The 72089-nt window shown below is 32.6% G+C and overlaps 1 protein-coding gene across 1 annotated transcript; it reads left to right on the top strand.

The window, feature by feature from the left end:
- The first annotated feature begins 19337 nt into the window (after positions 1-19337).
- LOC126878462 (E3 ubiquitin-protein ligase UHRF1-like) lies at positions 19338-66993 on the top strand. The gene is made up of 10 exons (XM_050641199.1): positions 19338-19646; positions 21577-21881; positions 26698-26850; positions 31079-31269; positions 36066-36249; positions 40626-40857; positions 43072-43283; positions 48593-48872; positions 52942-53334; positions 66656-66993. The coding sequence occupies exons 1-10, from the start codon at positions 19494-19496 to the stop codon at positions 66797-66799; spliced, it is 2247 nt and encodes a 748-aa protein (XP_050497156.1). The 5' UTR covers positions 19338-19493; the 3' UTR covers positions 66800-66993.
- The last annotated feature ends 5096 nt before the right edge of the window (positions 66994-72089 follow it).

Genomic DNA, 72089 nt, shown 5'->3' with positions numbered 1-72089 from the left:
TCTGAGATCATCTGAAACCAAGTATAAACTGAAGCTTCCTGCACTGCAATCCAGAATAACTGGAACATTAACTGTTCTATCTTGGTTGGTGTTTCAGGTTCAGGCGTTTCAGCATCAGCACTCACACTATCGCTATTATTCTCATCAAATTTCCCGTCTCTATCCGCAGTAAAATTCAATTGTTTGGTACTTTTTTAGATAGTCTGGACTTTGTTTGAATTTTAAGGGCCTAAATTTATATGCGACTGTTTTTTATTTTCGTATATGTTTTTCATCAAATATGATTCCAGTGCACCGCTAAGTTTTTTTCTCCTCAGTTTTTCCTCTTTTATTTGTCTATATTGAAAGCCTGAAAATGTTGTTCTTTTTCTTTTGGACATTTTGAAATTATCACTTAAGAACAAGGCCGGGCGAATTTAACAAAATAAAACCAAAGACACTTCACATAATTTGTCCAAATAATCCGTAACCGTAACGCGTATATGAATAATTTTGCTCTGATCTCGACGCTACTTTGAAATACAGTAGTGAGCAAAAGAAACGGACACACTACAATATATTACAAACAAAATCGTTTATCAAAAGCGTGTCTAAAATCATCAAATTCTCAACTTAGACTCAACTATAACCCATCTATAACCATACATAAGCATAAAGGAACAATATTACAACAGAGCAACCATCGAGTAATCAAAAATATTTTTTTCAACCATCCAGTAATAAAAAAAACTTTTTTATTACTCAATGAGAGCAACTTAACAAGGACTTAGGTATCTAAATTCTGGGAAACTACCCTATTGCCGTATAGTAGGTACTCTCTTAACAAATGATAAATGTTCAGAATTTAAAAAAATCGCATATGGGCCACATAGATAAAAATATCTTGAAAGCCGCCAGCCACTTCGAATTAAAAAGCATTCCCGGAACACTTTATGACTACAGCTGCAAAAGGACAGTTCATATAATAAATAACATTTTGTAGCATTTTTGTTTAGATTGTTCGGAATATTAGAGTTTATAGAATTATCTGAATCATTACTATTTATTTTTTTGAATTTATTTTGGTTTTAAAAAAGTATTGCCTGCTTTTGGCCGCCCCTATAATCGGCCGCCCGTGTGCGATGCACACTTTGCACACATGGTAGCGGCGGCCCTGCGTGTGTAGATAATCGAGCGAGAAACTAATAAAACGAGTGTTCGAAACGAGAGCGCAGGGAAAAAACAAAAGAGGAAGACTTAGAGTTATGTGGTTATATGAAATAAGAAAAGAAGTCGAGAAGAAAGGATTGACATTAGAAAGTGCAAAAAAACTAACACACGATCGGAAAGCATGGAGACTACAATGCCGAACTCAACTCCACCAGCCTTACACCTAAAGGTAGAAAGACCTAGATATAAACACCAACAAAATCAAGGTAATGATCATCAGTAAGCAAAACATAACTGGAGCAAAGGGCCTAGCCGGGTAAGATGATGAAAACTGCTCCCAACTCGATTCGAATTCCATATAGGTCACCGTTTAGCATATATAGTGAAACTCACTTTCTGAAATTTTTAGCCCCCTAGGTGGTAATGTGACCCACCTAGAACCTAATTAGGGTTTTTATGTTTTTATTCTTCATCTCAGCCGCATCGAGAACTAGCGAAAAGCTTTAAATAAAAAAATTGTGAGCTTTAAAAAGTTATGTCCGAAATTTTTTTTTTAATTTTTGGCTGGAAATTTAAATTTTAGAACGATTTTAAAATTTTAAATGAGTATAAAAAAATAACTAAGACATTCGTTTTCACGAAAAAAATATATATAACGTGTATTTTTGCATAATGTTTCACCCTGAATTTTTTCAAATTTTTAAAAATGGTGAAAGTCCCCTTTCAAAATAAAAAACCTCATTTTTTCGTTTTTTTTTTTCGTTTTTTGATACAATTTTTTACATATTTTTCAAAAAAGGTAACACCGTCACTAGAAGAGGTAAAAAACTGAAAAATAATTTTGGTTTGCTTAATAAAAATTTTTTGTAACGCCATCCATTTTCAAGATACAGGGCGTTGAAGAAAACAAAATTTTACACATTTTTTACGATTTTGCCTAAACTACTGGCAACATTGTAATAAAACTTGGCGGGTTTTAATAGGTAGTTATTGTGCATGTTTTGACATACAATTAAGGATTTGATATTCATCATTGGCGCATAAGGATAATGGTCTGAACTTTTCAAAGAAAAAAAGATAGTACGCCACTGACATATTTCAAATTAACAATCATTTTTGAATTCCTCGTTCAATTTGCGATAAAAAACTATCTTCTCATTTTTTCATACGACGCGCCGTTTTGCTGCAAAAAATAAAATATCTTAACGCTTCCAAAGTATTCGAATTAGTTTTTATAATGGATGTACGAGTTTATGTACATAGATGTAGAAACTACCTACTTAGAAGTTCGAATACTTTGTAAGGGTTAAGATGTTTTATTTTTTGAATAAAAATAGATTTTTTGTCACAAATTGAACCAGGAATTTAAAAACGATTGTTAATTTGAAATATGTCGGTGGCGTACTATCTTTTTTCTTTAAAAAGTTCAGACCATTACCCCTATGCGCGCCAATGATAAATATAAAATTCTTAATTGTATGTCAAAAAATTCACAACAACTACCTCTTAAAAGTCTCCAAATTTTATTACAATATTGCCAGCAGTTTTGGCAAAATCGTAAAAAATGTGTAAAATTTTGTTTTCTTCAACGCCCTGTATCTTGAAAACGGATGGCACTACAAAAAATTTTTATTAAGCAAACCCCAATTATTTTTCAATTTTTTACCTATTATAGTGACGGTGTTACCTTTTTTGAAAAACATGTATAAAATTGTATCAAAAAACGAAAAAAAAAACGAAAAAATGCGGTTTTTTATTTTTAAAGGTGCGTTTCACGAATTTTAAAAATTTTGAAAAAACTCAGGGTAAAATATTATGCAAAAATACACGTTATATATTTTTTTCGTGAAAACGAATGTCTTAGTTATTTTTTTATACTCATTTAAAATTTTAAAATCGTTCTAAAATTTAAATTTTCCGTCAAAAATTAAAAAAGCATTTTCGGACAGACCTATTTAAAGCTTACAACTTTTTTATTTAAAGTTTTTCGCTAGTTCTCGATGCGGCTGAGATAAAAAATAAAAACATAAAAAACCTAATTAGGCTCTAGGTGGGTCACATGACCACCTAGGGGGCTAAAAATTTCAGAAAGTTAGTTTCACTATACAGGGTGAGGCAAATAAAGGGCCTATTAGAAATATCTCGAGAACTAAAGGCAACAGAATCATGAACATTTGAATTAAGGGGTTTTGAAGAGTCATCTATTTAATGAAAATATTTTCATCTATTTGCTACTTCCGGTTATACTGGAAGTTGCTTATAACTTCGTTTTTTTAAATGGGACACCCTATATATTTTTACATTTTTGGATTCTCTTCGATGTCTTCTTTATTAAAATATGAGGTTTTGTAATGTTATACAGGGTATTTTAAAAGATAATTACGTTTTTTTATTAATTTCGTAGCAACATTCACACCCTGTAGAATTGTAGTAGTTTGACATCTAAAACTCTACTTACGTTCAAATGACTTTTAATATAGTCTAATATTGTTAAGAATCATTAGTATAGCTAAATTTTTAATTTTAGTATACAGGGTTGGTCGAAACTCGGAATGAGTATTTTATGAGTTTTCTTAAATGGAACACCCTGTATTTAAGTATTGTAATAAAATGATATTTTATGGTACTTTTTTATTTATTAAGCATTCCCTATACCTAACTGCTTTAATTTGTGCTTAATTGTTAATCGCATCAACAATCTTAACTACGTAGGTATTTTGATAGCTAAACCATTATTGGTAATTTTAAGGATCAGTCTGGATTAATATTTATTTATTTCTGAAAAATTATTTGTAATTTAATTTTTTCACGGCCAAGCTAATAAAATTTTACGTATTTTTTTGCAATTAATGTTTAGCTTGAATCACCAATAACTCACAAATTAAAGCAATTAGGTATAGGGAATACTTATAAAATAAAAAAAGTACCATGAAATATCATTTCAATACAATACTAAAATACAGGGTGTTCCATTTAAGAAAACTCAGAAAATATTTCAGTCCAATGTTTATGATTCTGTTGGCTTTAGTTCTCGAGATATTTCTAATAGGCCAGTTATCTGCCTCACCCTATATATGCTAAACGGATATAATATGGAATTCGAATCGAGTTGGGGGCAGTTTTCATCATCTTACCCGGCTAGGCCCTTTGTATGTGAACCAAATGAGAATTAAACGTGTCTCACAATATATACAACTATTTGGGAACTATAATCAATAATGAGTCGTGGAACAATACTCAAGAGATTAAATGTCGCATCGGAAAGGCAAAAAGTGCATTTTTGACTATGAGTCTAAGGGCCGGTTGTTCGAACGCTAATCAAGAAGTTGATTATAATTAAGTCCCCTTAACAACCATCAAATAACAACACCCCTCATTCGTACGTCAATCAGTTGATTGTAATCAACAATGTTAATTATCATTATGATAATTAACATAATTGATTGATTAATTAATTATTAATTATTAATTAACATAACAATTATTAACATAGGTAATTGATTAATAAAGCTCATAATTGTAATCAATTATGTTTTCAGCAACCCAAACAAAGTTGACATTGACAGTTGGTGACAGTAATTAAATATTTGATAATGATCAGTTGATTCCATTTTTGATTAGCGTTCGAACAACCGGCCCTAAGGCTCCTCAAATGTTACGTGTAATCAGTGCTTCCATACGGAGTAGAAATGTGGACATTGAAGACAGAAATTCTATTGAAACTTCAGGCTTTTGAACTATGGTTGTACAGAAGGATACTGAAGATACCATGGACATACAAAGTCACCAATGAAGAAGTATTACGGAGGATGAACACAACCGAAGATTTAGTCAACATCGTGAAGGGCCGTAAGCTGCAGTACTTGGGACATATAATGAGAAATCAAGGCAGATACGAGCTACTCCAATGCATTTTACAAAGTATAATTGAAGGAAAAAGGGCCCCAGAACGAAGAAGAATCCAACAAAGTCATCATAGCCAGAATGATCGCCAACGTTCGGAACGGACAGGCACCCTAAGAAGAAAAGCAGAAGTAAGAAAGGACGTCCTACAAAAATAGGCTTGATGAAGCGGAAGCAGAAAGGATAATTGTCAAGCTATGGAGACTTGCAGAAAGTACAAAAAGCAAATAAACCGACAGGGCGCCTTATTATCACTATACTTATGGCAAAACGGGCATATTAGATAATACTAAGATGAATCACTAGTTTGTAAAGTCTAAAAAGGTCATAATGAAGTATGCATAAAAAACACGAGCCGATACAATCACAACAAAAAAACTGGGTATTAAAAACAGCAAAATGAGAATACTGAGAGGAATTACATGAAATACGAGCGAGAGATCGAAAGAGGACCGAAGATTCTACATCAGAACAAAAACGAGCAAAATTGCTTATGGCGACAAGAAGCATAGAAGCACGAAACCTAATAAGTGTATGTCATAATATTATGTAGATTAAAAAATGTATCGAATTATGTAAAAATGTATCTCATATAGTCATTTATAGGAATAATACCTTGTAATATAATTTACAAATACAACTTAAAATGGTAGTAAAACAATATTATAAGTTCATAATCCAACAATTCAGCCAGGTTTTTCTATAAAAGAAATAATGTAATACACATGCATGTCACTGTATTTGAATACTTTAAATAAAAACGATGTATAACCCTATTATTTTACTTATTATTTGATTAATAACTTACCAATTCCATCAATTCTTTACATTTTGAATAATGCAACTTGAAAGGACACCGAAATCGGCATAGAACTATTCACGTTTGATACATGAAATTTTAAAATTATTTTGACAAGCAATGGTAATGTGATGCGCAAAGAAAATTGCGTATACGTTAAAACCAGTGTTATCACGGAATGCAGCAAAAAACTGTTTTCCACCTACCTCTACCGAAAGTATACTTTTCCGGACCTGATTGTAGGGAGCAAAGTTGTACTTTTCCTCCCTAGGGAGGAAAATATTTTTCCTCCCTAGGGAGGAAAAGTAAAAATGACGTCACGGTATTTCATTCATGAAATATAACTTATTGACGCCCTGTATAATATCTATTTTCTATTACGAAGTATCTATACATTTTAACGTTTATTTATAAAAAATCCTGTATTTTGCAGAATGGTAAAAAACAGTAAATTGTTATTTTGATTTAACAATGTTTACATTAATAATTTGACTTATATTTGACAGTTGACAGTTATATTGTACCTACTTGTTGTTTTAGTTCTAATAAATTTTGTTGGTTAGTTACATAAATAAATTAAGTAAAAATGAAAAAATTACTTGTTATTTGAGGAAGGTGGAAAACCCATATGTATAACATGGGAGTAAAGTGCCTTTTCCTCCCTTGAATAATTACTGCCCTCCGCTACGCGTCGGGCAGTAAACTTCATTCTCGGGAGGAAAAGTTACACTTTCCTCCCTTGTTATACAAATAGCTATTCTTTTTCTACCAAGTACTGAAATAATTCCACCAATAAATTAAAATTATTTTAAATGAGTTACATATTAACAGTAAATGGTAGTAGGTACGTACAGGTAGTAGGTTATTAACAGTAAATGGTAATATCAAAAATATCTAAGGAACACAAAGTGTTTTTCTCATTTATAAATAAATTTTGATTGGGTTTTAAAAGTGACATATAATGCCTGATTAGTCAGCAATGAATTCATCTAAATTTCAGTGAAATATGATTTCTCTAGGATAAACTAATCAAACCAAGTTAATCTCTTATTCTTCAGCCTGTTTGCACCCACCCCTGGACAAAGGCCTTCCCATGAGTTCTCAATTCTTCTCTGTTTTATACTATTTGGTGCCAGTTTCTCTCCATATCTGCTTTGATGTCGTCTAGCCATCGTTTTAGTGGTCTTCCTCTACTACGACTGTGCTCGCGTGATCTCCAATGTACAATGTTTCTCGTCCACCTTTCGATGTTTTGTCGTGCCACGTGTCCTACACAGTTCCATTTCATTTGCGCAATTCTTCCAATTACGTCTTCCACCTTCATCCTGCTTCGCACGTCCTCATTTCGTATATGTTCCCTCAGGAATATTTCTAACATAGTTCGTTCGATCGCGCTCTGAGTCGTTCTCAATTTATTGGCTGATACCTCTGTAAGTGTCATGGTCTCCATTCCATAGGTCATAACTGGTAGAATACAACTGTTGGTTGAATACCATTTTCTTTAGATGTATCGGTACCTTTTTGTTTTTCAACACATCACTGAGTCTTTCTACTGCTTCCCAAGCAACGGCGTAACCAGAACGATTCTAAGGGGGTGGGGGTTACAACTTTAAAATGGCTTGATTTGTCAACAACACATTATGGTGTTACGCGTATAGAGCTCAAAGTAGATCCCAATGGGGGGAGTATAACCCCCAAACCCCCCTGGTTACGCCTATGGTTCCGTCACAAATCGTCTGTCATTCAAGTCATTCTGTCAACAATAAACTTTCAAAATTCCAAAATCGTAATGATTTGTTTGTTTTTGTTTTCAAGATTGTCATAGATCTTCTTCTTAGGGTGCCTGTCCGTTCCGAACGTTGGCGATCATTCTGGTTATGATGACTTTGTTAGTTGCTATACGGAATAGTTGTGTTGAGGTCTTTCTATACCATGCTCTCAGGTTAGCAAGCTAGGATATTCTTCTTCGTCCTGGGGCCCTTTTTCCTTCAATTTTACCTTGTAAAATGCACTGGAGTAGCTCGTATCTGCCTTGATTTCTCATTATATGCCCTAAGTACTGCAGCTTACGGCCCTTCACGATGTTGACTAAATCTGCGGTTGTGTTCATCCTCCGTAGTACTTCTTCATTGGTGACTTTGTCTGTCCATGGTATCTTCAGGATCCTTCTGTACAACCAGAGCTCAAAAGCTTGAAGTTTAGATAGAGTTTCCGCCTTCAATGTCCACGTTTCTACTCCGCGTATAGAAGCACTGAGTACACGTAACATTTAAGGAGCCTTATTTTTGTTTTTAGAGTGATGTCATGGCTCTTGAACATAGAGCTCATAGTCAAGAATGCACTCTTTGCCTTTCCGATGCGACATTTAATCTCTTGAGTATTGTCCCACGACTCATTGATTATAGTTCCCAAATAGTTGTATTGTGAGACACGTTCAATTCTCATTTGGTTCACATATAGATTTACTCCAGTTATGTTTTGCTTGCTGATGATCATTAGCTTGGTTTTGCTGATGTTTATATCTAGTCCATATGTTTTACTGATTTCAGTTATTTTATTCATTAAGTTTTTCAGCCCTTCTATGGTATTGGAAAACACTATTGTATCATCTGCATATCGCAGGCTACTGAGCTTGACTCCATTTATTGAGATGACTTCATCAATATCTTTTAGAGCCTCTTCAAAAATGTGCTCTGAGTACAGGTTGAATATCAGCGGTGAAATTATGCATCCCTGTCTCACTCCCCTTAAGATTTTGACCTGATCTGTATATTCTCCATCTATTGGGAGCACTGCTGATTGATTCCAATACAGGTTAGCTATTATTTTCAGGTCTCTTCCGTCAATCCCTGTCCTCTTCAGCACTTCCATCATTTGTTCATGTCGGACTCTATCGAAAGCCTTTTTGTAGTCAATCAGGCATGCAAAAACATCACAGCTGACATCTCCACATTTCTGAATCAACACCTGCACGCTAAATAAAGCCTCTCTCGTACGAACGGCGTTCACAAATCCAAACTGATTGAGCGCAATTTGTTCTTCGCATTTTCGGTAAATTATATTATGGATGACTTTTAAAAACAGCTTGATAAGATGGCTCATTAGGCTTACGGTCCTATAGTCTTCACAAACTTTTGCTCCTGGTTTTTTGGGCAACGGTACAAACTCAGATTTGAGCCACTCTGCTAGTCATAGATAACTGGGTGAAAATTGTTAAGGTTCTACTTATTAGTCAGGAGGTTAAGTAGTATCGTGAAATATTTGAAGTTCTTGGTTGGTACTGAAAATTTAAGAAGTGTTGTAGAAGGAAAACAAGTTTTAAACTCTGGTCATCTTATTTTGGCTGGAAAAATAGAGGAAAGTTCTGAGCATACCATCAAAATATATGGTTTGTTCCTTCAGTAAAGTCCAATCCCCACGAAATTAAAGGAACCCTATCTTTAACAAATAGCATGAGCATTAGCCAAATGTTATGTTCATGTAAAGCAGAAAATAGTGGAAAATGTAAATCGATGGCTAAAGTGTAAAACCTATTAAGTCGAATTTTATAAATTTTACAGGAGAGACAAAAAACTGATTACTTTTTTTAATAAGGCGTTCCCGTTTTGGTGTTAGCGATATAAAAAATTATAATTACACCTCTTTTTAATGGTATGCAAGTACATTAAATTGGATTTGATTTTTCAAAAAAAAATCGACTTACGAGGTTTTGTTGTATTTTTTTTAAATCATTTTTCAACTTGCGATGTTTTGACATGAAAAGTATTATCTGGTTAAGGATTTTAATACAATATTTTGTTTAATTAGATGATTAAAAAATATTAATGAAACAATACGAACACAACTAAAAACTTTATTCGACAGAAATATAGTTTTCTGGAATATAGTTTTTTAATTCTTGAAGATGTTTAAATTTATCAGGCTTAATTTTTAGAGGAGCGTTATGCAATTGGGGTATATCCAAATTATCTTGAATTGCTCTTGTACGCCTTGGTAATGGTGTCCAATGGTCCTGGTATAATAATTTATACTCAATCGCACCATCACAACGGTATGCCAGTGCTCTAAGATCAGTTACTTTAGGATCTCCCTTAGTATTGCCAGGACGAATTGAAGAAAATGTTTTGATTACCGAGTAATCTTTAAAAAAGGAATAATTTAAGTAGTCAACTTCATAAGGATCTTTTGCCTTAGCAGACCTACAAATGTCAACATAGCATCCCGGTACATACACGACACGATTTCTAAGTTTACGCTCAATACACGCGTGAATCGAGTCACACTCCATTTGAGTATGACCCTTTTCTAGATAATATTGAAATATTTCTACACCTGATGTTCTTGATAAGTAAGAAAGAGCATTCGAAAGCGTAACATTTCGAGTTTGGTAGCAGCATCCGTCGCTGAAGCAAACAACGGATTTAGTAGCAGGAGATAAATTTCTTTTGATATAATCTATGATAATGGAAGTGAACTCGTTTGCTTCAACCCCACCTGAACCCTCATGCCATACATAGCAATGGCCTTTGCCAGTGGATAAATTATAGAAGCTATAGTTGTGAACATTTAGCTTCATTTTATAATATGCAGCTGATACTTGTAATCTTGGTGCTGTTAATATTGTCTGTGCATCCATAGTCAAAACAAGTTTACTGTTGTCCTTACTAGCCTCTTCTTTTAGTTTTTCCTTTTCAGCACGAGCTAAATTTTTTTTCTCCAAATGCTGCTGAAACTGTTCATCATTTATTTTGCCGACAGAATACCCAGTGCAAGTGTCGCACTGATCTTTCCTAAAAAATAAAAATTCTTGTAACAAAAAAAAACGTTTTCTATTGTTCTGTATGCTTAACTTACTTTGGCTTAAATAAGGCTATACGTTGCTTATCGAGCTCCTGACGAAAAGTTGTATTATTCAGTTTGGCTATCTTTGCAGCCACACACTCATTGGTATAAAATTTGTATAGTTCATTAACGCTGGTCCACTGTGTATCTAAATACAATTTATTAGTGTCTTTCCTACAGTAGTGGCTCTCCATTTTTGGAATTTTCTCTAAAAACTGGATTAGGAAGGCTTTATCTTCGGATATCTTGCCTTTTCTTGAACTCTTTGTAGTTTGAACTGCAATGTTTTGTTCTCCTTGACTAATCCAATTTTGCACACTCCATTCGCCTATACCTAATGTTTGCAGAAACATTTTCTTGCATACCCGTTTTCGAGAATTAGATTTCTTAAGGAAAAAAATATACGAAGTACTTCGTTGCTTTTCTGGAGTAACTGAAATGCAATGAAGGTTTGTAAAATGTGATTTACGGAAACAAATTTTTATAAATACCTGTTCGATGATACTTCACCGGTTCTTTATCTACAAGGCTGGTAACATAAATTTTCTTCTGATTCCAGTCCAAATTTTTCCAAAACATATTGAAAATATTTTTTCTGTCGTCGTCTTCAAAAATATTGCAAAAAAATTTTAGAGATCTTTGCGAATTCTTACATTGACATGGAGGTCCCATCTTTCGCTCGTCTCGTTCAATTTTTTTATACTTGTTGTCATCTTTATCTAGTTGACAGGATTGGTATGATTCTCCCTTCATTCTTTTCAGTTTATTTTTATTTCGTTCCCAGTTTAAATAATTGACGTCAGATTTCCTTGATCTTTTTCTCATTATGGGCGATGTTACTGTTTCTGTCTCATTTAGTAATTCATTTAGCGACTGGTTATGTGTTTCTTCATCTGATTCATTGGACTCGGTTGATGCCATATATTCCGATCCACTATCTTGGAAAGGTTCGCTATCGGAATTTTCATCTTGAAAATTTGGCATACCAGTGGTTATGTTTACGTTATTTGATACCGCTGATGGTGGTTCCTCGACCACGCTATTAACTTCTTGAGGTTCATCTGAGCTGCTACTCTGTATTGTACTGTAAAAAACATCAAATTCATAACCAATAAATTATTAAAATATGAAATTAAACTAAATTAAGAATACCTATCTTAAAAATTTAACAATTATTTTAAGAACTCAATCATCAGAAGATTGATAGTACATAGTTGAATTCATTAATAATTAATTTAACTATTGATAAGAACCTGAGTTCTTGAAACATTTGTCAAGATTTTAAAATAAGTATACCTAATTTAGTGGAATTTTACATTTCAATAGTCATAACAATCACTATAAAATTCATAACCAATATTTTCATAATCTATTTTATAATTCAATGGCATAACGTTAACTCTTATAATTCACGTTTGCATAAAAGTATTTTATAAACAATCATTATTTGCTTTATTGTAATTTACACCATGCCCTACTTTTTCAGTGAGAAAGAAAGCAGACTTAACCTCAAACGATAAATAATAATAAAAATATAAGAAAAAGGCAAAAAATCACTTACCCATCTGTATCAGCTTGCAACACTAAATTCAAAATTGTTTTTCCACGACTACAAGACATATTTTTCAAAACAAAACAACAAAACTGCGTTTATTCACAAGAGTGAAACACAAAACCTAAAAAAACACTTGCCGCATTCCGGTAAAACCTCACAACATTGTATTACTACATAAAATATCCGAGCAAATGTAAATATAAAAAACTCGTAAGTCCTACTTAATAGGTTTCTGCTTTACACTTTTTGCTAAAGAGTTTTTACTAGTTTTTGATAGATGTCACTAGAGGTCTTAAGTTGAAATAGACTTTTATGAGGATTTGTAGTTTAATAGATAGCAATATATAAAAATTATTGGTAAATTAATCCCAAAACTGGAAAATTTTGACTTACGAGGTTTTGCACTTTAGCCATCGAAATATGTCTCTACTCTTGTTAAATTTAAGTACAGTGGAACCTCGATAACTCGGATTAATCGGGACCGCGGCCGATCCGGGTTAGCCGGAGAATATGGTAAAAATTAATAAAATACAGTATACTTACAGATAAACTCCGTTATAACTGAAATAACATGAAATATATACAGGGTGTTTGGTAAAGAATGGCCCATAGCTTAACCTTAGATTCCTGAGGTTAAAATAGGTCTATTTAAGCTAACTTACCTTAGTACAAAAGTTGATAATAACCGAAATACAGGGTGTCAAACTTAAACTTTTATTTTATTTATTTTTGAATATTTCCTGACAGGGATGGGATAACAACACGAAATTTGGTAAGTGGTGCTGGTATTGTAAACTCTACTAAATTATGTTAAAAAAACGTTTCTGGCTACTACCAGAGGCGTAGAATTTGGGAAGGGTCAACCATTCACTTTCCCCTGTCGTACGCCTCTGGTATTAACCAGAAACGATTATTTAACATATTTTGTAGGGTGTATAGTACCTACAGTTTCTGCTAAGTATCATAAGGATATGTCAAATAGTTTTATAGTACCGGGCACACATAGTTCTTAAAGTTTTAAATAAAGAATAAATTATTAAAAAAAAAGAATACTTTAAAATAATTTGACATATCCGTGTCATACTTGAAAGAAAGTGTAGGAACTGTACACCCTACTAAATTATGTTAAATAATCGTTTCTGGCTACTACCAGAGGCGTACGACAGGGGAAAGTGAATGGTTGACCCTTCCCAAATTCTACGCCAATGATGAAACTGCTATTTTAGCATAATTTTTAGATTCTCGAATACTTTCTATGCAAATAATATACTCTTCATTCGTAAAGATAAAGTCATTAGTTTTCAAGATATTTGAAGTTAAAAATGAAAAGGCACACTTATTTTGATTAATGTATTATGCTCCTTCGCTTTTAGCTTCAAATATCTCGAAAACTAAGAGCTAATGAAGAGTATGTTATTTACATAGAAAGTATTGGAGAATCAAAAAATTGCACTAAAATAGAAATTCAGCCAGTGGCGTAGAATTTGGGAAGGGTCAATCATTCACGTTCCCCCGTCGTACGCCTCTGGTAGTAGCCAGAAACGTTTTTTTAACATAATTTCGTAAGGTATACAATAGGGTTTTTTATTCACAGTCATTTGTTTCGAGCTTCTGTCATGTGTCACATAATATTAATATATCTACGCCATACGTTATTGGTATATACAATAATTGAAACCAAAGACGTATGACGTAGATGTAGATATATTAATATTATGTGACACATGACAGAAGCTCGAAACAAATGACAATCGATGAAAAGCCCTATACCAACACCACTTACCAAATTTCGTGTTGTCCCATGCATGTCAGGAAATATTCAAAAATAAAAGTTTAACTTTGACACCCTGTATTTCGCTTATTATAAACTTTTGTACTAAGGTAAGTTAGATTAAATCGACCTATTTTAATCCCAAGAATCTAAAGTTAAGCTATGGCCCATTTTTTACCAAACACCCTGTGTGTATATGCACAGTACCTATACATCTAAAATTATTAAAAACACGCAAACACAAACTTAAGCAAACGGAAGCAAACATCAAACAATACAAGACTGTACTACACACAATACAGTCACAATCGGAACGATGTTATGAACAGTGAAAACAAAGACCATTGTTTAAAAAAGAATTTTTTAAATAGTATTTTAGTCTTTTTTAAACAATGCTAAGACAGTTTGAAATAAATAAAGGAATAACAGGTGCCTGTTGTTTCCGATAAATCTGAGACAATAACTGTCGCTCTGCCGCCGCCTCCGTGTGCCATGAGTCATTTTTACTATCGTATACATAGTTCAAATTACACAAATACACATTATCTCCCAAATATTATATTACATACTATCCCTTGCAACATAATTCGGATGGAATTCCCCAGATTAAGAGACTGGGCCGATATCAAGCACAAAATAATCTGAGGAATTCCACTCGAATTATCTTGCAACGGATAGTACCTACATTTTTATTGTTGAAATGTTTGTCTGATGAAAATCGGTCCGGGTTCGGGTTATCGGGGGCCGACTTATCGGGGTTCCACTGTATAAGGTATGTAAAATTCCAAAAATAAATGCAATCATGCAAGAAATAATTTTTGATTTTACATTGATATTGTTTTAGGGAACTTATAAACTGTCTGACAGCTTTGAAATCAACAGTGGACTCAAACAGGGTGATGCGTTATCTCCACTACTTTTTAACCTTGTATTAGAGAAAGCCATGAGGTCATCCGAAATAAAAACAGAACTGCTATCGGTTCAAGGTCCCAAGTTATTACTAGCTTACGCAGATGACATTGATCTCGTTGGAGACTCCATCCTATCCACAAAAGCCATTTTCAACAAGGTGGAAGGAGCAACAAGCGAAGTAGGGCTGATGATTAATGAAGAGAAGACGAAATATATGTGTATAAATAGAACGACACGAAGAGACAGGATAGGACACAATGTGACGGTCAACACCTTCAATTTCGAAAGAGTACAACGTTTTAAGCTGGGGGCCGTAATCACAGGTGACAACGATGTTACTGAAGAAATAAAAGACAGAATCCAATCAGCAAATCGCTGTCTATTCGCACTGGATAAGCTTATAAAATCAAAAAATCTTACAAGAAGTTCCAAGATCAAAATTTATAAATCCATCGTCAGACCAGTACTAACATATGGATGCGAAACGTGGACCATGACCAAATCAAACGAAGAAAAGCTCAGACGTTTTGAACGAAAAATACTTTGAAAAATTTTCGGACCTCACCACGACATTAACAAAAACCGGTATAAGATCAGAACCAGCATCGAATTAAAAGCACTTTACAATGACACCGATATTGTCCAAGAAAATAAATCACAGCGACTAAGATGGGCAGGCCACCTGCACAGACTTCATAACGAAAGACTTGTAAAACTGGTATGGGAGGAGATTCCTACAGGCAAAAGACCACTTGGACGTCCCAGAATGCGATGGAGAGATAACATCCAAGCAGATCTCCGGAAAATGAACATTCCATTTGACCCCAGGTTGATGGAAGACCGAAGAAATTGGAAGAAAGTTGTACAGTCAGCCAGGACCCACCCAGGGTTGTAGCGTTACGTGATGATGATGATGATTGTTTTAGGGAAGATGTGAAATTAATGGAACATTCGGTACATGAGTTGAAAAAAATGAATGGAGACCATTTTTAATTGATCTAAACATTTATAGAGGCAAAGTGTACGGTTAAAATAATACCTGCCTGAAGTAGCTTAGTGTACAAATCAACAAATCAATAGTAATCATAATTTTTATTCCCGTGGCCAGTGAGAAAGTAGTAACAATGTGCATTACATTTTTAAGTGTTAGGAAAGATCTCGTAAGAATAAATAGATCTGTAAAATGAGGATTAACCTAATCTGTTTAACCATCGAAATTCATGTGTTATTGTAAAAATCATATCTTAATTTCTAGTTCATATTATTTACACTTTACACATACATTAGCCTGGAATTTCATTGCGTCTACATTAGTGACCATAGTCACAAACCTACCCTAGTGAACGGAGGTACATACTGTCTCTCGCAGATGTAATATCTGGTTTGATAAATTATTGCTAAATAAATTTTGTGAAAAGTAACTTTTCACAAAATAAACAGAGTTTCATAACTATTTTGTTTGATGAACAGTTATTGCTTGCAGATATACATTGAACCTTTTTCGCAATAGTAAATAGCTAATTGGTGATATTCTTCCTAAACTATGCATTAATATGAACTTTTCCCAGTGTTTTTGGGAATGTTAGTAATTTCATTTTGAATATTCGTATATCTTTTTTACATTCAGTGGTAATAACATATTATTATTTATATTTGGTTTTGGTATTTAAATTTACCTGAATATTTATGGCAATATACTAAGATGTGCCCATCATAGGACTCACTTATAGATGCAATAAAATTATTTGTTTATTTTTATTTTAAATGTTATACTCCAGTGGTTCCCAACCTTTTATATCTGGCGACCCACCTTCTGATGTTTTTTCATATTCGCGACCCATCCCTCACCCATGATGATACGCAATTTTATGTACCCTGTACGCCACTCAGCTACTGTAACAGCCACGCCGTGACCCACCTGAAATATGCCCGCGACGCCGCGACCCACTAGTGGAAACGCTGTTATACTCCCAGTCGTTTACGCTGTTGATGGGCAAAAGTTTTCCCAAACTTCTATTCTCTTCCCTTGTCTTCCCAAACTTATATCTGGGAGGAAGAAATAAAATGTGTGATGTGAACAAAGAAATGTGAACATTTTGTTTTATAAATTACGTCATAACGTTATTTTCAATAACGATAATTAAAATTGTATCGTTTCTCGGCACAATTCCCAAGGTATTTGAGAGTATTGTTACTGATTACCTTAATTATGACTGCTCTTGGATACTAAATTCTCAACAGTTCGGATTTTCTTGTGGTAAATCAGCAGAACTTAGTTTGTTGCTTTATGTTGATACCTTGTCTGAAGCTTTGGAGAGGGGGTTGCAGATTGATTCAGTGTATACTGACTTCTCCAAGGCTTTTGATAGGGTGAACCATGATCTTTTGTTACATAAGCTCAAATTATATGGCATAGAAGGTTCTGTGTTGAAGTGGTTGGGCAGTTACCTAACAAATAGAACACAGCAGGTCAGGGTTAATCATTATTACTCCAACACTTTTCTAGTAACCTCTGGTGTACCTCAGGGCTCTCATTTGGGTCCACTTTTGTTTAACCTGTATATTAACGACATCGTCACCTGCTTCTCTAACACTTCTGCTCTCTTATTCGCTGATGATCTTAAATGTTATCAAATCATTAATAATCAAGATGATGCAATATCATTGCAATCAGATTTAGATAATTTAGCCAACTGGTGTCTTGATAATGGGATGGATTTGAATGTCAACAAGTGTCACATTATCTGGTTTTGTCGGAATCATCATTTATCAGTATTTAATTATACCATAAATGATCAATTATTGGATACGGTAGACTCAATTAAAGATTTAGGTGTTGTTCTTGATTCCTCTCTGAGCTTTAACCATCACATCAACAATATTACTCAAAGATCCATGAAAATGCTTGGCTTTGTTAAAAGGACAACTCGTGATTTCACGAACGTGTTCGCTATTAAAATGCTCTATTGTTCTTTAGTCAGGACGCACTTGACTACTGTTCTCCAGTTTGGTCCCCACATTATTTACACCTCAAGAACAAACTTGATAGTGTTCAACATAATTTTCTTAGATATATTGGGTTCAAAAAACACATCAATTATAATTATACAGTTTAATTGTTTAATATTATCAATGGCATATATTACTGCCCTGAACTCCTTGCTAAAATATTGTTGTTTGTTCCACCACGATCAACAAGACAAATTCAAACCTTTCATATTTCTTTTCATAGATATAATTACTCATATTTTACTTTTGTTCCTAGAACACTAAGACTTGCTAACTCCCTAGGTGACCTTTTAATTTTTGGTAACTGTGTTGATGCTTTTAAGAACCATTTAACCAAATTAAATATTTAGCAATGTCATAACCTTGTTATTTGTTAGTAATTAATGTTTTGTAATTATTTTACTTTGTCATGTCTTTTTGAATGTTTTGTACTCTCTCATTTTATTCTTATCTATATATTCAACACTGTAATTGTCAATATCTTATTAATGTATTACCGAATTGGGCTTGCCCGTATAAATAAATAAATAAATAAGTTATTGAAAATAACGTTATAACGTAATTTAAAAAACAAAATGTTCACATTTCTTTGTTCACATCACACATTTTATTTCTTCCTTCCAGATATAAGTTTGGGAAGACAAGGGAAGAGAAGAGAAGTTTGGAAAAACTATGTAATTATTACAAGTCCTTGCATATTATTATATTTTGGCGTTGTCGGCGTATTTATAATAACAGTTGCATACATTGTGGCGCTAAACTTATATTCCACATTACAACGACTTTAAAGTGATGCATCTATTTTTATGTAAAATAGGGCTTTTCATCGATTGTCATTTGTTTCGAGCTTCTGTCATATGTTGTATAATCTGTGTATAATATTAATATACACGGATTATACGACATATGACAGCAGCTCGAAACAAATGACTGTGAATGAAAAGCCCTATACACAACTTCTAATCAAACTACTACATAATAAATTTTTGCTAAAGTCAATAATTTTAATAAAAATTTAAATAACTTTTATCCAATAAGAACTACTTGTAACTTCTAGTTTGTGACAGGTGCTGACAGTTTTGAATGGACCGTGATAGTGTGACGTCAAAACGTCAAAATTTTTTCAAACACGTTGTGTCTAGGTATACGCTAGCGTGTACGCAAATAAAAAAGTTAGGTAGAATTAAAGCTCATACCAAATATTTTTCTATCAAACAAACACTAAACATATCAAAATAGCGTGTATCAAAATATACAGTCACTGCCCGCGCTAAATGGTCACTAGCTTGATGAAGTTTAACTTTTTTATTTGCGTACATGTTAGCGTGTACCTAGACACAACGTGTTTGGAAAACTTTTTTGACGTCACGCGCGGTCCATTGCGGCCATGAAAGGAACTTATTTGAACCAATGAAATATTTTCCCGCCCGTTGTCATGTCAGTAAACAGTTGATAAGAAAGCAACGTTAAAATTGGTTAAAAACCCTTAAAACTAGACGCAATAATTTGCTTTGCAACTTCAACTGCTTTTAGTTTGTAAATTCTTTAAAATAATGCATATTAAAATTAGAAAAGACGGTGACGCAAATCAAGAATGGGTTATTTCAGTATCAAAAGTAGATAAAGTTAGTGTCATTGAAAAACTGGTCGCAGAAAAGACTGGTGTAAAACCTAAACAACAGACTCTTCTTTTCCAAGGAAAAACGGTATGTTAATTATATTTTTAAACCATCAGAACTGGTAGTTTTAATAAAAATTTCGTGGGAAATATATAGGTTTATTATGACTTAAAAGTAATGTTTTACTTATAGTTATCACCAGATTCTTTTCCATTTCAATATGTTATATATCTACTAAGGATTTCCACAGTTTTCACTATATTCCTTCACTCAACCCTTTTCTCCAGTTCTTTATGTTTTGCTAGTCCCCTTCCTGCAGATTTCTTCTTTCCATTGCTTAGTCCACTTCATCTATGAAAGATCTTCCGGGTCTGCCTCTCTTCCTTCTTCCTGTGGAGCTCTACCCTGTTATTCTGTTTATCTAACGTTTTTTGTTTGCTCTTCTGACATGTCCATACCAGTTTGATCTCTTCTATTCTATGTAGTCTATTAGTCAAACCCATTTATTAGAATATCGGTTATAGCAATATCCCAGTTTAAGGAATAGAAATGTGGGGTGCCAAAACCTTTCTACTAGCCAACAGTGATCGCTTATTAGAATATCTAGGTTATAAGAATACTTGTTTTGCTTAGGATGAAGGATATTCTAATAAGCAGGTTCGACTGTATATCTGAGTTCATTCCCATTCGTTTCTTAATCTGTGTTGTTTGTTCTCTCTCTTCTTGTTACTCTGCAGCTTCGCCTTAGGAATTCCATCTCTGTTGCTCTTATTTTGTTTTTGTTTTTCTTATTTATTATCCAATTTTTGCATCCATAAGTCAGGATACTTCTTATCATGGTGATATAAAAGACATTCTTCACAGTACTTACCGAGTTCAATATTTTCATATGCAGTTTCTTGTTTGCCCTAGTCTATTTTTTATATTATGAAACCTAAATACTTGTTCTTGTCTGTTCCTTTGATTTGTGTACCTTCGTTTAGTTCTAGCTGTTTTATTTCTGTATGCTCCGTTATTATGTATTCAATTTTCTTTAGGTTTATTTCGATTTCAATTTTTGTATACAGTAGAACCCTGATTATCCGTGCTCATCAGGACCGGAGGTGGCACGGATAATCCGAACATGTATTTCTTATGTATAATACATATGTACGCATACACATACCATGTACCTACCATAAAAAGGTAACAGAATAAAGTCTTTCATTATGAGTCTCTCTTTCAGCATATAGAGTTTCTGTCGAGTGATTTACAATGAAGCTACAGTACAACTTGCCATATCCGGACCTGTCATATCCGGACCTCCCCATATCCGGACGGTTCTGCGCCGTCCGGATCTACCGAAATCTACCGAGAAAGGCAGTCCTGCTGTTGGACAACACACTAAAAGAAGAACTAAAAGATGGCGAAATAATGTATTATAGAATCTATAAAACGTGTCTATAGACGAAAGTAATTGACGGCGTTGATTACTGGAATGTATGAAGGAGAAAACATTTCAGAGACTGTAAAAGAAGTAGTGGTCTTGATATCCGGATTTTTTCATATCCGGATCGGTCTGTCGCCACATTGATCCGGATATGGCAGGTTTTACTGTATTTTGATAAAACCTCAAAAATGCAAGTTGAGTAATAGAAAAATCATAGCACGGATAATCCGCTGCACGGATAATCCACACCCGGATAATCAGGGTTCTACTGTATTCCTGTTCAAGTTTTCTCATTATAAAGCTGACGTCATCTTCATCTTGTGAGATCCCTATATGGTCGTCAGCAAAACTTAGGGTATAATATAGATATTTATTCCTTACTGGTATGCCCATTTCTTCTCTTTCTTTTCCATGGCTTCAAGGTTTTTTTCAGGAACGTTTTGATGACAGGGTAGGAGATGTGAAGCAGCCCGTAACATTCCCTTATATAGGATCATTTTGTTATTTTTGTAGAGTGCTTTTACTGCTTTTATTAATGTTCATAGAACTTCGACGTCTTCAATATATTTTATCATATTAATATTTTAGCTTGAATCCAAAGTTTGCATTCTTGACTACCAAATTCAAAACAACAACGTTGTTCAACTATTTGTTAGGGACATAAATAATTCTGAATCAAAGGAAATTACTAATGGGATCAGCACTGAAGACCCTGATAAAAAGTTAATTGAAGCCGAAAGTAGATATTATGCTGTTGGTGATTTTATTGATGTGTTATTGGAAGATGATGGGACCTGGTATGAAGCGTTTATTCTCAAAATATATTTTAAAAAGGAATCATCTGAAATTTTAACCCAGGAAGATGAAAATAAACTAATCTTCAGAATCAAAAGGTAATTATGAAGAATTTTCTTTTACTACGATATAAAATAAGTAATAAATAAATATGTTTATTTTGTATTTAGGTATTCTTGAAGGGGGCAAAATTATAAATAACTATAGGTACTATGTGATGTATGTATGTACGTATAGCTTTAACACATTCGCTGCCTATTGAAGAGGATGGAACTCTGCTAGGGGCCGTTTTGTTGAACTGCACTTGACAGTTATAACCATATAACTCGCTGGCGACTGAACAGCACCTGACTGAAGTAACCATATTACATGCTGGCATGTGATCGGCAGCGAATGGGTTATAGCCAGATTACAGATAAATGAAAAATTTAAAGAGATAGACCAATTCTGCCGTTTTAAGCGCAAAGGGGGTATCTACATTAGACCTCAAACTGAGAAAACGACGTTTAAAGTTTAAACCTCATTTATTTTGGTTTTTTATTAGGTAAAACCTTGCAAACTTTTTTTATTGAGTTTCTTATTTTTTTCTTTGGCTGAATGTATTGTTTTAATAGTAAAATTTATTATTTTACATTAATTATACCAGATACTGCCAGATTTACAACGAAAAATACTAACAATGCTAAGATGTTTTAGTTGTAACTGCAATGTACTACGCCAAATAAGTGGTATCTGCGTAGTTACGTCCAAAGTTCTTAAGTAAAAGCAGATACCACTAATAAAGCTTAGTATTTACACTGGATACTACCAATGATAAAATAATATAAATTAGAGATTACTAGGATATAAATTTATTAACTTAAACTTCCAATGATTAATAAAAGGTATTTAAAGTACGAGTAGTTATGCTGAAATGCTCAAGTAAAAGACACTTCTACGACCATTAACGCTTAGTAATCTATCTAATAATAGATATTTAAATTTGATCAGTTTAAAGTTCTGATGATTTTTTTTAATTTCGTTTATGTATTCCCAATATTGTTTTGAAGCAATTTCTGTGTGGCATTTATGTAATTTATTATTCTAAATGGGAACTAAGCCACAATTTAAATGAAAAAATGATTTTGTCGTTTTCAAAATACAAAATATTACTAAATTAAACAAAAATGTTGTTGCTTAGTAAAAAATTTCTTTTAGTAATTTAATTTAATCTGACTCATTCATATCGGTAATTCAGACAATAATATATAATATTTATACATTTTAAAGTAGAAAACTTTAAAATGATATTGCCAATATTTATGAGTTGCATTCCTGGGACGACTATATTGAAAAATAGTTCATTCGATTACATGAAATCAACTTTAACTCAAGAATATTCGTCACAAAAAAATCATAGCATGCAATTTGTCTTTAAAAAGACAACCACAGGCAATGGTGACAGTAAAATTCTCACATTAGTGATTCCATAGTAGATCACGAGGAAAAACCGGGACAAAAACCTCATGATACTACCCCGACTTTGTAAGTATTTAGTCTTACTTGCAGTTTACTCTCAAAACTAACACCAAAATTTTGATTTTACATGTATGTTATTTTAAATTATAAATATTATTAATAATACATAGATATATAAATAATACTAAAATATAAAATATGTACCATCCTCGATATGTTATTGACTTATAATCGTGGTATTTTCTTTCTATTGACTTCCTGTTTCAGTATAGGTAACTTCATCCTCATCCTACTGCATTCTATTGAGGAATTTGCGACACAGTTGGTTTCATTTAGCATAATTAGAGTCGCTTCAATGATTTTTCTCTTTTTAGTATCAAATCTGTCCACTGAACTTTATGTTCACTGTCCCATGTGTGCATATTTGAGATCTATCAAATTCTCTATTTTTAATATAAGACTGATGTTCACTTATTCTAACGTTTAATGGTCTTGATGTTTCACCCAAGTAAAATTGTTCGCATTCACAAGGTATTTTATAAGTACAATTCTTTGTTCTTTCTTGTTCATTGTTAGGTTTAGTTTTAGACAGGGTAGGCAAAAACCAAGGTTTTAAAAAAAAAAAAACAAAAAAAACCAGGATTTTTTTGTTTAAACCAGGTTTATTTGGTTTAAACCAGGTTTATTTGATACAAAGTATCATAAGTCTAAATACTTTAAACATGAATAAATTATTTTATAAAATAATAGTAATAAACAAGGAAAAAATGATTAAGACAAATTTTATTTTTATTTACACAAACAAAAAATTAAAATAACAAAAAAAACATCTTAAAACGTATCAAAACATATTCAAAATAGTTAAGTTCGAAAGTAAAAAATAGAATTTATTTATCATAATTTTCTTCATTTGCGGCAGCTGTATAAAAAACTTTAAGTAAAAACACCATTTTGGAGGTTCAATAAAAAAATTAGGTTTTTTTCTTAAAAAACCAGTTGATTTAAACCATGGTTTAAACCAAGGTTTTAAGCATGTTGGTTTAAACCTGCCAACCCTGGTTTTAGATAAAATAGATCTCAATGTGTTTGTTGTCTTGAATGTTTTTGACACTCCACAAGAACAAAAATGGAATCAAAAAACAGGTAACATCTATTTACAATTTGTAGTTCCTACCAACATACTAGAGGCAAAAGGTGGTAAATAGTAAGTACTAAGTATACTAAGTACTAAGGCAATATAGGAGTATCTAACAAAAACTAAAGGTAAACAGCCGTATCTGTGAAGATACTACTTTTATACCTTAGTATATGTCAGTTACATTCAATTATGCTTAGCAAAATAGATTAAAACTGTAGATACGTCAAACAAAATATGCGATTTATAAATAAACTATTCATATTTATGGCTAAAGGCTTTAGTGACGTATAGAGGAAGATCCAAGAATTTACTAGACATCAAAATCTCAATATACCCAAAAATGTCAGATACCCCCTTTGCGCTTAGTACGGCAGAATTGGTGTAATACCACTTGCACACCAATTGGTCTATCTCTCTAAATTTCTCATTTATCTGTAACCGGCCAATAACAGGTATTCTAGACCCATTGCTGCATAGGAGTAACCAGGGGGTGGTTTTGGGGGTTATAACCCCCCTTTTGGATATACTTTGAGCTCTATATGCTTAACACCATTATTATTCCATACCCCCCAGAGACCTTCAAGTAGATGTAACCCCCCATTAGGAATTATCCTGGTTACACCTCTGCATTGCTGGATGGATAATTTTTATCATTTTCTGTTCTTAGCTCTCAGCTTGCAAGCTCTGATTCCCTTCTCAATGAGATCTTCCATCACTACATCTCTCGATCTCTCCATGTCTTTCTTGGTCTTCCTCTCCTTTTTTTTAGCCCTCAGATGTCCCAAGCCATTCTAGTCTACCTTTTTTCACTACTTTGTTATTGAAGGTAGCATACAATTGGTACACCCCTACATTAGTTTGACATCTTCTCCATTCTTCTTCTACTACTTTTCCACTAAACATTATGTGAAGTATTGTTCCTTCCCATTCTTCCAATTGTTCTGTATAGTTTTATATACTTCCTCTGGCAGTATATAATGTTATGGGTCTAATAATTATAGTTTCGTATAGATACTATTATTTTTGGTATTATAAGATATATCTTTGGCCTTAATTATTTTGTTCACTATGGGATAAATTGATGGCGTTATGCATAACTCGATCAAGCGCCAAAACATAGTTTTGAGATAAATGGCTTCAAAGTTTTTCGTTTCTTGGTTGCTTAATGGTCGCTTAATGGTAAGTGGATTAATGCCCCTTGGTTTAGTTTTGTTTTTCTTAGTAACAGTTAACGTGACAATAACAGGGATTTTTTCCAAGATAGTTTTAGCTATGTGTCACCAGAATCCGCTGTTATCTCGATTTTAAAGAAATGGCGCTTGGTCGAGTTATGCATAACGCCGTCCAAATAAATTAATGAAATGAGTGAAAAAGAATTTCAACAACGAATCAAGTAATCTGTCAACTGAGGTACTCAGTACCAAACAGTGACTCTAGGAAAATATTCCAATAATGCATCGCTGATCACCTATATGAAACGTGCCATTTTGTGCTCTAATACAGAGTATGGTATAACAAAATAAATTAATCTACTGAAATAAAGATAAAGAACTAAGAGTGGACCATGAAAACAATACAATGTCCATCTCTCGTATGTATCACATTCTCTCATCTCTCCTTTGTTGTATATGCTTTCATTTTTATTTTTCCATATTTTGTAAATTTTTGTATCCTGTTCTATCCACTCCAGGTGCGTTTCCATACTTCAACATTTTTACTGCTTCTTCTAATTCTTTCTAATTTATTGGGTTTTCTGTGTTATCTTTCAATACATTATTTTGTTAAATTAAAATTAAATTAAATTGAATTAAATAATATTTTGGTAAACTACAGTACTCGGTAAATCTGATATATCCCATAAATTGTTTGAAAAACAATGTGACCATATTTTAATAACAATATATAACAAAATTTGTATATTCCAACTAATAAAATGAGTGGATTAAAGAAACTGATTCAAAATAAGACCATGTCGACATAATGTAGTTTACCGCCGAGGTCCAGAATTGTTTAAAGTGTAGTTTTTATCTTGTAACTGTTTATTCCTATTATTAATTATTAATTCTTCATTTTTTATCTTTAATGCTGTGTATTTCATTTTTTTGTGTTCTTATCATCTTCAGGCTTCTGTAAAATGGTTTTTGGTCACTTTTGAGTGCTATATTCTTCCATTTTATCTCAGAATTTTTCCATTATCTCTCTTTGATGCGATTACTAATGGTTTTGCCTTTATTTCTTTTATTTGTATAAGTATTGTAATTATCTTTAGTCTTATCTTTGATTCTGATATAATACTTAAATACAGTTCTTTATTTTAGTGCTGACCACATAATTCCTGGTTTTGAAACTGATGCTGGATTTAACGACATAAGGCCTAGGTCATATTTTATTTATGAACCAGAAGATCTAACTCCCGAAATGATTGTCTTAGCAAATTATAATCTAGAGGAAAAGACTACAAGAGGCCATTGGTAAGCATCTATGAGTAATTTTTTCGTATTACTAAAAACTTTTAATTTAGTAATTGGATATTTTAACTCTGCAACTAATATTTTTACATTAGTATCAATATACCTTTTTTTAGTGTCACTTTTATTAATAATATGTTTCATGTTAATATAATTTGAATCAGTCGTTTCACAAACCTGACATGTCCAAAAAACAAAGTTTTGGAAAAGGACAAAAGACATCTCGGAGTTGCCGGATTTCTCTTGATACAGAAACTTTTCTCCACTCTTTAGGTTAATTTAGAATGTTAAGTCGATTCTAGTTTTTCTTGAAACATGTGACTGTATCTAAGGGTAGTAAAAATGCAAAATAACGAAAATCTATTTTTTTTTACATATCGGGTTTCTGAAATGACCGATTCAATTGGTAACTATTAAATAAGTACTTATAATTATTATATTAATAAATTTTGAATAAGTACCTATTATTGTAACAACTATGAAATATCTATTAGGTGTGTGCAATTTACCACTATTTTCGCTAGTTATATTTGATGCTATGAAATGCAAAGTGGCTTAACCCAAAAAATTTTCCCCAAAGCACACTTATTTCATTAAAGTTATCCCTTTTTGTAAAGCATTGTAAGATTTTCCATATTATAATCAACTTCTGAAAAAATACACTAAGCATCAAAATTAACACACCACCTTAAAAATGGGACATTTTTGATGTCTTGTATTTCCTAAACCTGTTGTCCGATTTTAGTGGTTTTTTAATATGTTATAGCTTTATTCTTCAAGAATATCGATGTAATATTATTGTTGCTAAACAGGTAAGTGTCATTGTATACCGGGTGTAACAATGATAAAAAATGTTTTTTCCTCAAAGTTGGGAACACCTTGTGGAATATTCTGGCGTGTATAAAATGTTGAAATTAAAACTCAAGTGTAGCCTTAGGGTTTCTTAACATTACGCTTTTTGATTCATTCGCTTATATTGGATAATAAAAAGTTAGGTACTTTAACAACTAGCAACGTTTTTCATCAATACAGGGTGTTTCTAAGTGCAAAAAGTCTCTCTTCTTTGAAAAATTTTGAATCTAAGTGCGACAAACTAAGGAGTAATTCTGCATGGAAAAAGTAATGACCGTTTAATTTATAAACATATGTCCGCAAATGCTTCGTTTCCGAAATACGGGATGTTCAATTTTTTCTTTCAAACTGACGATTTATTTATTGCTCTAAAGACCGCTTTACAGCTTGCAAGAAAACTTGCTGCAATTTCTTGCATGCAAGGCTTTCATGCAAGTCTATTGCATGGTCTTTTACAGCTTGCAACCCGGCTTGCATGCAATTTGAAAGTTTTACCCTTAACCTAACTTATAAACTTTTGTTTTTTTTAATTACTTTATTGCTGTTTATTTAACTTGGTAGATTTCGAAATGCCAAGACTATCAGAAATAACCAAATATAAAAGGAAAAAGGCGGTAGCAGCAACTTTAAGTATTATTATTGCTGCAGCCAGCCTTTTAGTCACTAATTTAGAACGCCGAGATCGGAGATGGTGAGTAAGATCTTAGTTGAACAAGAAGAGGGGTAATAATGTATCTCCAACAGAAGAATTTATCCAAGTAGATGATGAAAATGACTCTAATTTTCTAGGAATGAATGTACATTTTAATAAACCCTTGGGAAAAATTGAACAATTACAAAGAAATCTATATTTCGAAATACTATTTCTGCGAAACACAAATTAATTATTATTCTAAGGTACTTAGCTAGAGGAGAGAGAGCTTCCGTAGCTTAATATACAATTTAAAATAATTATAGAATCTCAGAAAGTGCCATTTCATTGTTCATTCATTTCCATCGTTGATATATTTCACAAACAGAAAACAGCTGATCGGCATGTATTCGTGAATCGTGTCGTCAATGACATTTGATATTGTGGAAAAATCAAATTCCCCTAGACTTGCATGAAAACTTGCAGAAAAAATGGCACCAAACCGATTATCGCGCAATTGCAAGAAGTTGCATGCAATAATCAACTGACGACATACTGCGCATGCCTTTAGGCAACTTTCTTGCGTCTTGCAGGTAGAATTGCAAGCTGTAAAGCACCCTTAAAATCGGTTGAGATATGCAAATGAAATTTGGTAGGTTTTAAGAGGTAGTTATTGCGCATTTTTTGGCATATAATTAAGAATTTTATATTCACCATTGGCGTGCATACGGGTAATATGACCCGTATGCAAGCCAATGGTGAATATAATTATAAAGTTCTTATTGTATGTCAATAAATGCGTAATAACTACCTCTTAAAACCTACTACATTTTATTTGCATATCTCAACCGGTTTTAGAGTAATAAATAAATCGTCAGTTTGTAAGAAAAAAATTCAACATCCCGTATCTCGGAAACGAAGCATTTGCGGACATATATTTATAAAGCAAATAGTCATTATTTTTTCATGCAGAATTACCCCTTAAAGTTTGTCGCACTTGTTTAGAAACACCCTGTATTGATGAATAACATGGCTACTTGTTAAAGTACCTAACTTTTTTATTATCCTACATAAGCAAATGAATCGAAAAGCAAAATGTTAAGAAAGCCTAAGGCTACAGTTGAGTTTTAATTTCAATATTTTATATACGCTAGAATATTCCACAGGGTGTTCCAACCTTTGAGGAAAAAACGCACTATCTTTGTTACACCCGGTATACAATGACACTTATCTGTTTAGAAATAATATTATTACATCGATATTCTTGAAGAATAAAGCTATAATATACTAAAAAAATCACTTAAATCGGACAACAGGTTTAGGAAAAACGAGACATCAAAATGTCCCATTTTTAAGGTGGTGCGTTAATTTTGATGCTTAGTGTATATCGGATTTCTATATTGTTCTGCAAAAAATTACAATATAACCTTTACTTTAACATTAACAATCTAATTTAAGTTTGAAAACCGTTTTTCTCATTTGTTGCATTTTGGACTTTGCATCTCATAGCGTCATTTGTTTTTGTTTCTACATATATACTTCTTCTCTCTTTTTCGTCAACCATTTTCCATCCAGTCTTAAATGTAGGTATATCCCAAGTAGTCCCAAGTACTTCCATTTTCACTATTTACACATATACTGAACTATATTCATTCAAATTAAAATATGATTCGTCACTTATTGCCCTCAATCAAGATTTAACCTTCAACAATTACATCTGGCATGTTTCACTCTCCTAATCCTTCCATTTCTAGAATTTTAGCTCTTATCGATTCAGCATTTCCGTAAACTACCATTTTTGTCCTGCAATATTTGATTTTTTTTCTGAATTTTTATGCTATATTTAATAAGCATTGGTAAATTTACTATTCTAATTGGGAAATAAGTCACAATATACCTTGTAAAATGATTTTATTGATGTTTTTGACTTTACCCTCGGATGTCGTTCTCAAAACACAAAATATTAATAAATTGAAACAAAATGTTGTTGCTTAGTAAAAAAAATTTTAATTTAATTTAATCTGCCTCATTCTCAATCAGCAATTCAGACATATATTATACATTTTAAAGTAGAAAACTTTAAAATGATATTGCTAATATTTATGAGTTGCATTCTGGTATAACAATATTTTGTTAGTGTGTTAATGTCATATGAACTTTGTGATTCCTCATTATATTGGGACCGTGCAAGTTCGGCAAAGCGACACCTGGTTTCTACGCTCTGCAACATTTTTCGCACTTTTAATTATATTGGCCAATTATATTAGTCCTGGTTACTGGATAATTGTCAAGGCCATAGTCCAAAAAAATAAGATTCAGGTTATGTTATTAAAACATAAATAATTGTATGTAGTAAATAAAATTAGTTATTAAAATGCAGTACTGCAAGCAAAATACAATTAATTAAATTTACCTTTATATAATAATTGCATATCATATCAATATTGTGGAGCAATATATAATTTTTCTTCTTCAATGACAGTAGGTATAAAATATACGTCAATTTGACAATTCTAATTGACAATATGAATTATTTAAGAAAGTTGCAATATTTCTCAGCTATTCTCGCACGATCGTTTCTCGTATCCCCTACAAGTACTTGCACACCGCGAATTGGTACTCAGTAAAATGTCCGAAAAAGTTTGAAATATTTTTTGATGTGCTATGCTAATAATAATCATAAAACACATTTTATTGGTAATTTAAAAAATGTGTATACTTAATTACCCATTATTTAAATTTTTTTAGGTATGACTTTAAAGTACAAGAGGCTAGTAAACTGAATGTATCAGGTACCGCTTTAGTTGGAAAAGACAAAACACCTGTTGAAGATTGCAATTTAATATTTGTTGATAGAATTATGAGAATAGAACAACCCGTTCTGTTAACTGAAGTTAGTGCTGAAGAAAGGTTGTCCAGATATTCAGAAAAAAACAAGAGTAAGTTACTAGTTTTTATATTTTTTGTTATTAAGCAAATACAGGTTACTAAAGAAATATGTGACTTTTACGCAATGATGTATTCTAAAACTGGAGATGTTTGATTTGTTGCCTTGTTCTTCATCTTCTAGATCTATTTCGTTGGTGATTTTGGTGGTTATGACTTTTGTGGTCAATTTCAGAGCGGTACTGAACAGGTTTATTCCTCTGTAGTTTTCGGGTACCGTTTTATCACTCTTTTTAAACATTGAGATCGTTGTCCGGTCCTGAAGATTACGGTTTTTGAGTTTTTCTAATGCTTTAGTAATTACCTCCGTTGTGACGATTACATTTTCAGTTGTTATCTCTGGAGTTTCTGGTAAGGTCTGGTCTTCACCTGTCTTAAAAAATTGAGTGAGATAAGAGGTCCAGGTTTCTGTTAATCTGTTTGAAGCAGGAAGAAGAAGAAGGTGAGTTGTTTGAATTGAATTTATTCAGGTAATTACCCAGGAATACTGGATTGATGTGGACTGCAAAAGAATCCTAATGCAGAGGAACAAATTAAAAATGGAAAATATTACAAGTACTACAACAGCAATACTACAAAAAATAAACAGCATTATAAAACCGAAAGGAGAGAAGCTAAACGATTATGCGCGCAAAAGAAGCAAGCATTGCTGCAAAAACAATTGGATATGATACAAGACAACTATGTCCAAAAAGAAGTTTTTATCAAGGAGTAAAAAAGACATGAGTGACACAAAATAAAAGCATAATATTTTGCAGAAATACAGATGGCATGTTACTAGGAGACAAGATAGAAAAATCAAACAGGTAGGCAGAGTATTTCAACGAATTATTAAACAATAAAAGCCAAACAGAAACAGATGTATAACAGACCCAAAATAACACAAAAAATCAGGGCATAGAGACTTAGATGGTTGGGACATGTTTTACGAATGCCAAAAGAATAAAACATAGTTTTGCAAGACGGAGAACAATGGAAGAAAAGAAGAGGGAGATCACAAAGGCCTCTAAGGCCTGTAGTGCTGTTTATACTAAGCATCAAAATTAACGCACCACCTTAAAAATGGGACATTTTTGATGTCTCGTATTTCCTAAGTCAGTTGTCCGATTTTAGTGAGTTTGTTAATATGTTATAACTTTATTCTTCAAGAATATCGATTTAATAATATTGTTTCTAAACAGATAAGTGTTATTGTATACTGGGTGTAACAATGATAGTTTGTTTTTTCTTTAACGTTTGTAACACTCTGTGGAATATTCCAGCGTATATGAAATATTGAAATTAAAACTTAACTGTAGCTTTAGGCTTTCTTAACATTTTGCTTTTTGATTAATTCGCTTATATTGGATAATAAAAAGGTTAGGTACTTTAACAACTAATCATGGTTTTCATCAATACAGGGTATTTCTAAATAAGTGTGACCAACTTTAAGGGGTAATTCTGCATGAAAAAATAATGACCGTTTGCTTTATCAACATATTATGTCCGCAAATGTTTCGTTGCCGAGATACGGGATGTATCTTTTTTCTTACAAACTGACGGTTTATTTATTACTCTAAAAAGAATTACGGTTGAGATATTCAAATGAAATTCAGTAGGTTTTAAGAGGTAGTTATTGCGCTTTTTTGGCATACAACTAAGAATTTTATATTCACCATTGGCATTACCCGGTCATATTAACCGGATGCACGCCAATGGTTAATATAAAATTCTTAATAATTGTATGCCAAAAAATTTACAATAACTACCTCTTAAAACCTACTAAATTTCATTTGCATATGTCAACCGGTTTTAGAGCAATAAATAGTCAGTTTGTAAGAAAAAATTCAACATCCCGTATCTCGGAAACGAAGCATTTGCAGACATGTTTATAAAGCAAACGGTCATTATTTTTTTATGCAGAATTACCCCTTAAAGTTTGTCACACTTATTTAGAAGCACCTTGTATTGATGAAAACCATGGTTAGTTGTTAAAGTACCTAACTTTTTTATTATCCAACATAAGCGAATGAATCAAAAAGAAAAATATTAAGAAAGCCTAAGGCTATAGTCGAGTTTTAATTTTCAATATTTTATATACGCTAGAATATTCCACAGAGTGTTCCAAACTTTTAAGAAAAAACACACTATCATTGTTACACCCGGTATACAATGACACTTGTTTAGCAACAATATTAGGTTTGTTCTAGCATCAGTTTCAAACGGTTTGAAACCATCAGCGAATGGTGGACCAGCGCGAGTAGAGGGAATAGCACTGGTAACTGTATTATGTTCTCTCACTGACTAACTGTTTGCTGACGGTTTCTGACTAGTTTGACTGTTTGCTAGAACAAACCTATTATAACATCGATATTCTTGAAGAATAGAGCTATTATATTAAAAAAATCACTAAAATCGGACAACTGGTTTAGGAAATACGAGACATCAAAATGTCCCATTTTGAAGGTGGTGCGTTAATTTTGATGCTTAGTGTATACAGGGTGGTTCATCTTATTCGCCTCGGTGTCTGCACGGAAAACCACTTGATATTTTAAAAAAATTTCTTCACAGAAATATACATGGCCATTACTACTACAATCTAAAAATAATGTGAATAAATAATGTTATACAGGGTGCTCCAAAAAGACTGGTATATCAAAGTTATATTTTTTCTTATGGAGTGCCCTACCTATATCTGATGACATTATTGAATTGACCTTGAAAAATAAGCTATACTTTTATAAGGGTTCCCTATACCTAAATACAGGGTATTTTGATTTATTTCGATTTTTATAAAAATGTAAGGTTTTAGAAAACAAATAAATATGTACGAATCTAAGAATCACTAACAAATTCTTTCTTGGATCTTAATAATTGACTATTTACACTACTTAAGCAGATGCTTATTGCAACAAAGTTTCTTACAGGGTGGTCAAAATATGAGATTTTTCAATTAACAAATTCAAGCTGTAATAACTTACTTATTTTAAATGGAACACCCTGTATCTTACTAGTCTATCGCGTAGAAAATATACTGAGCTTTCAATTTGTATTCGGGTTTCTTATACCTATCTTTTTACAGGGTGGTCAAAATATTAGATTGTTCTATTAACAAATTCAAGCTGTAATAACTTACTTATTTTAAATAGAACACCCTGTATCTTACTAGTCTGCCGCGTAGAAAATTTATTTAGCTTTCAATTCTTATTAGGGTTTCCCATACCTATCTCCCTTCATTTGTTAAATATTTAAAGATTTGTAAGCTTTAAAAATTAGAATTAAGTAAATATGTCGTGGTTATGTACAACACATCACCAACACCGGCAATATACTTAGACAAGATACTGTCACTAATAAAATTTTCATTGTTATCATATAATCACACAGAGTGTTGCATTATTTTAGTTGATTTTGGCCTACATGTGACATTGAATAATATGTTTATATTAAACTGCATACCCTATATTAGATGCCGTATTCTGAAAGATATTTAAATTATATTTCATTCCGTATAAGTATTCTCCATATCTTAAACCAACGGTTATTAAGTAAATTTAAGAACACCACTTTTTGTTTGAATCTTTGAATCGCAATTACAAACAATTAAATGCAATGGCTACTATGACGAAAACGAGCCTATTGTACAAAAATATGTAAAAATGGGTATTTACAGAATAACATGGGAATTTATATTTACAGATTAACATGTGTATTGAGAATGTTTACATGGAATTGAAGAGATTTTAAATATCTTCCATTATAAAGAATATAATATCGAGTATGTCATTTAAAATAAGAACACTCTGTGTGATTAAATGATAAAAATGTGAATTTCATTAACGAACGTATCTTGACCAAGATATTTAAGTATATTGCCGGTGTTGGTGATGTGTTGTACATAACCACGACATAGGTACTTAGGACTAGTACTAAGCTTACAAATTAGGAAATCTTTAAATATTTAAAAAAGAAGGGAGATATGTAAAGGAAACCCTAATAAGAATTGAAAGCTAAGTAAATTTTCTACGCAATAGATTAGTAAGATACAGGGTGTTCCATTTAAAATAAGTAAGTTATTACAGCTTGAATTTGTTAATAGAAAAATCTAATATTTTGACCACCCTGTAAGAAGATAGGTATAGGAAACCCTAATACAAATTGAAATCTAAGTATATTTTCTACGCGATAGACTAGTAAGATACAGGGTGTTCCATTTAAAATAAGTAAGTTATTACAGCTTGAATTTGTTAATAGAACAATCTCATATTTTGACCACCCTGTAAGAAATTTTGTTAAAGTAAGCATCTGTTTAAGTATGCCAAATAATTTAATATTAAGATTCAAAAAAGAATTTGTTACTGATTCTTAGATTCGTAGATATTTATTTTTTTCTAAAACCTTACATTGTCATAAAAATCGAAATAAATCAAAACACCCTGTATTTAGGTATAGGGAACCCTTATGAAAGTATAGCTTATTTTTTAAGGTCAATTCAGTAATGTCATCAGATATAGGGCATTCCATAAGAAAAAATATAACTTTGATATACCACTCTTTTTTGGAGCACCCTGTATAATTCACATTATTTTTAGATGGGAGTATTAAAGGCCCTGTATATTTCTGTAAAGAAATTTTTTTAAAATATCAAGTGGTTTTCCGTAGAGAGTCCGAGGCGAATAATATGAACCACCCTGTATAATTTTGAAGTAATATGCTAAATCAGTTAATTTTTTAAAATTTTCTGCTCTCCGTGAATACATCTATTATTTTAATAACTTGATGTTTGTGCTTTAATCCAATGTGTTTTTAGGAATTTACCCTTTCAACTGCAAGACATGTAAAGATGATAAGAATAAAAAATGTCGTGACTGTGGTTGTACTGTGTGCCACACAAAAGAAAACTGGGGAGATATCATTTTATGTGATGAATGCGATGATGAGTATCATCTTGAATGTCTTGATCCGCCATTGGATCAAGTTCCGGAAGGAGATTGGTATGTACTAAATTTTAAAAAAATTCTTAACCTTAATCCTTTGAAGCAGTTTAAAAACATGATATGACTTTATCATCATCATTATTCTCTTTACCTTTATTCCTAGGCAGGGCCAGCTTCCGTAATTGCACTCCTTCATAAGTTTCTATCTTGGGTCATATCAACATTGAAACGAAATAAAAAGGCGATGGACTACCCCAGCTAATTGAAATAATATTCGAAAATATTACCTCAATCATCCAAGATAGCTATCGCTACACCCTTAGCTTAGCTCAGTCACTCAGGTGTGTGTTCGTCTTGTCCTAATCTTAGAAATGAACTATGAAAATTTAAAATGGAAGCAAACAAAACAATATTTTTAACTAATCATGTTTATTGTTAATAAAAATATAATAAAAATATGACTTAGTAAATGCATTAACAAATATATTCAAATTCTTGCCAAAAACTAACAGTTTGTAAATTATACTTATGGCTTTTGGTATTGGTTTGCTGGTAACTTCTTGATGTCGAATGGTACTGCTGTAGACTTCTTGTAGACCTGGGCAGATGTTCGGCCCTAGGCCCCTGCAGCTAGAGATGGTGGTCGTTGCAGTCTGGATGTCATCTTGTTGTCTTCGCCTTATGATCCATCACCGGTGAGGTTAGCTTGAAGCTCCCGAAGGGAGAAAAGGTTGATTTATTCCCAAAAAATAGAAGAATAACGCGTGTATAAGTTTTGACATCAAGAAGAAAAGGTACCCTTTGCCAAAAAGTATTCAAAGAGTAGCAGATGGCAAGGGGTAAATTAAATGGAATTAAGATGAGGAGAATAGTTAAAACTTGATTACTAAACGTGCATATATGTAAATTAAAAAGATATATTTAAAACTAAAATATCAGAACACATGCTTTGACATTGGAGGTTAGGTTAGATAAAAAAATATTAGAGAAACTCACCCCAAGAGAATATTAATTGTTGATGGAAAATAAATCTAATATTCGAATTACATGCCTATTTAAGGAATAATTCTTCCCTTCCATTTTCAGTTTTGTGTCAGGGAGTAGGGATGAAGTGTCACTGCCATGACTGTGAGACATAGGAAGTGGCAGGCATGTTCCGTATTAAGACAGATATCTCTAGAGAGTAGGAATGTACGGGGTGCGTTCAGTATGTTAGGTTGATTATTTAGATGTTAGATGAAAAGAGATATTAAATAGAAGATAATAAAAGAGGGCGCCAACGAGTTTTTAACGGAGAAAACTGGTAAAACAAATAGAAGAAAATTATTACTAATGAAATATTAAAGAAAATAAAGTAAGATAATTATTTAAAAATAAAATAACAAAGATGTGACGTTTGTAACGTTACAACATCAATATCCTTTCCCGACATGTTCTGCTTAAGCCTCTCCCCTCAGGTCTTCTTTGGTCTTCCTTATCCTGCTTCTTCCAAGAACTCACAGTTCAGGAATTCTTCGTATTGAGTGATTAACGTCTCGACGTTGAACATGACCAAACCATCGCAACCTATGCTGTCTCCTTTTGGCATCAATTGGTGCCACACCTAGACTTCCTCTAATATACTCATTTTTAATTTTATCTTTTTTTGTCACCACTCATCCATCTAAATATTCTCATTTCCGCCACATGCATTCGCAGTTCCTCACATTATAGCCGGTCTTATAGCTGTTTTATAGAGTTTTCCCTTCAGCTTCATTGGAATTTTTCTATCACACAACACACCACTCGCTTCTTTCAACTTCATCCATCCAACACTAATTCTATTGCATGCATCTTCATCTATTTTCCCATTACTCTGTAATACCCTGCCTAGGTATCTAAAACTCACTTTTCACAATCATTTCACTATCCACCAGTACTTTATATGATTGTGAAACTGTTTTCTTATGACATTTCTATGTTATTTGCTGTATTTAATGGAAATTCCACAACTCATTGTATTTTCAATTCAAATTGCGATTTTGTCCTATTTAATTTTGTGTGTGTGTATGTGTAAAGTATGTACCGAACTAAAAAACGGTAAAACACCAGGATCTGGGGGGATTCCAGCCGAGTTGATAAAAAACGGAACTCCAAGACTTTACGAGCACATAAGAAAACTACTACAAAGATGCATTAACAACAAAGAAGTCCCACAAGAATGGAAATTATAGTATATGTCAGCAACATACAAAAAAGGAGATCGAAAACAATGTAGTAACTACAGGGGTATTTCCGTTACACCAACAATCAACAAAATATACGGAAAAATCTTAAAAAACCGAATAGAAGACGAATATAAGGAAATGGAGGCAGAAGAACAAGCAGCATTTAGAGCCGGAAGATCTACAATTGATCATCTTTTTGCAATCACACAAGTCATGGAAAAGAAGACAGCGGTTAACCAAGAGATTCATTTCGTATATATTGATCTGAAAAAGGCATACGACAAAAATTTTTTATAACAACACGACCACGAAAATTAAACAAGGAAACAAACTCACCGAAGGATTTCTGACAAATAAAGGGTTCAAACAAGGATGCTGCCTCTCTCCAACACTTTTTAAAATATATTTGGAACAAGCTCTTAAAAATTGGAAACGGAAATGCAAGAACATGGGACTCCCACTAAATGACCATACACTATAATATACTCTTTGTTTCGCAGACGACCAAATACTAATAGCACAAGACTACGATGATATCTCTTACATGACAAGAAAGCTAATAGAGGAATACAGGAAATGGGGACTAGAGATCAACATAGGAAAAACCAAATATATGAATATCGGTGGAACGCAGCAGGACTTGATACTAGATGGAGGAGAAAAAATTAGTAAATGAAACGAATATAAATACCTGGGTAAGAAAATCACGAATGATGGAACAATGGACGGAGCCTTTAAAGAACGAAATACTGAGGGCAGGAAAGCAGTTACGCTCCTAAACTCAGTACTCAGGGACAAGCAGATAAACAACCAAAACAAGAAAAGGTATATAACGCTGTAGTGAAAAGCTTTATTACAGCTGCGAAGTATGGCCTATGAAGGAAAAATCAAAACGAATGTTAGAGGTCACCGACATGGCTTTCTGGAGAAGAGCTGCAGGAAGATCAAGAAGAGAACATGTCACCAATGAACAGATACGAGAAATAATGAAGGTCGCACATACAATAAATGATGACATCAACGAAATACAACAACGATGGTTTGGTCACATACAAAGAATGCATGAAGACAGAATCCCAAAACAAGTACAAAACTGGAAACCGCAAGGTAGAAGAAGAGGTACACCGAGGAAAAGTTGGCAGGCAGGATTAAACAAAGCCATGGATGAAAGAGATCTGCAAGTAGATCAAGGTGCGGACAGAGAGGAATGGCGAACGGGCATCGGAAGACGGAGAACGTTGTAAACCGATAATATATACAGTGAGCACGTAAAGGTTGGAATAAATTCATTATTTCGTAAACCGGTGACTTTAAGAAAAAATCCTGAAACAGGTCGATTTTTATTTTTAAATTATGATTTTTGGCATATATATCATACTAGTGATCCATCTGGGCGTGATGACGTAATCGATGATTTTTTTAAATGAGAATAGGGGTCGTATGATAGCTCATTTGAAAGATTATTTAATTCTCTATTCAGTAATATAAACATCAACATCATTATTTGTACAAAATGCTCTAAAAATTTTTTTTTAATTAAATTAGTTGAGACAAAAAGAAGAATGTATGTAATTTATTTAATTCGAAATACATATTACTGTTATCAGAAACCAGGAAAAAAATGTTTATTTGACAAATAAATATTTTTCTTCTCTTAAACTCAATATTAAAGCTGCCACCTACCTTCTTCTTGGCAATTTAAACACTTGGTTTAAGCGAAAAGCAATGTTTATTTTTAAAATAAACATTTTTTTCTGTTTTCTGGCAACAGTAACATGTATTTCGAATTAAATAAATTACATACATTCTTCTTTTTGTCTCAATTAATTTAATTTAAAAAAATTTTTTTAGAGCACCTTGTATAAATAATTATGTTAATGTTTATATTACTGAATAGAGAATTAAATAACCTTTCTAACGAGCTATCACACGACTTCTATTCTCATTTAAAAAAATCATCGATTACGTCATCACGCCCAGATGGATGACGTCACTAGTATTATATATGTGACAAAAAATCATAATTTAAAAATAAAAATCGACCTGTTTCGGGATTTTTCCTTAAAGTCACCGGTTTACGAAATAATTAATTTATTCCAACCTTACGTGCTCACTGTATAAATATTATAGTCTATAAGATAATACATTTGTAAAAAATATTCTACTTTGACTACTTCTAAGCGTTTATTGATGAATAAAATCTTTTCATTTTTATTGATTTGTCAGGTACTGCCCAGAATGCAAAAACGATGATTCCGAGATAGTTAAAAGAGGTGAAGGAGTAAGATTGAGTAAAAAGCGAGCAAATATGCCAAGTAAGACCACTACTTCTAAACGTGATTGGGGTAGAGGTATGGCTTGCGCTGGAAGAACGACGGAATGTACTGTAGTTTCCAAGGACCACTTTGGCCCTATTCCAGGAATCGATGTTGGACGGCGTTGGAAATACAGGGCACAGGTATAGTTACTAATTTTGTTATAGTTGGAAATACCTCTGTACAGTGGCGGGCGGTCAGGGTCGGCAGTGCCGACCCTCACATTTATAGATATAGATTTTTTTAATATTTGTATCTGTGAAGTAAAAAAAATCTGTCAGATAATACAGTTTAAATTTTATTCATGGTTTTTAAAAGGATTTAATCAATCCGAGCGTTAAGTGATTCTTGCGCATAACAGACTTCTCAAAAAATGAATGATTCGAGCCATTCATCCGACTTTTCGGCTAGCCGACCCCAACTCATCCGTGGCTTGACGATTTACACCTAAAACTCAACGAAATAATGAGCAAGCGAACATACATTCTCTCCGTAGGCATTAAGCGGCAGGTACGGCACATTTAAATCTGCCGGTCGGTGTTTCATTTGGAAGCATCGGCAGAAATTGTCAAAAATAATCACGCCGTTTTACGTCGTTTAATTGATATTGTAATTTTTTTAAGTTGTCAGGAATTATGGAATTATCATTTAGTAGACACGATGGATCGAAGCATTTGTTAAAAATCAAAGTAATTATAGATAATTAATAATTTTTTTTTAGAAATATTTACTTTCTGATTCGAAGTGTATTCGTAATACAGAATGAACTAATACAATAGTTACATTTTGAATAACGTTATTGAATCTGAGATTTAGAAAACGATTTGCTTTTCGCTGGAAGTAGATGAAACTTCTGATTATCATGTCATTCACAATTATCAATTATTGTTGTTCGATAAGCGTTACGTGGTAATATTTATGAGAGGTTTTTAGCTTTTAGAGACGTGAGTAAAAGCAATAAGGCAGAATATATTTTTGGTGTTTTAAAGAACAGATTAAAATTTTTTGATATCAAAAATAAATTGGTAGGGCAAACTGGGGTAATCTTATGAACCCGTTGCTGTGATGTGTGGTGAATTGAATGGTCTCCAGGCAAAAAATAAAACTATTGCATCACAAGCTTTATTTACTCACTATTATGAGCATATAATGAATTTAGTTTTGCATGATACGTGTAAAAAAATAAAGAATATCGTCTTTTCTTGCCAGTTTAGCTCACCTAAACGGACTACTGCTTTAGAACAAATTTGTTTCGAAAAAAAAAAAGCAAACAGTTTGTCAGACGCGATGAAATTTTAAATCTCGGTTAGTTTTATCTAAGCAGATTATCTCTGGTAGTTTTAGTATCTGTAGCAGATTTTCGTGAATAGCTTTTGGAAGTTTTTGATTTTACTATCGAAGGCGACGATTTTGAAAGTGGCGATACCTCGACCGTGAAGCAATCGGTTTGAGAACTTTATTAAATAATTACTCTTTTAATATCCTTTTAAATATTTTTAAGACAGAGTTTGCCCAAGATATTCATTGTTGTTCAAAATCAGTCAACTGACATTATTTATTCCAAAAATAGAATAAGAAAGCTGGTGCAAAATCTCAGAGATTTTCGTAATGATAGTAGTTTCCAATATATACTCAGTGAAGTTTTGGATTCGCTTGATATTTCCGAACCATCCCAAAAAAGACAACGACATGATACATATCTCGAACAACGAGTAGGTATATCTTGAAATTTTGTATACCTACTATTATATGCAAATAGATACTCGTTTTTCGAATTTTGAATTTGCAAATTTTTGACCTCTTTGACGATTCAAAATCTAAAAGTTACATTCGCCAAAGAATTTCCAAGATATTTATTATTAAAAATTATGCCGATCCAAATATTTTCAGAAAGTGGGATAACTTACAAAATATGTATGTATGTATAATTCTATGTAGTAAGTACTGCAATTCATTACAACAAACTGTTCACCATTTTTCGTATTACCACCAATTTCTGCCTCAAATAAACGGGATTTATCTTGTCTCAAAAGAATCAACACGTGTTGGCAAAACACCATGAAACAAGAGAGAATGTCAAGTACATCAAATAAAAAAAATAAAAAAACAAAATCTCCTATGGTGATTTAAGCCTTTTAGTTTGATGGTATACCTATATGAGGAGACAAAAAACCTTGCCGACCCTGTCTCTAAGGCCACGAGCCGCCACTGCCTCTCTAGTTAGGTAAACTAAAATGAAAATTTAGTAACGGAGCAAAATTTACCCTGGCAGGGGCAAAGTACCCTTGTTTGCATTATTCTTAGTAAAGCATTATACACTTCTTGTTTGTTTGGATCTCATTATTCGAATGTTTTAGGTGTCTGAGGTTGGAGTTCATCGTCTTATTGTTGGTGGTATTCATGGAGGAGCAAATACTGGAGCTTACTCAATTGTTTTAAGTGGCGGATATGAAGACGATATAGATCAAGGCGATGAATTTATTTACACGGGAAGTGGAGGCAGAGATTTAAGTGGAAATAAACGAGTAAATGTGCAGAGCATGGATCAAGAATTTAAACGAGGCAATATGTAAGTAATGATTTATTGAAGTTAAACTTCTTTAGGCGCGTTGGGAGTAAATGTATATGTACGCGAATTCGTCAAAAGTCTTGGTCCTGGGCGCAGCTGAAGTGTTATACATGCTCGGATTGGGTAATTACAATGACCTGTCCAATATGTCGGTTATGGGTAAACAAATGTTGTGTATATTAGTTTTTATTGTTGAGAGGACAGAAACAAAAGCAAGTTTATAATTGTAGTTACTTTTTAAATACTTTTTAAAAGCAACAGGTACGTAATTGTAAATGTTTCAGTATTGTAATAAAAAATTACATAAGTACCTATTTGGAAAATGTAAACGTACCTACCTTGTAGGTAATGCTTTGATTTACATAATTTGATTACCAACGAAATTTCTACCAATCTTATTCTATGTTTTGTTGTATTTGAATACTTTGATTCCACAAAAATCAAACTAATTTGATTAAATTCAGAACTGTCAAAAAGTTTAAAACGTTCAGTTGGTCTAATTTCCCACATGACGGGCGTAGCTAAATGCTAAGGCGCTTTGATTTCCAACAAAATCACCCTAACATAAGCGGGTTCGATCCCCGATGCAAATTTTTCTTTTTTATTTTTTTTATACATTTTATGACTTTAATATTTAAATAAAACAAATAAACTGTTCAAAGTATATTAATTTCGTTGAAATCATATAATAGAAGTATAACTTCTTACGTGCGTACAAAGTACACACACATTCTTTTTTTTTTCCTTATTCTTTTGGAGGTGAAATTCCTGTCTTAAAGCAGTACTGTATGTTTTAATGGTAAATTTTCTACCAAATTCAATAAAAGAAATATTTCATTTTAACAAGTTCAAAACCAGGTTAAAGTTGTTTTTAACTGAACATTGTTTTTATTCTCTAGACGAATTCATTGGCTGGAACAATAGCTAGCAACTGATTCCGATATTTTTATACTTTTAACAAAATTTTATCAGTCTCGTAATCTTGTTCTCTACTAAATGTTTGTTACCATTAATGTTTTTAATAAGATAACTTTAGTTTACTTTAGTGTCGTATTTTTTAATAACCTACTTATTGTACTATAAGTATACCATGTTTGTGACTTGTCTTATGTCATGTAAATGATACAAAAAGATCAATAAATTTATCTATCTATCTATCTACCTAAAATGATCATCTTCTTTACCAAATGGGTTCTTAAGATACCAGTTGAGTTATTAGCCACGCTGTTTTGGATTTTTTTTTAATGTGAATAAGTTTAAGCTATTTCCAAAAAAATTGCAGAATATCCATTGTTTAATAAAAAACGACGAAAAATTGAAATTTTAAAATTTTTTAGACGGCCATGTTGAGAACTAAATGCGACGTTACCAAATATATGAAAATGTTGAGTATTACAAGTATTACCAATACTTCAAATTTCATATATGTATATATTTTTTGAAATGAACTCTTCTTAAAATAACGATATGCCTCTTTGTTTTTTGCACTGGACCGAATAGTTTACACCTTCATTTTTATATTGTAATATGTACTGTAAAATCGCAGTGTCATAAAGATTTACTAAATTTCAAGTTGCTTGTCAAAATTTCGCGCGCTTTGAAAAATAAAAAAAAATTAAACACCTCCAAAATGCCTATAGGCATTTGAATGACGTGAAAAACAGAGCAATTGACAAACTCAATAATTTTAACTCAACTTTTTTCAAAAAAACTTCTTTCTATAATTTCCGTTTTGTTATATTTTGTAAGCGTAGGGCTTTAAGCAGGCCTACGGCACAGTAACCAGACAGCAGATGTACGAACTGATGAAAGAATTGGGGATACAAGTAAAATTGTCAGGATGGTAAAGACAACGATGGAAAACACAACAAAGAAATAGCATGAAAATGGCATATATCGTCGGTATACTGCGAAAACCAGATAAATGACAAATTTTAAAATATTCAGTTAAGTATACCAAAATTCTCAGCTTTTTACGCTCTACATACAGGTAAAACCCAATAAATGATACGACTTACCATTCAGCAGATAATTTGTGTAATAAACAAATAAGTTACACCTAACCAACTTTTCATTTTCAAATAAAACAATATATCGCTACTTACTTCCATAAAATCAAAGTTCTGTTGCATGTAAAACCAACTAAGCGCACATATATATTTGCTGAACAACAATATATTTCTACTGCTGTATATCTACCATATTCAGTAAAAAGGTGATAAGTGTCTTTAATACAGTGTGATTTACAGGTAAAACCAGGTAAGTGATCGCACCTCGATCTTAAATTTAGGTTTAATTAGCTAGGTCTCTTAACTATTTCAAACTAATGATAGAATATTATTTCTGATGTATGCATCTTTCACTAGCATATCGAATATCAAACACAACTGGTACGCTTAATTTAAAACAAAGCACTAAACTTTAAAAACGTTTTTTCTCGATTTTGGTATTTCGACATTTATCTGGTTTTCGTAGTGTACCGACGATATCCAGAAAGTTTAAAATTAAGGAAGTATTAGGACAAGTAGACTCAACTGCATTCAATCTGACATTGGAAGGAATAATCAGGAAAAGCAGAATAAACATGCAAGAAACGATATTTAAAAAAGGCCACCAATGCATATCATTTGCATATGATCTATCACTATTAGCAACAAACAAGAAAGATCTACAAAAATTAATGAAAAACATTACAGAAGCCAAAATATTGAGACTTAAAATAAATGAAGAAAAGACAAAGTAGGTATATGATAATGGGAGAGATCCAAAAAGAAAAAGAAAATAACATCATATTACAAATAGGTGAAAAAAAAACACTCGTTTTTAATCGAACAACTACTCGTTCAAAAGAGCCAAAGAAATTAATTGCATAGGAACCAAAATAGATAAAAATGGTCATGAGGAAGGAGAGATAAAGGCAAGAATAGCTAAATGAAATAAAAAATATAGAACATTACGAACATTAATGAAATCCAAATACGTATCAAGAAAAACAAAAATCGGAAATTATAAGACTGTTATCAGACCTACAGTAACATACGCATGCGAAACATGGGTGCTGAAAAAGCCACAAACAGACCTTTTGAACGATAGGAGAGAAAAATGCAAAGAGCAATATGGAGGTGCGCAAATAGAAAGTCAGTGAAGAAGAAGAACCAGTAAAGAATTGGAGGAACTGTATAAAAAGCCAACAACAACGACGACGATCAAAGCACAGAGTGCTTTGATCTTTGGGAATATTTGGGGCACATCGAAAAATGGGAAGTAAAAGAATGCCAAAAATGGTACTCTCACGAAGGACCAATACAAAAGAGAAGGAAAGGCAGGCCAAGAAAAAGATCGAAGGTCAGTGTGTACGAAGACCTGATGAAAAGTAACATTGAGAGATGGAAAGAACTAGCATTGAACAGAAGGAGATGGAGGGACGTGATGAAGGAGTGTATAAAAAGACTGAAGTGTAATTAAATAAAATTTATAAGACTAAAACAAAATGTAATCAGAAATGTAAACGTCTTAGCCCTAGGCCTACAAGGCCTGTTGAGCTTATAAATAAATAAATATATTTTGTAAAATATATCTTTATTTTATTTTGATTTTTTAATTACAAATGTCGACAACTTCTCACTTTCCATTTAAATTGTTCTTTAAGTAATCCAACATTTGCAAATATTGAATTAATTCCGCATCATTTTTTTTTGTGTAATATTTGTTAAGTATATCAATAATAGAAGAAACTAAACCTTTAAATTACATCCAGAGATATTTTTATTTCTTGATTTACATGATTTAAAGGTTTGAAACTGAGAGAAACCTACGACAAAAATTGGCAACCTCGCATAGACGCTGTCATAATGCAATACAAATGTCAGACAGCAAAATATTGATTAGCAAAATCAGAGACATGTTAACCGTAGACAAGGCATACTGAGCAAAAAAGCGTAACGCGCGGCAGTCGATCGGTGGTCTATCTATCTCTTTTTACTAAGCGATACCGCTCATATGACTGACAAAGATGGCTAGACCACGCAAAATTAATATTGACCAATGGCGTCCTTGATATCGGCGTTACACCTTGATGCACAGAGCGGCCCTTAGCTAGCCTAATCTATAGGTTATTATATCTATGAGCAAAATTCGCGATTGAAACTGAATATAGAGGACAGGTCGAACGCAGTAAAATGGCCGAAATAAATGGTATAAACAATCATTCATTTGAAGAGCAGAATAATACCGATTTGATTTAAAATCTTTTAATCTACTCATAATGGTGAAATTTACTAAAAAAATTTTAATAGTGACCAAATTCCATTCAGGTTTGTTTATACCACTTTTAGTAGTTTAAATTTATTCCACCAGAGGTCAGATACTTTGTTTTTAATCGCGAATTATCATTTTGGTGGATATCAACCACTATTTCATTGTAATCCAGTATTTTAATAAAAATTATTCAATATTCCGCACTAATATAATATAAATAAAGGATATAAAATAAAATAGTAGAAATGTATATCGCACCTCCGCTCAAAGAGTGTCATAACTCAAAAAAAATTTAAAATCGTTTTATTGCACCAACAGTTTCATAAAACTATAAACTCATGTCACAAAGTGTCACGTTTATGGGTCAAGTATTTACCGTTAGATGACACTGGTGTCATTATAGGATTATCCAAAATCAGCGACGCACCGAACACAAATAGTGTCACATATCGACTTGTGCAAAGCATTTCTCCATCTAAGCTGTGTATAAAGCGTCGTTTGTTGAGTTAAGACAGTATATGTGATTACTTTATTCAAAACAATCTGGGTATATGCTCAAGAAAAGTGACACATTTATTACTTATTTATTTATCTTTCTTTTTGCAGTAGTTTGTGTTTAATGTTGTTACTTGTATTTAAAGTTACATCATTAAAAAGTATAAGTCTGTTAACCAGATAATAATAATGATATTATATTCTGTAACACAAGTACCACTATTGGTACAAGTGTCACTATTGACAAATAATATTTCGTAAATTTTTCGTTATGTTATCTGTATAGTGTCACAACTCAAAAAAAAATGTTTTAATGATTTTTAATATACTTAATACGCTATTTTATATAGCTTAAAAATCCGTTGTAACTGCCTAAGATAGTTATTATTCTAATTTTAATAGTTTTTGAATTAAACTCGAAAATGTTGTAGGACAAACTTTAAATGTCGTTTTCTCGAAACTTTGCTTTTTTGACTTATGACACTCTTTGAACGGAGGTGCGATATGTACTCCTGTTTTATACCGGCACCTTTAACAAATACTGAAAATTGTTGTAGGGCTTTAGCACTTAATTGCAATGCTCCACTTGACAAAAATGGGGCAGAAGCAACTGATTGGAGAGCTGGTTTGCCGGTACGAGTTGTACGGAAGGGTAATCCTAAAATTAACTCAAAATTCAGCCCCAAAGATGGATTGCGGTACGATGGTATTTACAAAGTAGTTAAATATTATCCAGAGAAGGGAGAGTCTGGATTTTTGGTATACAGATATTTGTTGAGGAGGGATGACCCCAATCCAGCACCATGGGAAGAAGGTGGTCATGAAGATGAAATTGTTGTAAGTATACATGTTGATAACGATCGATCCACAATTATTTTCATCAAAATACTTAAATAAAATTATATATAACAATAAATAAAATCAAAGAAGATTCTGTATATGTCCCCCACCAATATCTCTACATACTGTAACTCTTCTTCTCATTGAGTCTATAACATTCTTTAGTATCCACGGAGTATTGTTTAATTCTTCAATATGATTCTCTATTCTTTGTGTAAAATCTTCCAAACCTACTACAGGAGTTTGAAAAATCGAATTTTTTCGATGTGGCCACATAAAGAAATTGCATGGAGTCAAATCACAGGATTGAGGGGGAGTATAATAGGCGTATTTAAACTTATCACCCTATTGTCGAAAAAGTCCATAATAAAATTCAAATTTTGCAGCGTTGTATGTATTCGAGCCCCATCTTGCTGAAAATATCCTATTAATTCATCATCCATCAATTGATTTATAAATGGAGTTAAAATTTATTGATGGTATCTGTCAGCATTTAGAATCCCTTCAAAAAATATGGGTCCTACAATACGTTGCTTGCTTATAACAACCCAAACTCACAAGTTTCTGTGGATATAAAGTCGTTTCAATAAAATAATTCGGGTTATCTGCACTCCATATCCTCATATTCTGAGAATTTATGTACCCAGAAAGATGAAACCAATATTAGTCAGTAAAAGAGTTTCTCCTAATACATAATCATTACACAGGTTTACAAAAAAAAAATAAATTGTGGACTATTTGACGAAACCACATGACAAGGGGGTTTTTGGGTTCGCTGATCACGAATCCTGGGTCCATTGATCTCTATCACGTCAGGTAAAGGTCATTTCAAGGTCAAATCAAGATATATCGACAATCGCTCTGAAAAAGTATACTAGGCAACTACCCATGGCTAAACCTGTTAGCTATGGGTATTTGCCTATCTCCTCTTCTAGCTGACATTTTTATGGATCATTTGGAATCCGTACATATGAAAAATCCTGAAATTCTCCATTGGTATCGTTATGTTGATGATTGTTTATTGATCATCTCAGGTAACTCAAATACAGTTGATTTATTACTTTCTAAAATTAATCAAATCCACCCCAATATTAAATTCACCATGGATTTAGAGTCATCCCAATCAATTCACTTTCTTGACCTCACTATTACCAGATTAAATTACCACTTCGATTTCAGTATCTTTAGGAAACCGACACAGACTGACCATGTCATACCATTATCCTCTAACCACCCTATGTCACACAAACTTGCCGCCTTTCACAGTTACATACACCGCCTTGAAACCATTCCCTTATCACAATCCAATTACATTAAAGAATTAAACATACTTCGTCAAATAGCCTTTAATAACGGTTACGATCCACACATAGACAAGCTCATTCATAAAATACAGCTTAAAGTCTTACGACATGCTGCGTTCTTTAGGTATTCGACAACCAAACCTACTTATGCTTCTATACCCTTTCACCAAGATAGGCTATCTGGGGATATTTCGAATATTACCAAAAGATCAGTAGACAACATCCAAATTTCTTTTAAAGTATCCAACAACTTAGGACAATCTCTATCCAATTCCAAAGATAGCATCAATTACGTGAATCGTAGTGGTGTTTATAGACTACAATGTTCTGACTGTGATGATACTTACATAGGAAGAATTTGTAGATCACTTGCTTCTCGCTCTCTTGAACACACTAAAAGAGAGAAAACCTCTACCTTTTCTCAACAACTCAAACATAAAAATCATAAGTTGAATATCCCAGATGATGTCGCTCTACTTCACAACATACCACAGAAAGACTTCTTAAAATTAGACTTGTACGAGGACCTAGAAATAATCAAAGAAAAACAAAAAAGTCCGAATTGTGTCAACCGCCATGTTTCGTTCAATCAGGACTTCCAACCACTCCATCGACAACTTTTGTCTTAACACATTTACAATATCACTTTTCACTCCCCTTCTACTGCTTCGTTCACATTCACACTTATAATAATTTATCTGGTACTAGCCACAGTAATCATTTTGTCATCTTCAGCCATCTAACCACTTTATCTATCCATAACATACATACAAATTACTGATATCATCATCCACACACATCAACATTATACAAATTTTCAACTACATACAACCCACCACCATATTTCTACATATGGCTATTCTCACCCTACCTATTCAATCTGTCATTACCAACATATAACACTCATCTATAGTAAAACCAAATCAAAAGTCTAATTTTCTTTCTGGCTCTCGTTCATGTTCCTTTCTCACTAATTTCCTCACAGACATCTCATATCCCCCAGCCCCTACTGTCATCATCGTATGACGGTTTCGGTTTTTGGCCCCCTTAGGGATCCGGGCAGCCTGCGAGGTCTTTAGGAATTAGTCGCCTAAGTTTGAGCTTGTGCTTTCTTAATGATACATCCCCCTAGATTATTTAAGACATTTTTACACCTCAGCCACCCCCATTGTGATTTCTTACACACTTACCTACACAAATTCCAACAGTTACCAATAAGTTAAATAAATTCGATAACTTTAAATCAACACAAAATTGCTTTTTTTAATCTTAGATCTCTTGATAATAAGATTTGATTACTGAATTTAGTTCTCGAATACAAAACTTTTGTGTAATGTGGTTTGCCTAACTACCTCCACTTACAGTATACGTGAATACATGTTTAACTACAACATCTAGTTTACTGAATTTTAAATGATAATTTTCACAATGGAGTGTGTTGTTACATAATTTCTAATTTTAACAAGCTGTACACCATAGTCTTTAAATATGACAGGTTAATTTTCAACTTCCTGTGGAACTGTCATTTCTGTCTTGTCATCGTTCGGAGGTCTCTATCCATTTCATTGTCACTTGCTGTCATACTTTCACCATGTGAACAAGTCAAATCCACAGCTCAGATGCTACGTGGGGCATATTAACAAAATATTTTAAACATCCACGCTTAATGTAGCATTTTAAACCGATGTTTCCTTGACGGACTACTTTTACTGGGCTTTGACCCACATATTTTTGTTAAATAATATCTTGGTGGTTAGCATGTACATTGCACGTGAGTATAACCTACAACTTTTCTTAACCGTATTCAAAATTTCAATATCTTTGCATTATTTTACCAGGTTATATTCATTTTAGGTAAGCACTGATGATGACTGGTAAACCAGTCGAAAACTAGTTACAGTAAAACCTCCGTTAACCGAAATAATTGGGGGGGACTCCGTTTCGGTTAACAAGAATTTCGGTTAAAATAACATTGTTTTTGTATTGTTCTTTTATCAAATTACATAGTATTAGAGAGATACAGCTACAAAACATCATTGTCAAAGGAAAACACAAAAGAAAATACAAGATCTCGTCAAAAGAACACCCTAAACATGTTCATTTTCCTTAATTTTATTGCTTTTTTTTAATTTACTTTTTATTGACGGAATTATTGAAACTGTCATGTCATTTCGGTTAAACGATGTTTCGGTTAAAAAGGTTTCGGTTAACGGAGGTTTTACTGTATGTGATTTTGATGTAGCCCTTTTGAGGGATTTTAAATATACCTTTTATAAAGGATTTTACTGTTTTTTGTATTGCATGGTATACAGCCAACTACAGGAAAACTTTTTCCTTGTGGATTTTTTAAACTTATTAGTTCCTATACTAAATTTACATTCAAGATGCAGTAGAAATAAACAAACCAAGACTCGTTAAATGCTACTAGGAGCACTCCCGAATCATAATTTACAATGTATAAACTTTTTAAATCATGATTTGGGATTTACAATGTATATACATTGTAAATTATGATTCGGGAGTGCTCCTAGTAGCATTTAACGTGTCATGGTTTGTTCATTTCTACTGCATCTTAATTGTAAATTTAGTATGCGTTGATTATGCAATTTATTTAAATTTTTGCAATAGATTGTGTTTGTTTTATTTCATTATTTTCTATTATATAATATTGACGATTTATTTTTTTTCTCTGGCTCTTTGTAAGATTTGTGCATAAAATTGTACAATTTTCTATTTTATTGTATTCTATATCTATGTTGTAGTATCCAGATAATTATTCTGAAAAACAAGGAGAAAAAGAAAAGAAGGGAAAGCCTTCAAAAGGCAAAAAACGCAAAGCGAGTGAGGACGAAATGGACGACGTAGAAGGAAAAGAAAATAAAGAAAAGCCTACCAAAGAAAAAAATACCATAACAAATGTATTCACTGAAATGATGAATAAAAAAATAAAGATAGAATACGAAGTACCTGAAGAAATAAGTAAGTTAATAAAAGAAGATGTGGACAATGCTGCCTTATGGGATGACTGCAATGAAAGTATTAAGTTAGGAAAGCAGAAATATTTGGCAAAAATTCAAGAAAATTTCAAATGTGCCTGTTGTCAGGAATTGGTGTACAATCCGATTACTACTGAATGCAAACACAACATGTGTGAGGTAAGTTATTTGTTTTTAACATATTATTATTATGTTCTATACTCACGGACAAAAATATTGCATATGCATGTGGAATGAAATTTTCCATGCTGCTATCTTTAGCCCCCTGTATCATAGGAATAGGATTTCTTTTCCGAACGCCATGTTTTCAAGTATCACATAAATGCTATAATCGGATTTAAATCTGATCTGGGCTATATACTGGCCAGTATAATTTTTAAATTGAATCTCATCAAGGTATGTATTTACTGTTCTAGCGACATGAAGACGTGCATTAGCACCAATATGTTATATCCAATACGGCTTTTAAATGACAAAACATGATCTTCTAAAATGTTTTTAATGTACCGGGTGTCCCAATAAGAATGGCTCCCAGCCATATCTCAGGAACCGTTTATAGTACAGCTTTCAGAAAAAAATATTTATAACAAAAGTTGCCTCAGGAAAAGCCTGGAAATTATTTTCATAATTGTAGGTCCACCGCTAGAGGGCGTAATTGAATATCAAAAATTTTAAAATCAAAATTTTACAAAATTTACCTAATGAAAGGGCACTGGAAATCCAATCATCGTATTCTTCATAAAATTCTGCGCATATTTCACTTCACAAGTTTAAGTCTACCTTTGCAAATAGGAGGTGGGGATAAGTGGGAACCTTCTTATAAAAAAATGGCTGTAAGTCCGGTTCTGCTAAATCGAATTTTGCATACTTGGTCTTGTTGAAAACAGCTCTTTTTCATCAATGTAACAGTCTTATTTTCGAAATAGCCTAATAAGTAATATGCCAGCTAGTCGGCGTTATTTAATTATTTTCGGAAATCTAGTTTTCTTTGGGGAATATTAAATACAAGTATGCATTTTTAATCCTGTATTACAAAATTAGACCAAATTATCAACATAATACCGAAAACCGCATGTCGATACCTTTTTTCTATCTCGAGATATCTTAAGAAATGTGTAAATTTTAAACAACTGTTAATGTCACCGGTAAACGAAGTTAAGGAGAAGTAGTGTGCTATGGAGAAAACAAAGAAACATTTTCCAGATGTAAACGTATATAATTAAAACAACAATAAGAAAAACAACACTATAAAATATAACAAAGAAATAAAAGCAACTACTTACTTAGTGACGACCTAAATGTTCAAACTGTTGCTCATCATTTTCGAGAGTAGATTGAACAGCAGTTTCAATTTCTGTTTTCGCAATGCTTTGAATGGCGTTTCGTATTTTTAGATTCTAGATCATGTTTTCTCGAGTGGTAGGCCTAGCGGCAAAAACAAGGTCTTTAATCCGTCCCCATAAATAAAAGTCTCAAACAGTTAAATATGTTGCTGTTCAATCTACTCTTGAAAGAGTAAATGCTTGCATCGAAAATGATGGGCAACAATTTGAACATTTATTCAGTCACTAAGACTAAGTAACTAGTTGCTTTTATTTCTTTGTTATATTTTATTGTTGTTTTAGTGTTGTTTGTTATTGTTGTTTTAATTAATTATATACGTTTTCATCTGGAAAATGTTTATTTGTTTTTTCCATAGCACACTACTTTTCCTTAACCTCGTTTACCGGTGACAGTAACAGTTATGTTTAAAATTTACACATTTAAGATATCTCGAGATAGAAAAAGGGTATCGACATGCGGTTTTATTTGGTATTATGTATCCGACATTCAGTATTATGTATATTGCTAATTTGGTCTAATTTTGTAGTACAGGGTTAAAAATGCTTGTATTTAATATTTTCCAAGGAAAACTATATTTCTGAAAATAATTAAATAATGCCTCCTAGCTTGCAAATTACGTATTAGGCTATTTCGAAAATAAGACACATTGACGAAAAAGAGCTGTTTTCAACATGACCAAGTATGGAAAAATCGATTTAGCAGAACCGGACTTACAGCCATTTTTTCATAAGAAGGTTCCCACTCACCCCCACCTCTTATTTGCAAAGGTAGACTTAAACTTGTGAAATCGAATATGCGCCGAATTTTATGAAGAATACGATGATTGGATTTCCAGTGCCGTTTCATTAGGTAAATTTTGTAAAATTTTGATTTTTGAAGTGAAAACTTCTTTAGGGACGTTGTGCAGTTTCTTTGGATAGGGGAAAAAGCATTGAATTCGCGACCGTCATCGCGACCCTCATCGCGACCGTCATTGCGACCGTCATCGTTCATGCTATAATATGTGTATGTATATATACATTGTGTAGACGTATTTAAATTTATAATAAATGTAAAACCTATTTTACGATGGGGAAAAAAGATTAATTTTGCGACCATCATAGCGACCGTCATCTCTTCGGCGAAATAAATTTTGTATATATATTAATTTATTATGTGTATGTATATATAAATTGTCTAGAAGTATTAAATTTAAAATAAATATAAAACCTATTTTACGATGGGGAAAAAAGATTAATTTCGCGACCATCATAGCGACCGTCATCTCTTCGGCGAAATAAATTTTGTATATATATTAATTTATTATGTGTATGTATATATAAATTGTATAGAAGTATTAAATTTAAAATAAATATAAAACCTATTTTACGATGGGGAAAAAAGATTAATTTCGCGACCATCATAGCGACCGTCATCTCTCCGGCGAAATAAATTTTGTAGGTACATATATATATTTTATGTGTATGTACATATATATAAATAAATTGTGTAGAAGTATTAAAATTTAAAATAAATGTGAAACCTGTTTTTGGATGGTGAAAAAGGATTTATTTCGCGACCGTCATAGCGACCGTCATCTCTTCGGCGAAATAAATTTTGAACGTATATTTATTATCTGTATGTATACATAAATTGTGTAGAAGTATTTAAATTTAAAATAAATATAAAATCTATTTTAGAATGGGGAAGAAGGATTGATTTCGCGATTATCATCGCGACATCGCTTCGACGAAATAAATTTTGTACGTATATTATCATAATATACGGATAATAATAGTAATATTAAATAAAAATAAATGTAAAATAAATGTAAAACCTATTTTAGGACGGGGAAAAAAGATTTATTTCGCGACCGTCATAGCGACCGTCATCTCTTCGACGAAATAAATTTTGTACTTTTCTATATTATGTGTATCTATACATAAATTGTATAGAAGAAGTATTTAAATTCAAAATAAATGTAAAACCTATTTTTCGATAGAAAAAAATGATTTATTCCGCGACCGTCATCTCTTCGGCGAAATAAATATTTTGTACGTATATGTATTGAAGTTAAAACTTCTTCAGGGACGTTGTGCACTTTTTGGATGGGGAAAAGTATTAAATTAGTGACCGTCATCGTTTCGACGAAATAACTTTTTGAAGTGAAAATTTCTTTAGGGACGTTGTGCACTTTTTAGATATGGAAAAAGTATTGAATTAGCGAACGTCATCGCGACCGTCATCGCTTCGGCAAAATAAATTTTTAAAGTAAAAACTTCTTTTGGGGACGTTGTGCACTTTTTAGATGGGGAAGAAGTATTGAATTAGCGACCGTCATCGCTTCGGCGAAATAAATTTTTGAAGTGAAAACTTCTTTAGGGACGTTGTGCACTTTTTGGATGGGGAAAAATTATTAAATTTGAATGGGGAGAAAGTAATAAATAAGCGACCGTCATCGCTTCGACGAAATAAACATTTGAAGTGAAAACTTCTTTAGGGACGTTGTGCTCTTTTTGGATGGAAAAAAGTATTCAATTATCGACCGTCATCGCGACCGTCATCGCTTCGATGAAATAAATTTGTAAAGTGAAAACTTCTTGAGTGACGTTGTGCACTTTTTGGATGGAGGAAAAGTATTGAATTAGAGACCGTCATCGCTTCGACGAAATAAATATGTGAAGTGAAACTTCTTTAGGGACGTTGTGCACTTTTTCGATGGAAAAAAGTATTAAATTAGCGATCGTCGTCGTTTCGATGAAATCAATTTTTGAAGTGAAAACTTCTTGAGGGACGTTGTGCACTTTTTGGATGGGGAAAAATATTAAATTAGCGACCTTTATCGCTTCGACAAAATAAATGTTTGAAGTCAAAAATTTCTTTAGGGACGTTGTGCACTTTTTGGATGGGGATAAATTACTAAATTAGGGACCGTCATTGCTTCGACGAAATAAATATTTGAAGTGAAACTTCTTTAGGGACGTTGTGCACATTTTGGATGGGAGAAAAGTATTGAATTAGGGACTGTCATCCATCGCTTCGACGAAATAAATATTTGAAGTGAAACTTTTTTAGGGACGTTGTGCACTTTTTCGATGGAAAAAAGTATTAAATTAGCGACCGTCATCGCTTCGATGAAATCAATTTTAGAAGTGGAAAGTTCTTGAGGAACGTTGTGCACTTTTTGGATGGGGAAAATATTATATTAGCGAACCTTCATCGCTTCGACGAAATAAATTTTTGAAATGAAAACTTTTTGAGGGACGTTGTGCACTTTTTGGATAAGGAAAAATTATTAAATTAGCGACCGTCATCGCTTCGACGAAATAAATTTTTTAAGTAAAAACTTTTTTAGGGACGTGCACTTTTTGTATGAAGGGAAAGTATTGAATTAGGGCCGTAATCGCTTCGACGAAATAAATATTTAAAGTGAAACTTATTTAGGGACGTTGTGCACTTTTTCGATGTAAAAAAGTAATAAATTAGCAACTATCAAGGCTTCGACGAAATAAATATTTGAAGTGAAAACTTCTTGAGGGACGTTGTGCACTTTTTGGATGGGGAAAATTATTAAATTAGCGACCGTTATCGCTCCGACGAAATAAATTTTTGAATTGAAAATTTCTTTATGGTCATCACTTCGCTGAAATAAATTTTGTACATATATAAATTATGTGTATGTATACATAAATAGCATAGGGCATACGCATCGCGTATATCGTATATGATATAGGTACAGCACTTCTTTTAGGATGGGGTAAAAGCATTGAGCTCGTAATTTATATACTATAAGAAGTTTTCACTTCTGTCGGCACTCCCACGAGTGCCTTCATTTTTTTTTTAATTTTTGATATTCAATTACGCCCTCTAGCAGTGGACCTACATGAAAATAATTTCCAGTATCCCGAGACAACTTTTGTTGGCCGAGAGCCATTCTTATTGGGACACCCGGTACATATCAGTTGGCATTCGCCTAATCACCTTCACGTGTTCGGTATGTCCTTTCAAAACAATACCGCTCCGTAGCACTATGCCGCCACCACCAAAACTAACGCTCTGTATGAGGTTACAACTGAAATACTGTTCGCCAACTCTTCTGTAGACGAAGTTTTGTAAATCTTGCTTCCATATGGTGAACGGTATGCCAGATGTAACCTCATACAGAGTGTTAATTTTGGTCGTGGCGGCATAACTATAGAGTGGTATTTCTTGGAAAGGAGATACCGAACTTGTGGAGGTGATTGGGTGAATGACAGCTGATATGTACATTAAAAACATTTTAGAAGATCATGTTTTGCCATTTGTCATACTTCGTGTTAATGCACCATGACGCAGGTCTTCATCTCGGTAGAATAGTGAATACTTACCTTGATGAGATTCAATCTAAAAATTATATTGGCCACCATATAGCCCATATTAAATTTAAGTCCGATTATACCATTTATATGATACATTAAAACATCTCATTCGGAAAATAAATCTTATTTCTATGATACTGGGGGCAGCGCAAACAATTTTATTTCACACATTAATTTTAAAATGTGGACGGCTTCAGTGCAAAAGGTAACAAGTCAAATTTCCTGGTTTTGAGGAAACGAAAAAAACGGTTCTTGGGTTTTTTCGAATAAATTTTTTAATTTTTTCAGAAAACGATATAAAATAGTGGTTATTATTGAACTTTAAAAAAATTTATAGTTGGACTTTCAATTTAATTAAATTTCTTGACTTGTTACAAAATGCACAATATTTTCCTTACTTGTTACCATTGACACAGACGTACTCAGGTACTACATATTTCTTTTTTTTTTAACAACTCCAAGGCACAAAAATACTAAATTTATTATAAAATGACGTTATTATGTACTTTTACTGATTGGAAACAAGTCAACCAGGCAGTGATTATGGTGATAAATTCAAATACTGCCCTGAAGGTAACAAGTCCACCTATTTCCTTTTGCACAAATGAAATTTTTCATATTGAACTTATTACATTCTACACGATCACAGGATGGTTAGAGCAAAAATTAGTATAGACGGTAACTATGAGATGAAAATAAAAATAATAAGAAACTCGGATCTAGTAGATAGAAACAAACTAGGCCAATATAAAGAGAAATACAAAGACCTGTTAAAAGAACAACTTACTGGAAAATTAGACAGTGATGATAAAGATATAGACGAAATATACAACATACTTACAACAACGATGGTTACATCAGGAAAAGAAATAGCAAAAAAGGATGTAAAAAAGGACAACTATGTATCACAAGAAACAAAGAAACTTATGGATAAAAGAAGAAAGCTGATCGAAGAAGGCAAAAGGAAATCTATAGAATATATAGAAATCAATAAAACAATAAGCAAAATGATAAAAGAAACTAAGAGAAAAGAACAAGAAATAAAAATAGAAGAAGTAATACAGAACAACAAGAATATGAAATGCTTAAGACCGAAACTCGGCAGATTTGAAATAAATAAAATAAAAGACGTAAACAGAGTAGAAACAAACATTATAGACGGGATCATAAATATAATCCAACATTTCTACTCAGAGTTATATAAAACAAAAAAGGAACCATCAGAAGAAATTAAAACCCAACTTAAGTCGAAAATAAAAAATGTCAACTCAGAATTACAGCCAGAAATAAGCAAATCAGAAATAAAGAAGGCATTGAAAGAAATGAAAAACAACAAATCGCCTGGAAAAGACGAAATAACTACAGAGATGCTGAAATATGGTGGAAAAGTGGTAATTAATACTCTCTATTCCCTTTTTAACAAAATATTAAAAGAAAAAAGAATTCCAAACAACTGGAAGGAATCCGTAACCATTATCTTACACAAGAAAGGGGACAAAGCAGATATAAAAAACTATCGTCCTATAACACTCCTCAATGTAATGTATAAACTCGTAACAAAACTGTTAACCAATAGATTGACGACAAAATTCGACGGATACCAGTCGAAAGAACAAGCTGGTTTTAGAAAGGGATTTAGCACAAGTGACCATTTATTAAGTATGAAAATCCTTATAGAACGAGCAAATGAATACCACATCCCTCTATATATAGCGTTAATAGATTTCGAAAAGGCTTTTGACAGTGTCGAACATTGGGCAGTGAAAAGTTCTTTGATTAACAGCAGAATTGACCACAGATATACAGACCTAATAGCCAAATATACAGGGTGTTTCATTAAAAATTGTCCATATAGTAACTGGAGAAACCTTAGCACAAAATACGAAGATTTAACCTAAAACACTTAAATAAAATGTGGTTCCTTACCGAGTTACAGGGTGTTTTATCTAAAAATTTAAAAATTATTTTTGCTCAGCATTTTTAAACTATTCGACGTATCCTTTTTATACTTGGCAGGTAGTATAGGTACTGTACAAACTACTAACTTATGTTAAACAAACGTTTCTGGCCATTACGAGAGGCGTACGACGGGGGAAAGTGAATGGTTGACCCTTTCCAAATTCTACGCCACTGGCGAAATTACTATTTTAGTTCAATTTTTGGATTCTCCAATACTTTCTATGAAAATAATATACTCTTCATTCGTAACGATAAAGGCATTAGTTTTCGAGATCTTTGAAGTTAAAAATGAAACGACACAGTTATTTTGATTAATGTATTGTGTCGCTTCATTTTTAATTTCAAATATCTCGAAAACTATTAGTTTTATCATTACGATTAAAGAGTATATTATTTACATAAAAAGTATTGCGAAATCAAAAAATTACACTAAAATGGCAATTTCGTCAGTGGCGTAGAATTTTGGAAGGGTCAACCAGCCACTATCCCCTGTCGTACGCCTCTGGTAGTAGCTAGAAACGTTTATTTAGCTTAATTTAGTAGGGTGCACAGTACCTACACTTTCAGCCAAGTATGATAAGGTTACGCCAAATAGTTTTAAAGTACTGGGTACAAATAATTTTTAAACTTTAATCATATGAATCATATCATACATAATTTATCAAAATATCTGTGCCGTTTCATATTTAACTTCAAATATCTCGAAAACGAATGGCTTTATCGTTACCAATAAAGAGTATATTATTTACGTAGAAAGTATTGGAAAATCTAAAAATAGCACTAAAATAGTAATTCCTCCAGTGGCGTAGAATTTGAGAAGGGTCAACCATTCACCGTCCCCTGTCGTACGCCTCTGGTAGTAGCTAGAAACGTTTGTTTATCATAATTTAGTAGGGTGTCTAGTAGTCGCACTTTCTGCCAAGTATGAAAAGGATACGTCGAATAGTTTTAAAATGCTGAGCAAAAATAGTTCTTAAATTTTTAGATAAAACACCCTGTAACTCAGTAAGGAACCACATTTTATTTAAGTGTTTTAGGTTAAATCTTCGTATTTTGTGCTAAGGTTTCTCCAGTTACTATATGGACAATTATTAATGAAACACCCTGTATACAGAAGCCACAACAACAATTAAAGTATACGAAGGAACACAATCAATTCAAATAAATAGAGGCGTAAGTCAGGGTGACACAATATCACCGAAACTTTTCAATCAGGCTCTGGAAGATATCTTTAAAAGATTAGAATGGCAAGAAAAAGGTATAAAAATTTGTGGACGACGCTTGAACCACCTAAGGTACTCCGATGACATCGTATTGATAACCGATTAAAAAGAAGAATTGTTTGAAATGATGAAAGAACTGAAAGATAGTCCTTAATATGAATTACAGCAAGGCCAGAATCATAACAAATACAGATGAGGACATCACAATGAGGATCGGATAAGATGAAATAGAACAAGTTCACGATTATATATATATCTGCGTCAAATTATAAAACTTAACAAGGAAAACCAAACAGCAGAGATCACAAGACGAGTTAGACTGCCATGGGCGGCATTTGGAAAACTAAGCTACATCCTTAAAAACAAAAGATATCCACAACATCTTAAGACCAAGGTATACAATCAATGCGTACTCCCTGTTCTCACTTACGGTTCACAAACGTGGATGTTTACAAAAGCAAACATGGACAAGATCATAAAAACGCAAAGAGCAGTGGAAAGGCACAGGGTTGTTTTGTTTTAAACATTTTGTTTTAAACAACTGTTTTAAACATGTTTTAAACATTTGTTTAGGTTTAAAACAGTTTTTGTTTAAAACATGTTTAGAACACTTAAATTAAACAAGCGTTTTTTTTCATTTTTTTTGTGAATAATATATAAATATGAAAAAAAATCTTATACATATACAGACTTTGTAACAAATATATTATTTATTTATTAATAATGGGAACACAACAAAAATTGGAAAACTTAAAAACATTTTGCATACAAGAGTTAATAAATTTCTCAAATTGTTTCAGTCTCATAGTAATCTTGTAATCTAAGTCACCAATTTTATCAGCCACGTGATAACTTATAGAATTAAGCTCTTTAAAAATTGAAACCAACTTTGACATAGTTTGGAATTGACTAAGGCGTAAGATGAGAAGAGTTTTTTTTATGTTGGATGACCATAGAACGCCACCATGCCAATGGTCTTACATTGGATGTTTAGCAAATATATATGGTTTAAAGTTTAAAGGGTACACACTTTGCCTGGTAATTAATAATAATTGGCAATGCTTCTGGATGCGAAGTGAAGTTTCTACATATTCTGTGCCAGTTTTTATTTGTTTTTGACTCAATTTATTTCCACTAAAGCGATGAGCAAGCAAACTTGTCAAAAAATGAGCCAGGATCAAAGCCATTTTCATAAGCTCCTTGACTTTATTCGTATCATTTACCAAAAATTCGCCATTTGCGTGTTCAGTCTCGAATGCTTCCAGAAGTTCTAGCCATATCTCTGTAGCTTCTCCTTTAGTGCAAGTATTTGTTTGGACTTTGTCACTGCACTGCAATATACTTTAATTTTTATAAATATCTAGTCTTAGGCATTTGTCTTTAACTTTGTATCATTTACAAACTTTATTACATCTTTATCAATACTTACTCTATTGTTTAGAGCAAATGTGAAATAATATTGGCCAGTTTTTCAACTAACTTTCTAAGCATTCCGATAAAGTATTCCAACGAACATCCTAATGCAATACAAGAGCAGAATCACCAGCTTCTCGAAATTTTGCGCTAGCAAAATGTACATTTCTGAAATATTTGCAATTTTTTGACACTGTTCTTTATTCCTGGCACTTCTATATCGTGGGCAAGTAAGTTCAGAATATGGGCTGAACAGCCATAAGTTATTATACAGATAGTTTCAAAAGTTATGCATCACCCCTCGTATTCACGATGTGTACGCTTTTATAAATCCGTATCTTTATCACATATTTAATGGGTCTATTTTATAAAAAATATTCCTTTTTTGGTTTTTTATTTTATTTGAATACCCATTTAATTGACCTGGTTTTGCCAAGGTGTAAACATTTGAAAAATTTATTCTGGTGAAATTTTTGAAAACGTTATTAAAAATGAATCGTACTATAATTTCTGAGTTGGACCGTTGTCTGGTAGACCTCGAGTTACCACTGATCGACAGAATAGATATATCAGAATTTCCATCCGTAGAAATTCTTCTATGTCTGTACCAGCCCTCCAAAGATAATTCAGGCATGCTGCAGGAGTCAGAGTATCGTTGGCTACAATAAGAAGAAGAATTTTAGACTCAGGTTTGAGGAGTGGTCGACAAATAAGAGTTCCTCAGCTACAACCTAGACATGTTTTGGACCACCTCCAGTGGGCTCAAGAACACATACATCTCCATCAACAGTTTTGGAATTGTGTGCTTTTTTCAGACGAGACCAGAATCTGTTTAAATAATGATAACAGGCGAATTCGTGTGTGGCTAGTTGTGCAGCTCTTGTTAGCTCTCTCCACACACGAATTCGCTGGTTATCACGGTGAATTAGAGGGGTGATGCATAACTTTTGAAACTATGTGTATTATGTATCTATGCTGCCTAATTCCTCAAACAGATAATTCTCGTATTAAGAAATATGATTTCAACACAATGTTTTTTTCTACGTTTTATTTGTTTAAAACATGTAATATAAAAACGAAAAAAAAAAAACATGTTTAAAACAAAAAAGAACCGTTTAAAACATAAAAAACGTTTGTTTTGTATAAAATAAAAAAAAACATGTTTTTTTTCAACCCTGGAAAGGCAAATGTTGCACATAAGACCATTGGATAAAAAGAGAAACGAGTGGATAAGAGAGAAAACCAAAGTTAGGGATGTTAGACAAGAAGTTGCAAAGTTGAAATGGAGATTTGCCGGACACACTATAAGACAAAAAGAAGACTGATGGAAAAAATTCTCATAAATTGGAGACCGTGGGAATATAAACGAAGCAGAGGAAGGCCACAAATGAGATAAGCAGATGATGTCAAGAAGCACATGGGCTCTAGGCGGATAACTGTAGCGACAGACAGAGAAGAATGGAAAAGGATTGGGGAGGCCTATGTCCAAAGATGGACCGAAGAAGGCTAATTAGATAGATAGATAGACATTCTACACGTAAAAAATGTATTTTAGTGGTAGTGGACTTGTTTCTTTTTGCACAGAGTTAGACATTGGTAAACCAATGAATATCACATGATAAAAAAAATCCGAAAAATGACTTGTTACCTTTTGCACTGAGGCAGTCCAAATATGCAATATTTTGACTGATACGGATGACAAATTTGTTGATACGGATATCTTTTGTGGGAGCTGCCTAGAGGCAACTTACCAGTTTTGATCTAATTGGATCTTCTGGCCAGTTTTTCTTCAGTCTTCTTTCTGTTATTTGTTGATTAGACAGTCTTCTGACAGGTTGGTTGGTATGCTGTTCTATTCGGTTATTGTGCTTTGTAGCTCTTGATCGGATTACATCTTTGGCAAATAGAGTTTAGAGATCTTCATGTATGTCATACCCATTATACCTTTTTTAGGAATACGTTTTTTTCGTCCATGTTGGTTATATTATAGTGAACTATATGGCAGTGCTCTATTGTGGAATGGTTTTCTCTAAACCCAAATTGGTGGTCGGAATCAGTTAATTGGTAGAGTTTTGCATCCTTGATTTTTTTGAATGGTAGTTTCTCAAGTCTCTCTCAAGATTCCTTCCTGTCTTTTGTAGTCAGAGACATCTTTTACAGAAGAAAACTCAATAACGCGTACCTGAAGTAAAGGAAGTCCTAATGACAATGAAAAATGAACCAGACTCAATAATACAGCTACAGCTTTTGTATTTAATTACTTTTTGAGAGGCGAAGAACTGCCACCCGAATGGAACACAGACTTTATATCAAACATCCATAAAAAAAAAGTGACAGAAGAAAGTGCTGCAACTATAGAGGTTTAAGTGTACTGCCAACCTATCTACCTGAAACAGCATGTAGAAAAAAATAGCTACAAACTTTGAAATATGATATTCGTAGATTTAAAAAAAGCCTATGATAGCATACCTCTCAGTAAATTGTGGCCTGCAATGAAGGAGAATGGTGCAAGTGTTATTATATAGTGTGATATTAGCTGAGGATGAGGATTATGTAAGATATATGATCAGAGAGTTGAATGAAGAATATTATTTGATTCATATAAGAATATATATGATTTGATAGTGGCGTAGAATTTGGGAAGGGTCATCCATTCACGTTCCCCCGTCGTACGCCTCTGGTAGTAGCCAGAAACGTTTGTTTTACATAATTTAGTAGACTGTATAATACCAGCACCACTTACCAAATTTCGTGTTGCTGTCCCGGGCCTGTCAGGAAATATTCAAAAATAAATAAAATAAAAAAGTTTAACTTTGACACCCTGTATTTCGGTTATTATCAACTTTTGTACTAAGGTAAGTTAGCTTAAATCGACCTATTTTAAGCTTAGGGATCTGAGATCTGCCCATTCTTTACCAAACACCCTGTATATGTTGAATAATGTTGGAATATCGGTAGTCTCTACAATCTCTCAAAGCTCTTAAGATAGCTACCATTTCTATACTGTCAAAGGCTTTTTTGTAGTCAACAAATACTAGAACTAGAGGCCGGTTGTACTCCACATTTTTTTTCGATTAGGACCTTTAGACAAGTTAGATGACCATTTGTACCATACCCAGGGTGAAAACCCGCCTGTTCTCTTGGTATATAAACCAATATATTTACCTATTTGATAAAGGAAACTAAGATTTTTTTTATTTTAAGGCATGTATGCGACGAGCATTCAAATCGAACTACTACAATTGCCCTTATTGCCGATTTGAACTAGGAGGAGGTTATGATTTAATAGTCAACGAAACGCTTAGTAAGATTTTAAAGATGTTTTTCCCAGGATATGGAAAAAAATAATATTAAATGTCGCTTTTATTAAGTTTTTATTTGCATATTCTGTATTTTTGTATCAAAAGTCTAATCTTAGTAAAAATATTTTTTACGAGTTAAATGTATGTATGTTATAATGTTGTAATGTGTATGTTTTTTTTTAGTTCTTGGACCTTGTACTATCTGTTTACAAGTATGTAGCAGTATTTTTTGAAATAAAATTTTAATATAAAAATTTATTGTTTGATTTTTAACTTTATCTTCTTCTTCTTCTTCTAATGGCGCTACAACCCTTTGTGAGTCTTGGCCTGCTTAACAACGTTCTTCCATTCTGCCCTGTAGGATACTTTCCTTCGCCACTGCCTGATGTTCATGGTTTTAAGATTCCCCTCTACGTCGTCTATCCATCTTTTACGGGGCTTTCCTCTTGTTCTATTTCCTTGGGGCTTCCATCTCTGGATTACTTTTACATCTCGATTATCTGGCATTCTTTCAAGGTGACCAAGCCAGTTCAGTCTTTGAGACATTACAAATCTAACAATATCTGCGCTCTGCATTAGTTCATCCAGCTCGTAGTTCATTTTAATTATCCACGAACTATCGCTGCAATGGGTTGATCCAAATATCTTCCTTAGTATTCTGCGCTCAAATATTCTCAGTTGATTTTCATCAGTGGTTGAGAGGGTCCACGTTTAACATTTCGCTATACTGTTAATGTTTAACAATAGTAAACTATATTCAAAATTGTTTGAACATAAAATAAAAATTTGATGTCAAATCACTACAATTTTACAGGGTGTACATTTTTCTACGAAATTAACAAAAAAATGTAATTATCTTTTAAACTACCTCGTATAATATTACATAACCATACATTTAAAGAAAGGAAACATTGAGGATAATCCAAAAATGTAAAAATATACAGGGTGTTCTATTTAAAAAAACATAAGTTTGTGTCACCCTTTCAATACGCACGCCCCTGTACATTTAAAAATATTTTTAAATTATGGTCCTATCACTGCCCCAACTTTTATCTAAATAACTTTTTTTCCTATCTCTTATGACAAACGAGTAATTGGACTTTGTCACACTAATGCCCCACCCTGTATGTGACCACTGGTCTAATTACTGTTTTGTAGATTCTAAGCTTACACTCACGATTCAGTTATTTAATTTTCATCAAGTCATTGTATGCATAAAAGCACTTATTACCGCTAAGAATCCGTGCTTGTATTTCTTGACTGGTGTTGTTGTCATTTATTATTGAGCCTAGGTAGGGAAAAGTGGAGGCATATTCGTAGGTATGGCTGTCTATATACCTTCAGATTGTCATGTTGATTCGACTTTGTGCACTCCATTTATTTTGTTTTGCTTTTATTTATACAGGGTGTTTCATTGGGAAACCTAAATACTTAAATAGTGAATAGAGGTCACCGAGGCCGTTCTAGGTATACTAATTTTTTGCCCTAACGACTTTTATATCGGGTGCTTTATCGACTTTGCTCATTTCTTTCCAAAGCCATAACTTTAGAACCATCCTGTATATTTTTTTAATATTCGGTACACATATGTCTCATTCAAAACCCAAACGACCGACGTACTAATCACAAGAAAAATCCAGGTCCGGATTAACAAAAAATTATAAAGTAATTGTGACCTTAAAACAACACCCTGTATATTGAAATTTTGAAAATCTGTTTGCATAGTTGAAAAGAGCACAAAAAACTAAGTCTAATGGTTCGCTTTGATTTTTCGGCCACACAATTTTTTAACTTTAATTTTGAAATTATATTGAATTTTTTAAGAACTCAACATTAAAAAGTAGGTATTATTAACTTATAATTATAAATTATTAAAGTTATCAAATAAATACTTATTTTAAAATGAATCAATACTTACTCACCACATTGGAAAGACCCAATTATTAATCACAAGAAAAATCCAGGTCCGGATTAACAAAAAAACAAAGTAATTGTGAGGTTGAAACAACACTCTGTCTATTGACATTTTCAAAATTTGTTTGCACATTTGGAAAGACCACAAAAATCCGAGTTTATCGGTTCACTTTGATTTTTTGTGCAAAATTTATTAACGTTAATTTTGAAATTAAATATATTGAAATGTTTAAGAACCCTGAAATTAGTAAGCAGGTTTTTAAAGCAGTTTTAATAATAAATCATTCAAGTTAATGAATAAGTACTAATTTTAAAAATTATCAGTTATTATTTACTGCGTTAGAAGGACTCGCTTACTAATCACAAGAAAAATCCAGGTCCGTATTAACAACAAAATACAAAGTAATTGTAACCTTGAAAAAACACCCTGTATATTGAAATTTTTAAAATACGTTTGCACACCTGCAGAGAGCACGAAAAACTAAGTTTAATGTCCCGCTTTAATTTTTTTGTGCAAGCAATTTAATGACATTACTTTTTTGCACTCTCTTTTACAAAATTTGTATCTGGCTGTGTGGGTTTTACCTTAAAGCCAAAAAAAAGACATTACTTTTGAAGTTATATCGAAATTTTTATTATGAGTTCCCAGAGTTCTTAAAAATTTCGACATTATTTCAAAATTAAATTCATTAAATTGTCTGGCCAAAAAATTGAAGCGAACGATTAAACTTAATTTTTTTTGCTCTTTTCATACCTATGTGCAAACGGATTTTGAAAATTTCAATATACAGGGTGTTGTTTCAAGGTTACAATTACTTTATATTGTTTTGTTAATCCGGACCTGGATTTTTGTTGTTATTTGTAAGTGGGTCGTTCGAATGTCGTAAATAAGTATTAATTATTTTTAAAACGGGTATTTTTTTAATAACTTTAATAATTTATTCAAATGTTGAATGGGTTGCATGTGATAGTTCATTTTAAATTAAGTAAAAGACAGACGTACCCTCAATCATTTATTGTAACTTCCGACGACCGGTTTCGCTCTCTAAAGTATGCAGAGTATCTTCAGGTCAACGGTTACAAGTCACTAAATGCTACAAATAAAAAACCAGAGTTAGAACAATGTCTGGTTGTAAAAGATGCTAAAGATCCATAAGATCAAGCCAATGTTGAACAACATACATAAAAGTAGTGAAAATAGCAGACAAATACATGTGCATGTAAAATCGGGGGCGGTAACAAACGTCCCCAAGCCTACAAACACATGCAGATGTATACCGTCTATAATCATGCAATTATAACGTGTCGTACTTACATTCGGATACAAGGAGCTACTACCTCAGTATTCATTAACATGATGTTTTTGCTTAAGTTATGCTAACGGGATATGGTGGAATAGACGGAGAATGTTGCAAAGGTAAACAAGTTTATGGGATTTGGGAATTCTTGAGGGTGAAGAGATAGTTGTTGAGAGACAACCAACAAATCTGTGCCTGTTATTGTGTTTGTGAAGTAAAGTATAGTGAATGTCATATATACAATTTTTTTAAATGTGATGGTTTTAATGGTTTTAAAGATTTTTATTTCTATTTATTAAAAGATTTTGTTTTTATTTATATTTATTAAAAGACTTCTATGTGTTAGTGTAAGATTGACAACGTTTGGATCAAGACGGGTAGAATGTGTATTATGTATGTTAGATGTGGATGTGCAGCTGTAACCCAAATTGTTAAGGTCAGTACTTCTTGATGTTTTAATGAAAGGAGTAGTGGTCGTATAAGGGATGACCAATCAGAAAGCTTAAAAAGTTGTGGCTAAAATATTAAATTAGCAGTCATATAATAAAAACAGTAATAAATGTGAATTGATAGACAACAATGTAGGTACATGGAACTGAGATATAAATTAAAGGGAGGAGAAATAGAGTAGAAAGAAAGATAGGAAGTAAAATTCAGTTGAAAGTAATTGATTGATAATTGAAACTATGTTTTAATGATATAAGCAGGGAAGAAATATTAATAAACTATTGAATTAGATAAAAGAAATGAATAGTAATAAATTATATTTTGGGGGTATACCTACATTGTGTTTTAAAATTCGTCAATAAATAAGTAAGTAAATTCACATCAAAATTAAATTGAAACAAAACACACAGGACACAAGACGATACAACAAATAATGTGGGAATTTAAGATTGGTCAGGAGCTCCTCAATTTACAATCAATTACGTTCAACTGAATTTTACTTCCTATCTTTCTTTCTACTCTATTTCTCCTCCCTTTAATTTATATCTCAGTTCCATGTACCTACATTGTTGTCTATCAATTCACATTTATTACTGTTTTTATTATATGACTGCTAATTTAATATTTTAGCTACAACTTTTTAAGCTTTCTGATTGGTCATCCCTTATACGACCACTACTCCTTTCATTAAAACATCAAGAAGTACTGACCTTAACAGTTTAGGTTACAGCTGCACATCCACATCTAACATAGGTACATAATACACATTCTACCCGTCTTGATCCAAACGTTGTCAATCTTACACTAACACATAAACTAATAAATAGAAGTCTTTTAATAAATATAAATAAAAACAAAATCTTTTAATAAATAGAAATAAAAATCTTTAAAACCATTAAAACCATCACATTTTAAAAAATTGTATATATGACATTCACTATACTTTACTTCACAAACACAATAACAGGCACAGATTTGTTGGTTGTCTCTCAACAACTATCTCTTCACCCTCAAGAATTTCCAAATCCCATAAACTTGTTTACCTTTGCAACATTCTCCGTCTATTCCACCATATCCCGTTAGCATAACTTAAGCAAAAACATCATGTTAATGAATACTGAGGTAGTAGCTCCTTGTATCCGAATGTAAGTACGACACGTTATAATTGCATGATTATAGACGGTATACATCTGCATGTGTTTGTAGGCTTGGGGACGTTTGTTACCGCCCCCGATTTTACATGCACATATATTTGTCTGCTATTTTCACTACTTTTATGTATGTATGTTGTTCAACATTGGCTTGATCTTATGGATCTTTAGCATCTTTTACAACCAGACATTGTTCTAACTCTGGTTTTTTATTTGTAGCATTTAGTGACTTGTAACCGTTGACCTGAAGATGCTCTGCATACTTTAGAGAGCGAAACCGGTCGTCGGAAGTTACAATAAATGATTGAGAGTACGTCTGTCTTTTACTTCATTTAATAATTTATTGTTAAGTGCTTTAAAGATCTGCTTTTTAATTTCAGTGTTCGTAAAAGTATCAATATATTTAATTTCAAAATTAATGTCATTAAATTTCCTTCACAAAAAATTAAAGCAAACCGATAAACTCAGATTTTTGTGGTCTTTTCAAGTGCGCAAACAAATTTTGAAAATTTCAATATACAGGGTG

The sequence above is a fragment of the Diabrotica virgifera genome, chromosome 10 (genome assembly GCF_917563875.1).
Source record: "Diabrotica virgifera virgifera chromosome 10, PGI_DIABVI_V3a".
NCBI lineage: Eukaryota > Metazoa > Arthropoda > Insecta > Coleoptera > Chrysomelidae > Diabrotica > Diabrotica virgifera.
Note: the sequence above shows the minus strand (reverse complement) of the source record. Positions and strands in the feature narration are given on the sequence as shown.

Coding starts and splice junctions, on each gene's coding strand:
- LOC126878462 (XM_050641199.1), top strand. CDS start 19,494: ATGCATATTAAAATTAGAAAAGACGGTGACGCAAATCAAGAATGGGTT. Junction 40,858..43,071: donor GTTGGAAATACAGGGCACAG/GTATAGTTACTA, acceptor CGAATGTTTTAG/GTGTCTGAGGTTGGAGTTCA. Junction 43,284..48,592: donor GAATTTAAACGAGGCAATAT/GTAAGTAATGAT, acceptor AAATTGTTGTAG/GGCTTTAGCACTTAATTGCA.